Source organism: Sturnira hondurensis, unplaced genomic scaffold (genome assembly GCF_014824575.4).
Source record: "Sturnira hondurensis isolate 20B ecotype Veracruz unplaced genomic scaffold, ASM1482457v3 Scaffold0007773, whole genome shotgun sequence".
Lineage (NCBI taxonomy): Eukaryota > Metazoa > Chordata > Mammalia > Chiroptera > Phyllostomidae > Sturnira > Sturnira hondurensis.
In genome coordinates this window covers 30,511-102,422 of record NW_028080404.1, presented here as the reverse complement: position 1 = coordinate 102,422, position 71,912 = coordinate 30,511, and the positions used below count along the sequence as shown (strand labels likewise).

General features: G+C 43.5%; 2 protein-coding genes and 1 pseudogene across 5 annotated transcripts in view; 2 read left to right on the top strand and 1 right to left on the bottom strand.

The window, feature by feature from the left end:
- Positions 1-6,635: 6,635 nt before the first annotated feature.
- On the bottom strand, positions 6,636-7,589 carry LOC118991599 (olfactory receptor-like protein OLF3; annotated as a pseudogene).
- Positions 7,590-20,199: 12,610 nt separating this feature from the next.
- On the top strand, positions 20,200-63,503 carry TCAF1 (TRPM8 channel associated factor 1). Of its 3 annotated transcripts, none has more exons than XM_037052890.1 (9): positions 20,200-20,356; positions 42,359-42,992; positions 52,082-53,076; positions 53,365-53,462; positions 54,497-54,710; positions 55,027-55,266; positions 56,077-56,414; positions 57,898-58,148; positions 60,967-63,503. In XM_037052890.1, exons 2-9 carry the CDS (start codon positions 42,373-42,375, stop codon positions 60,974-60,976), a joined length of 2,766 nt encoding a protein of 921 aa, XP_036908785.1. In that variant the 5' UTR covers positions 20,200-20,356; positions 42,359-42,372; the 3' UTR covers positions 60,977-63,503. The 3 variants fall into 3 exon arrangements, with proteins under 3 accessions (XP_036908785.1, XP_036908786.1, XP_036908784.1); XM_037052891.1 differs by lacking the exon at positions 20,200-20,356 and adding an exon at positions 33,213-33,366; XM_037052889.1 differs by lacking the exon at positions 20,200-20,356 and adding an exon at positions 35,641-35,797.
- Positions 63,504-71,586: 8,083 nt separating this feature from the next.
- Positions 71,587-71,912, top strand: part of LOC118991597 (TRPM8 channel-associated factor 2) — a 20,663-nt gene continuing 20,337 nt past the window's right edge. The window contains exon 1 of one of the 2 annotated variants that reach the window (XM_037052887.1): positions 71,587-71,733. In XM_037052887.1, coding sequence (XP_036908782.1) covers positions 71,606-71,733 — 128 coding nt within the window. In that variant the 5' untranslated portion in view covers positions 71,587-71,605. Of the gene's footprint in view, positions 71,734-71,832 lie in introns of those variants that run through there. The other variant, XM_037052888.1, reaches the window with a different exon arrangement.

The window sequence follows — 71,912 nt, the reverse complement described above, 5'->3', positions numbered from 1 at the left end:
ACCCAAATTTCTTGTAGAATTTATCCATGGGATCTCCAGGATCTAAATACTAAATCATCCTGTTCCTCACCTCCCTTCATTTCACCCCTCCTCTTTCTCTCTGCCAGCACTACAGTTTAGACTAGAGAACCCTTAGAACAAAAATATGCCTAAGCCTGTCACTTAGACAAGCAGAATAACTGGACAACATTGACCATACTATTTAGAGTGAGCAGATTTCAACATCCGAGCTTCCTATCTCTGATCCAAATTCCCTAATAATCAGGTGAACCCATCCACTGTTGATGCCTCTATTAGAACTCTCAAATATTGAGTAGAGGCAGCAAAAAAAAATGGAGATGTACACTTCAGTCTAGGTTTAAGTTGGTTTCTAAAGACTGTTGCCTTCCAGCAAAGTGACAGACTGTTTAGAGTATATGAAGTCTCCCAGGCTCCTTGCCTCCTGGGCTGAGAACTTACAGGAAGGACTAGCTGACACGGTTAGGGCCACTGCTGGCAAGAAGTTCACAGGGGGCCCCACAGTTGGCTAAGACACAGCCCTAATGAGGTGTAGCAGTGGCTGAATTAGCCATGTGGGCTGACAGGTCCCCCAGAGCTCTTTGCATCAGAGTGTTAATTGCTGTCACCACTCCCAATTCTCTTATGCTGCCCTCTTCTCCCTTGATAAGCTATTCTCTATCTTCCTCAGACCACAATTCACTGAAGCCTAAGGTCATTCTAAACAAAATCACAGCAGCCATCTTACTGGAGTTTTAGAATATTCTCCTCTACTCCAATCTTGATAGTTAGCCCTCATGCCCTTATTCTAGTGAGCAGTGATAGGCATGCCTCCAAGCTGGTGGAAAACCAAGTATCCTCCTCAGATCCAGGTGCCCCTACCTGTCTTTCTGGAGTTAAGAGTTCTGTGCAAAGGGCTGCTCTGAGCACTGCAGGTGTGGTGAACATCTGAATGCATGTCTCCTGGTGCTACTTCAGTTCCAAAAACAACAGCAAAGACTTGGGAGACTTTCAGATGTTTCTGATAGAATAAAGTTTGAAAACTACTAAAACAATTCACTCCGTACAACACTATCATGTCTATCTTGCATTACTGCACTATATTGTAGCATGACACACTGCACAAAGATTTTCTCTGAAGCCCAACGACTTTACTTCCAAAGCTCAATGAACTCAGAGTGAACAGTTTCAATGTCACCCACAATCTCACTTTTCCCCACTTCCCCCTCATGTGAGCCCCACCCATTCTATAATCCCTGCTGTTCCCCAAATAGGAAATGCTCTCTCTTCTGCTAAAGAGTGTCATCCTATAGGTGTCCACCTGGAAACTCACTATTCCTTCAAGAAGCATTTGTGGCAGACATACTAATATATACTACCAATGTGCAACCTGAGTTTGCAAAAACAGGAACATAAAACAATTATTCGGTCCAATCTCTATGCATACAATTTGGATATACATACTGCTTCCAGATAAATGGTCTCATTCACTTAAAATTTATTTGCTTAGAAATCAGTAGTTGCCAGTGCTATATTTTCTTTACCTGTAAAATTCACATCCCCCATTCATAATTAATTTATCTGTTGAAACAGACCTCTAAAAGTCACTGATAATATACCAGTCTGGTCCAACTTGTTAACAGTGGGAAGGCTGTGGTGTGGGTAAAGAAACCTGCACTCCTACTCATTTTTGCTATATATATCTAAAACCACTCTAAAAATTAGAGTCTACTTAAAAGAAAAAAATGAATAATTGATCCTATTCTAGCTTTTACTGAGATGTTAGAAAGTTGAGAAGAGCATTGTTACATCCTAAAACAAAATAAATTTAATCTACAAAGTCATAATTATTCTTAAAATCTCCAATAAGACAAGACTTCAGGGCAACCAAATTGCGTGGCATCTCTAGAAAGACAGGTACATCCAGAGAGAGCTATGATGAGAGCTCTTACTTACCTGGGCTAGAGCATGGGAGGAAAATAGAGCAACCTAACACGTCACTGAGAATGGCTTTAACATAGGGCTTAAGTTCAAGTGTCGAACACTGTTAAGTATTGAATAACTGAGAGCTACAGCAAAAGGAAAAATCCTCATCAGTTCTCAAGATTTTTTGACAGGCTTGGAACAGTTCTCTGAAGAATGTCTGAGGAAGGATGGATAGCCATACTGAGCATCTTCCACAGCACAGGTCTAGCATGATCAGCCCCAGCCTCCACAGTGAGCAGCAGACATGTTCCCACCACCAAGCCTGGCTTCCTAATGGAACAAGAGTCTGAAGCCACTGGGGAAGGGCAGCAAATGCTGTTTCCCTCAGAGACAGATGAACACTCAGTGCTGAGGAAATGAATGGAAAATACACACATACACATACACATACACATACACATACACATACACACACATTCCAGCCCTGGGATTTCCACTGGGCAGGAGACCATTCTGCTGAGACCATGATCCACCTCCCCACATTGTGGAAGACCAAGATCACAAAGCCCCAACCCTGCCTGAGACACACAGAGAAAGAGTCTTCCTGAGACTGAGACAGAAGCAGGACAATAGAGAACAAACCCTCACCATCTGCTGAGCAGGACTAAGGAACAAGGAACAGCACTTAGCTCCAGCAGAGAGGCCACAAGTGGGAAGACACGCTCTCTGACATGCAGTCCCACAGGGGGAGCTGGAAACTAAGGGAGGAACAGTGACACTGGGAACACCTGCCCCCCATGATCACCCCACCCTGGGCACAGGTGATGCTAGAGAAAATGGAATTGGTTGGTGCACTGAGGGTAACCACAGCAACAATAATTCTCAAAGCAAGCCCCAACCATGGCTGAATAATTCACACACCCCACACACTCTGTGCTAGACAATAGACAGAAGAGATGTGTCCTCTGCAAAGCATAATACTGTTTATCTCACAGTCTATTATCTAACACACAGAATGTCTGGATTTCAATCAAAATTAAAGAGGGGAGAAAAAAGAAAGAAAATAATAGTATTCCTGTACTAAGCAAGTAACCCAACCAGAATCAGGTATGACTTGGATATAGGAACTATCACACAGGGGGTTAAAATAACTCTCATAAATAAGTTTAAGGGAAAGATGGACTACAGCATCATTGAGGAATTTCAATCAAAATTAAAATTTCAATTTCAAAATTGAAAACTATATGAATGGATTAAATGGAAATGCTAGAATATGAAGAATACAATAAAAGAAATAAAGATCACTTATGAGTCAACTCAAAAGAGGCAACAAACAAAAAACAATCTGTGACAATAAAGATAAGTCAATAAAAATTAATTAAACTAAATCTTACAGGGGAAAAATAATAAATATAAAAAGAGTATAGAGTCTCCCAGCACTGTGAGACAATATTAAACCATCTAACATACACAAAATTTAAAAAATCACAATAGGAAAATGGAGAAAAAATGAGTTCCAGAAATATTTGAAGAGATGATGGCTGAAAAAATAGTGAAAGAAATTAAAGCAGAAATCAAATAAATTCAGCCAGATAGTATATTTTTTAAAACCCTAGACCCATAATATCCTATCTGCCTAAGAGCCAAAAATGAACAAAAAATCTTGAAGGCAACATTAAAGACTCCACTTACAGAAGAACAAAGATCTGAATCACAGCAGAATTCTTCTCAGAAACTATGCAAACCAGATGACAATGGAGTGGCATCTTTACAGCCTTGAGGAGAAAACAACTATCCACAAAGAACTGTCTGTGTACAAAAAGTACTTTCTGAGAATGCAAGAGAAATAAAGGCATTTCAGACCAACAAAAACTGAATGAATATGTTCCCAGAAGACCTAGATCACATGGAATGTTAATGGAAGTTCTTTGGAGCTTCTTGGAAACATAATTCCCCTTATAAAGGAGGAAATGTAAAAAATGAGACAGGGAGGAAGGTGTCAAAGATGACTAGGGTCATATGGAAAAACTAAGTGGCCAATTTGAATAGGTTCTGTAGTAGGCTAAACAATGACCCCCAAAAGATGTTCGGAACCTGTGAATATGCTGCCTGATAGGTTAAAAGTAATCTGCAGATGTATTTAACTTAAGGATTTTCAAAAAGAGAGACTATCCTGGATAATCTTAGTGGTCCCAATGAATAAGAGCAGGACAAGAAGCCCAGTGTCAGAGGAAACAGATGTGAAAATGGCAATGGAGGGACAGATTCAGAGAGAGACTTCCTGTGCTGCTGACCTTGAGGAGGGGCAGTAAGCAATGGAGTGGAAGCTCCATAGAGGCAAAAGGATTGTGCAATGAATGGTGGAGAAGAGTCACAAACATTTTAACTAGTATAAGAAATGAGGATATAGTGTGAATACACATCTTCTTCTTTGAAGTGTCATGTGTGTATTTGCATTTTTCACCAATTTTCTTCTTTTGTCCCTTTCCCCTACATTTCATATAGTGTGTGTTCATCATGGTAAGTTTTGTGGTTTACTCCACGAGGTAGAAAATCATGACATTTTAGAGGAGATATGAGGTCTATAGAGGAATTCCATTCCAGGAGAAGGTGAAGTGTTCTTCTGAAATCTCTTTCAAATCACAGGACTTCACATGACTTCTCTTTCCCCATTGCTACTTCTTTAGTTCTGATTCCTCTAATGACTCATGAGGAACCGTGGTGCAGCCTCCTAGCTGGTCTCATTGGCTCCAGTGTTTCTTCTTCTGATTCACTTGCTAGAATGCTAATTAAAAAATGTGAATTTTGTCATGCCCTACTCTGGCTTAAAAATTGTTACTCACACCCTGTTGCTATTAAAGGTAAGTGATATTTTGGCATCTGGTGCATGATATGATGGGACCAGTCTTTAGCTGCCTGCTTCATACCTACTACTTCATCTCCTCTGTTCGGCAAGAGCAACTTCAGGGCATTATTGAACTCTCACACTCTCTCCCAGCTCAGCACCTTTCACAGGTCAGCCTTCACTCTGGTCGCCTGTTATCCAAGTCGCTTGTTCTCACTTTCTTGGTCTCTACCTGGAGCTCTTCTTGTCCTTTCATTGAGGAAGACTTCTGCAGTCACCGCCAAAGGCTTACTCTCTTTCTCTGTGACACAACACTGCATTTCACTGCTTCGTGGTCTCTCATCCCATTTGCAGTCCTATCATTGGGAAAATTGTACCATACTGACTATTCTGTCTCAAAAACCACTCATTGTTTCAGGCACGTGGGAGACTCTCTTAGAACACTTCCCCAATTAATACTAATAGAAGTATAGCTAAAGAAGTCACCAGTATCCTTGCCTTCTTTGGAATGCTTGCCTTTATGGCGGACTTTAGGAATGAATTATTTAAGGTAAAATTAAAATACCAAATGGGCTCCATGTTCAATGCGCCTTCAACACTGCTTGCACACTGAGAGTCTGTGATAATGCATCCCCATATGGAAAAGCTGCACACCAACCAAGTGAAAGAAGAGACAATGGGAAGAGAGGGCTTTGAGACTTCAAGGGAGAAAGCAGGTGAGCCAGCAAACTCTTTCTCCTCCTTCTCCTTCCTTTCCCTTGTGCAGTTATTCCTTCCCCCTCCTTTACCTTGTTTAACTCAGGCTTTCTCTCAGCGCAACTCACTCTCTGACTGTTCCAGCTCAGAGATGAACAAGATGTAGTATGCCCACTGCTGTGTATGGAGGAGAGTGGGGGAGGGGGAGGGAGGGCTTCCTGGGCAGACAACAGGGTGCTATGTGCAGAGGTGATGGAACCATCCTGATCCCCAGCCCATGTGATGATTGTCTTATCTTCACTGCCTTGCCTCAGGAATCTTTCCTTTCTTAGATAATTAATTTTATATGTATGCATTATCTCACATTTTATGTGCTATTTTGTTTCTAAAGTCTAGAAAAAATCATTAATAGATATTTCAGAGTTAGACAGCTTAAACATTTAAATGGTACACATATATGCAGTAAAATTCCTTTCAAACAGTTTGAATACTCCAGCAGTGCCTTAAACACCTTTCCCTTGGCCAGTCATAGCCACGTGTATTAACCTTTACTTAGCTTCCTATCAGTGTAAAACAAGACCTTCTGTGGAAGCTTCTCCTGCATTTCCACCCACACTCAGACACACACGTTATGTGAACCACACACATGACGTAGGTCCAGCACAGAAGCATTTAATCGGAAGCATTTAACCAGCCTTGATGGGGACACTCTCCTCAGAACAGTGACTCACATAATTATCGGATGTGCTTACATGTACCATGCATTTTAAAAAGTGAAATGTGAAAGTGATATGTACTCAATGGAAACATGATAACTTTGTACAAAATACAGATGAATAGGAACCAGAGGTCCAAATTAAGACCCACAACAAGATCCATGATTATAAAGAATGTAACAAATCAAAACAGCAAATTTTTTTTTTTAAAAAATCACTCTCAGGCCATATGAGGCAAAATTCAGTGTGGGAAATTCCGTTACAGCAGTGCCTGACTTCACTGAACATGCTCCTGGGACCTAAAAATATCCCACATCACCCCAACCCAACCACTCAGCCTCCTCTCCACAACATCAGACATTTCTATCATCTTCTTCCTGGTTGCCAGGGTGATGCAGTTGATGCCTGTCATGTCTGAATTAAAGTCCTTTCCTCTAACTGATGTTCATGATTCATCAAGTTGCCAGTTTTGACGTTAATCCAGATAATTGTCCTAAGAGTTTCTGCCAGGCCCCCTTCACCTCCTTATTCCTTACACTGTAAATCATGGGGTTCAGCATGGGTGTCAAAATGGCATAAAAGAGAGAGATCAACTTCTCTTGGAGGACAGAGGGGCCAGAGCGGGGACGGATGTAAGTGACAATGGCCATGCCATAGCACAGGACCACCACTGAGAGGTGAGAGGCACAGGTTTGGAAGGCTTTCTTCCTGCCCTCTGTGGACCTGATCTTTAGGATGGTGGCAATGATCTTGATGTAGGACAAGAGAACCAGGCAGAATGGGGACACCAGCAGGACAATGGCAGAAACCATGATTGCGATCTCACTGGAGGAGGTGTCCACACAGGCCAGTCTGACCACAGCTAAGAGTTCACAGGATATGTGATCAATAAACTTATTTGAGCACATGGGCAGCTGAAAGGTGATGACAGTCAGCATGACAGAATTAACAGAGCCACTGACCCAGGAGGTGATGGCCAGTCTAGTACAGAGCCCTCCATGCATGATGACTGAGTACCTCAGGGGGTCACACACAGCCACATAGCGGTCATAGGCCATCACCACCAGTAGAACAAACTCGATGCCACCCAATCCCAGGGAGAAAAATAACTGTGCTGCACAGCTCACATAGGGGATCACTTTCTCTTCAGAAAGAAAATGAACCAACATCTGAGGGACGATGCTTGTGGCATAAGAGACATCAATGAGGGAGAGGTTGGTGAGAAAGAAGTACATGGGAGTGTGGAGTCGGCTGTCCAGTTTGATCAGAAGGACAATGAGGAAGTTCCCCAGCACTGTCACCAGGTACATGACCTCGAACAGGACAAAGAGAGACACCTAAGTGTTCCAGTCTCTGGACAGGCCAAGGAGAATAAACTCTCTCACCCACGTCTGGTTATCTGTTCCCATTAAAAATGTGAGGATTATGAACCTGCAGAGAGTCAGAAAGAACAGAAGCTTTTCAATTAAGGAACCATGAGAATAACTTCTTAAAAGAATGCATATTTTATATGACCTGTGAGACATAAAGGTTTCAGATCATTTATGAGCCAACATAAGCTTTGGTGTATATACGTATCACATCTACTCCACATAAGATAGAGTGGCTTGCCCTTCACAAGACCATGATGTGGTCCCAGGGAGTCAGTTAAATCCTGAAGATAACACAGTGCATTTTTAGAAACTCTGTATCTTATGTCGGTTTCCAGGGCAGGAGGTGATAGTAGTTGACAATGGAAGGGAAAGTGATAAACAGTGAAGAAAAATATTGTTCAAAGTTTAAGAATTGCCCTACATACATGTGCTATGACAATTTATTGGGGGGGGTGAAGATTTGGAAAAGACAGATGTATACTGTAAATAAGGCTACTGTCTCATGGAAGGTTCTGGAATTAGAAAACCTGACTATGGATCTTCCTTCTACGATTTACCAGATGTGTGACTGGGTTAAAGGTTTAAACTTTTACATGCAAAATAGAATAATGTTGCACAAGTTACAAATATATTTAAACTCACATCTAAGCAACTTATAAGGAGAGTACTTTATGAACTGTTGCAGTAAATAGGACTTCAGTGGTGTGGGTATCAATTGCAGCATGGGAGAGACAGAGTAACAAATGTGTTTTCTTCTCATGTCCCGCCACAACTTCAGACATCAATAAAGAGAAAGCAAACCCTTTAAAGACCAGAAGTCTAAAAACGTGGCTTCAATGCTCGGGGGATCTAGGGAAGTATGGGTCTTTCTGAGAATTTGCCATCTTCCAGTCTTTAGCACGAGAAGGAGAAGCAGAATGATTTTATCTTTTTTTATTGGTCTACCATTCCATCTACTCATTGTGACTTGCTGCTGTTATTCTTCCACAACTCTAGCCCCTGCCTCTGATCTCAGTAAAAGACATAGTATGAAAATGGCTGCTAAGGCTTTCCTGTGTAGGAGGAGGAAAAGAAAACACATCTGTTCACTTCTGTTGCATCGGAAGTAGACATTTCACTTTCCATGAATTTAGCACCTATCTTAGTGTCATCTTTTCTAGACCCTGTGATTTCAAAGGTGGATGGTACACCTCTTTGTTCATAATGCACAAGCAAATGAAAAAGACTCAGAACAGATTGCCGTCACAGCATTTGTTCCCCCGGTGCCCTGTGCAAGCTGCCCAGAGAGCAGGCCAGCCCTTGATTCACTTATGCACCTGACACTTCTCTCTGCTACAGCCCTTGTCTCATTACCAATGAGTGACAGTGTCACATCTCACCTTCAGGACCTAACATTTCTTGCTTTAAATCTATTCTCTTTTGCTTCCTAAAATCTAGAGCAAGCTACTTAACTTCTCGGGGCTTCATATTTTTTAATCCGCAAAATACAGAAAATACTGGCCAACTGAAAGGGTCATTGAAGAAATCAACATGCTCCTACTGACTAAATTAGGGCAGGTGTATATCACTTAGCGATGATAACTGGTTTACCTTTCATTTCAAGCTCTTACTCATAGTCAATATCTTATCCCTTCTTTTATTCCCCTTCTACCATCCTAACCCTGTTGTGACCCTGAATGAGCATCTTCCCTCATTATAAAAATATATATACAGACCCAAATTGGAGAGAGAATCTTTGTTATATAATTAACATTTTAATTCTCTTTTTCTTTTACAACCAGAATTGTCAAATGATTGGTGGCCACCTGCTGAGTTTCTTTACTCATAGCATTCATCCCTTAAACCATGGGAATCTCAGTTTCCGCTTTTCTTTTCTGCTTTAACTACTTTATTAAAATTATACTCCTGAAGGTCGCTGTGGCTTTCTAATCATCCAATTCAGAGACATGTATTCTACTTTAGTTCTTTAATTATTGTTTAACCAATTTAACTATTTGTTCCTTCAAACTCTAAGCTCTATGATGCTCTTCTCTCTTGATTTCCTTTGCATATACTCTTGAATAATTACTTTAAATTTTAAATTCTTTGCTCCATTACTGTGACCATTTTGTAAGATTCTGCTCTCAGAATTTGTACTTTTCTTTCTACAGCTTTTTCTCTAAGGACATGTCTCTACTCTAGGGATTGTTATCAATAACATATATTAAATAGTTCAGTCTCAATTCTAGATTTATCTCCTAGGCTTCTCTCCAAGAGTCCTGATGCTTTCTTCAACAGCTTTATGAGTGTTTTCCAAACATCCCACCATCATTACATCAATGCAGAAGCCATGGAACAAATTTTGCCACAACATGTTTCATGTCAAGATCCTGTGTAAAAATCTCAGACACAATAGTTTTCAGAACCCCCAGATCAGCTTCTAGTTTTTATACTGTCAGTCACTGCTCTTTCTTGATTGCAGCCCATACACGTTCAATATTCTCAGGTGTTCTGTTTGTTGCAGACCTTCCAGAACATGGATCACTTTCAACAGATTCTTGACCATCTTTTAAGCATTTGTGCCACACTTTTATTTGCACTGCACTCATTGCATCATCCCTAAAAGCTTTCTGAATCATCTGAATAGTTTCTGCAGAGGAATGTTTGAGCTTAATGCAAAATTGATGCAGATTTGTTGTTCTCCTCACTCAGTCATTTTGAATGCAATGGCCACACAGTGCATGTGCTCACGTAACAGCATCTACCACTCCCACAGACTAGTACAGTGAAGTCATCATTGTTCATGCATGTGCACACCAGCCCACCCCTCTTGGCTGCCAGATTACATAGATGTCTCATTGATGTTACATTCTCATTATTTTAACAATGGCTGACATTTTTCTGGACAGACCTCATATGATAGACCTGCAACTAACACTATATTCAATGGGAAAAAGCTATAAGTGTTTTCCTTAACATCAGAAACAAGACTGGGATGTCCACTCTTACCACTTTTATTCAACATAGTATTGGAAGTTATAGCCACAGCAATCAGACAAGGAAAAAAGTAACAGGCACCCAAACCAGAAAGGAAGAAGTAAAACTGTCATTTTTTGCAGATGACACTACAGAGAGAACTCTGAAGATTCCACCAAAAAAACCCACTAGAACCAATACACGAATTTAATAGTTACAGAATACAAAATAAATATTCAGAAGTCAGTTGCATTTTTAATAGCAATAATGAACTATCAGAAAGAGAAATTAAGAAAACAATCTCATATGTAATTTAAACAACAAAAAAAACACCTATGAATAAATTTAACTAAGGAGGTAAAAGATTTGTACTAAAAATTATAAGACACTGAGGAAAGAAATCAAAGCTACAGATAGATGAAAACATACACCAGGTTCATTGGTAGAAAGAATTAATATCACTAAATGTCCATACTTCCCAAAGCAATTTACAGGTTCCCACAGAAATATAATTTACTGGCACTTACTGAGCAAATGCTGCCCTGAAAAAAAAATAAGGTCTACACAATTGAAAAAGAGAAAAACAAATTTAACAGATAGACTCTGAGGCACGTAATATGTATTTCTCATTCCTAATGCCCAATCTCAACATTTCTGCTCTCTCGGAATGAAGGTATGAACAGTCCTTTGAGTGAAGAGCCTAAACAAGCTGTGAAGTTGGGTAAGAACAAAAGAATCATGGGACGGGTGGTAGAGAAGTCACAAGCACTGTGACCATGTGACCAGTCACAGAAACAAGGCTATGTAGCATCTTTTACATAGTTTTCTCCTTGGTGTGCCCTGGTGTATATTTGGGTTTTAGACAAATTTTCTTCCTTCATTTCCTATCTCCTAACATTTAAGACAGGGTGTGCTCACAGCGGCATAGTTTTCACATTAGTCCACTATCCAGGTTATAGACTATCCAGACAGAATTTTGACATTCTGAGAAAGAACAGAGTTTATCCAGGAATTCTGGTCTTAGACATGAATGTGTTTTTGGCCCATCTGAGAAGGCAGCTGGTGCATTCTAGCTAGGCATTGTGTTAGGTGAGAGCTTTTCAAGGAGAGGAGTTGTTAACATGGGAAGAAGAAAATATGTTGATTTGGGTAGCCAAAGATGTAAAATGTAAGTGACATCTCTCACAGTTTGTTCTACCCACCATCTGAATCCTCCTTCTATGTTTGGGGTATCCCCACTCAGGAAAGGCTAAAATGGTCTCAGCATCCCTTGCAGAGGGGACCAGGTTTGTAACCCACCTTCTGTCACTCAGTTGCTTTCATACTAGAATTTGGTACAAAGTCTAGAGATGCACAGTGGGAGGAGCCTCCCAGAATTAAATGTGGTAAAGCTGGCACTGGCAGCAGTGGTGAGTCTGGTTTCCAGAATCAGTAGAGACAGCAACACCTCATGGGTATGTGCAGCACAAGTTCACTGTCTGGGCCAGGGAAAGACTGCAGTGGTGTATCCTGATGGAACCAGGCTGCGGAGTGATTTCTGACCATGTTTCAGAATCCTAGTCAACCCAATTCACCGAGAGTCTGTGAGCTCTCTTGTACTCCTTAACAAAGCTGTTTTCTGTTCAACTTAGCCAAAGTTGGCAACGATGACCACTGGATGATAATCTGGAAACCTGGTAAATAACAGAGTGGTACAGTAATTGCTTTTTTTTCTTTCTTGGCATTTCTCAGTTTAATTGTCATAATTGAATTAAAAAAAGGTTTCCTTTTTTGTTTTTGTTTGTTTACCTGACTTTTCTTTAAAATGTTTGGTCCAAGCTATAGTCACAGAAAAGAGACCTCGAAGAATGCTTGCAAAGATAGCCCTGAAATTTCAAGGCACCAACCTCAAGCTCACTCTCCTGCAATGACCTGCTTTGCACCAAGACCACAGCTTTGCCCTATAAAATCATGACTCACCACAGATAATCAGGAATAAGTACTTCAAGCTGTCTGTAACTGATCGCATCTCTGGATGGTTTTCAAGGCCAGCCTTCTGTCCTTGCCAGGGTCAGTTTTCCTAGCTTAAGTGTTTAGAATTGTAAAGATGTATTTTGGTTTGCTTTTCTAGCTACCCTTATTCTCTGGGACAATTCTTAGCATTTCCCTCTCAATTTCCTCCATCTTTTTGTCCCAATCACCCGAAACCCAGAGGGAAGCTTCTATAGATTTGCAAAGGCATGCCATTCCTAAAAACCATAAAAACAGCCATGACTAGTTCTTTCCAGTCCGAATGACCTATGGATTTTTCTAGTTCTTTCTTAAATTAGTGAGACGCATCTCCTTTCTCCTGGCCATATGGGTTTTTCTGACCATCTCTGGCTTAAGGTTCCTTGACATTTAAAATACTTCTTAAAGGCTTTACAATTAGCAACCAATGATGTCCACAAATTTTACATTCTAGCACTGCTATGAGAGATCTATCTAAAAAGCTGGATCTTTCCAATGTTTACAAATCATTTTCACATCATACTCAAACACTTCTAAAATTAACAGATTCAATTTTAGCTCCTAATTTTTCTGAGAATAGAAACTGGTGAAAGTGCATGTATAGACCTTAAATCAATGACCTACCACAATTACAGACAACAAAATAAAAAAGCCATAATATGCAAACTACAAATCCACCTGATGGGCACCAGGGAAGTTCTTCCCCCTCAAAATGGACCTGTGAGCTGATACCTAAAATCTAAGCAAGAATTCATTTGGTGTATGTGGGGAGGGTACTCTGGGGAGTGGGAAAGAGAACAAGATTGTCAATGCTGGGCATGGAGAGTGACTCTGTAAAAGTCCTGTTGACTTAGGTTATAGGTGGGCCAAAGTTATAGTCTTATGTTGTGAGGGTGCGCTGGGTCTTGTGGTGGTGGAACTGTTCTGTATCCTGATTGTGTTGCCTACACAGATCTACATAGGTGATAAGACAGCAGAGAACCATGTATACATGCACAGAAATGAGTGCTTATAAAACTGGTGAAATCTCTCTCTGACCGGTGTGGCTCAGTTAGCTGGGCATTGCCCTGCAAAGCAAAAGGTCACCGGTTCAGTTTCCAATCGGGGCACATGCCTGGGTTGCAGGTTCCGTCCTTAGAGAAGCAACCTATCAATGTTTCTCTCTCACACTGATGTTTCTCTCCTTCTCTTTCTCCCTCCCTTCCCCTCTCTCTGAAAATAAATAAAATCTTTAAAAGAAACACAACTGGTGAAATCTGAATAAGCTCTGCGGATTGTACCAGCATCTGCTTCCTGGTTGTGATATTACACAATTAATTATGCAAGATGGGCTACCATTAGGGACAACTAAGTCAGGAGAACACAGGAACCTCCTGTGCATTCTTTGCAACTTCCTGTGAATCTACAATTATTTCAAAATAACAAGGTTTTTTCATTGTTGAATGATTTAATTGTTTGATTCAGCCAAATTTGCAGCTATGTGTTTTTTTAAATAGAGACTTTAAAAGGAAAATATTTAAGAGTAGTTTTCTTGGATCTTGTCATAATGGGAGATTTATTTTTAATCTTTCTACCTTCAATTCTCTTACTACAGAAGGAGGCCTTCGATTTCCTGAAAATTTAAAGATACCAATCCTCCCTCACCCCAGCCCCCTAAGTCATGTCCCCAGTTAGCACTAAGGTAAAAGCAGGTCCTTGGAATTTAGTGAACCACATGGATAATTAGTAAAGATGCTTCAGGGTTTTCTAATACCACTGGTCTCTCTAGACAGCCTTTCTAAGCTGCCTGCCTTCTGCCGCTGTAATAATCCATTTGTCTTGTTTGGCATTTGAAACTCATTGAAAGAACAGATTTGTTGTGTGTGTGTGTTTAACTAATTTGCCTAAAGGCAGTGCTTTCTCCTTGCCCCACCCAGCTGGACCAGGATGAGAAGCTCGGGTGGCGTGCAAGGGCATGGTGCTCCTAATGCACTGGCAAACCCATGCCTGTGGCTAATTCTTTCCATTCTTAGAAGGCAGCTCAGCATTTTAGATCATACTTTTTAAAGTTATTTTAATGAAAAACAACCCCCTTCCTTCTCCTTTATGCTTTTTTACTGAAGAGCCCCTTGGTGACTGTTTTCAAAAAGAGGCTGGAAGGCCCTAGCTGGTGTAGCTCAGTGGATTGAGCGCAGGTCTGCGAACCAGAGGATCCCAGTTTGATTCCCAGTCAGGGCACATGCCTGGGTTGCAGGCTGGTTCCCTGCAAGCCAGTTCCCAGCAGGGGGCGCATGAAAGGCAACCATACATTGATGTTTCTCTCCCTCTCCCCTTTCCCTCTAAAGATAAATAAATAAATAAATAAAATCTTAAAAAAAAAAAAAAAACCAGGCTGGAACTAGAATTTCCAGCTGTGCAGAATGTCTGAGAGCACTCCCATGAGAACATGAGAAAGCTGTGTCAGAACTAGTACCTACGGAAGCACTTGATCCTTTAAAAGGAAGTAAAAAGTATGTTTTAACAAAACTAAAAAAAATGTTTAATGATTTTATAATTTCATTTTATAATTTCTTTTCACTCGAAGCCATGAATTTTCCAAGTATATGAGCCCTGCAAGCAATTGAATCAGCCTCCAAAGCAAAGCCCTGGCCCCTCCAGCCCTCCAGAAAAGTCCAGAAGAAAGAAGAGAGATTTCTATGAACAATAATTCTCTTTTAGCTCTCTTTTCCTACTTTCTAAACCTCCAAACTGTTTATCTCTTCATCACTTCTCTAAAGAGAAATCTCCTTGTAATTGCATTCTGAGCTGACATTGTAGCACAAATAAAGGCATTTTTACCTCTCAGACTTTCTGAATTTGGCATCATGGATAAGAGAGCAGATGGACAGAGAGTTTCTGGGGCAGGCAGGAGTGAAGCTGTCCTGAAGGTGCCTGTGGTCGAAATGGCATGTCTTTGTGAATGTGTGAAACCTAGGAAGCTCTGTCTGTGAGTCAGAGACACTATAGTTCTAAAGGAGGCAAAACTTTTCATACTCGATTATCTGTTCTGCTTTACCCCATTGATGTTACTCTTGTGCCTTACTTCGTGTCTCAGAGTTTCACGATTCTCATAAACTGCTCTTCCTTCCATGACATGAAAACTGAGGTCGGGAGAAGAAAAAAGATTTCTCAGCATGACACTAGGAATTAATGACAGAGCACAGGCAGAAGTCCCCAAGCTCTCTACCTTCCACCTGTTCTTTCTGCTACATGACCCCTGGAGCTGAGCACACAAGCTGGAGGGACGGAGAGTGGGGATTGGCACCCAGCACTCAAACACGAGGGACCCAAACCTGGGAGCAGTCTCCTCTCATGATGGCAGGTTATTGAATCAACTTTTCTTCTCCCACCCACCTCCTCTGCACCTTCCCACCAACTCCTCCTCTTTTGAAAATCAAAATTGTATTTTAATTTCCCAACAACCTGGTATTCCAATAAATATTCCAAATGGATAACCTAGGAGGGTGTACGAGTTGAGGTTCTCCAGAGAAAACCATTAGGGTAGATAGATAAATAGACAGATGGTAGATAGATAGATAGATAGATAGATGAATGACTCATAGGTAGGTAAAAATTTTCTATAAGGAATTGGCTCGCATAATTATGCAAGCCAGCAAATATCCAAACTTGTAGGGTATGAAAATGAATAAAGGAAATCTCACTTTACATGGGGTCCAGAAGCTCTGAATGGAGAGCTCTCCGGCATTGCCACTCACCAACCTCGCAGGCTCCTCTGACAGCAAGAAGCTTCCTTTACTACTCCAGCAACAGGAACTTTTCTCCTTGCCTAGCAACAGACCCAGCCAATGAGAAACTTCAGTGACTCTACCAATGGGAAGCCACTAAACTTCTACCTCCTGCTTTCCTACAATGGAAATTATTGATAACAGCTGCTTCTTAAAAAAATATGTGTGTATATATATAGAGAGAGATAGAGATTTTAGAGAGAGGGGAAGAAAAGGGGAGAGAGAGAAACATTGATTTGCTGTTCTACCTTTATGTCTTCACTGGTTGATTCATTTTTGTTTCTGTTGATGAGAGAGAGGGGAGAAAGAGAGAGGAAGAAACAGAGAGACAGAAACTTCGACTCACAGTTCCACTCATTCATGTGTGTACTCATTGGTTAACTGTGAATCCCCTATCCCCATATGAGAATAAGTCTACCAAGACATGATCTGCCTGGGGAGAAGAGGTAACCAATCTCTCAGAGGAGAAGGGCCGTTTAGCTGTTCCTCGATGGGTTTTTATTGGGTTCAATTTGCACAGGAATACAGGTAAAGCTCATCAGTCATTGTCAGGCAGTAGTGATCAAACAATAGATAACATCCAAAGAACAATGAGGGCTTATTCAGAGTCAGGGTCAGTTAGCTAAAGGGCCATAAAACTTTGGAAAACAAACTCATTTCATGCTTGGGCCCTTATCAGAAAATTGAGGGTCTTAGCAAAGCAGGTTTCACAGGACTTTATACATTTTTTCTTAGGCCTGATCACCCCAGGGAACCCACCCTTTCCAGCACAGGGCCGCACCCACCTTCGGCATTGTTTCAGGCTTAAGTCAGGCAGGCGAAGTAAGGCAGTCAAGAGATTAGGTGACTTCTTGAAGACAGAATGAGGATTCAAGCTATGTCAAAGCCAAAAGGCAAGGGTCCATCACCCCTTTTTCTATAGCCCCCGAAGTCCTTCCCTGAGGGCCCCTTCTCAACCATGCCTGTCTTAGGTCATCCCTCTCTTGAGGAATCTTATTGTCATTGGCTAACCAGTCATCTGCCAAGAACCAAGCAGGGTGAAGTAAAAGGGGGCAGAGATGTCACCCCTGCCAGGAAGATAAGCTCTTTCTCCTTAGTTTATAGTTCCAAGGTCTCTTTACTCAACCTCTGCAATGGTGGGTTACAGCTTATGAAACCATGCAGGGCGGTTCCCAACAATTGATTCCTGCATCTGCCCTGACCAGAGACTGCATCCTTGGTGTATTGAGAAGATACTGTAGCCTACTGAGCACCCCACCAGGTCCTTCTAACACTCTTTTTTTTCTGTAAAGTAACTTTCTGGTTCTTTGTTCTCTGGACTTACATATGGTTTGCCATAGCTTGCATGTCCTGAATTCTAATTTCTCCACCATTTCCTAACAAAAACATTTTTACTGGTAAAATAACTGGCTGGATTTTGTTTGTTTTTAGGGTCAATAAAGCTAAGCTGGCAACCTGGAGACTCAGGAGAGCTGATGGTGTAAATCCAGTCTCAAGACCAAAAGGTTAAAGGCCCAGGAAGAATTAACATTCCGTTTAAGTCTGAGGGCAATGCCCCAGTTTAAAGGCAGAAGAATCCTCTTACTGACCAGAGAGTCTGCTTTTTTGTTCAACTACTGCTCTTTCTCCCTTATCTGCTTTACTCTCAAAATCTTTTTGCCCTTCACTCACTTCTCTACCAAAGTCTAATCTCCCTCAGAACCACCTGCAAGGCCTGGCCTAAGATTGGAGGGCAAACATGGGGGTTCATTTTTCAGAGGTTTCTAGATATCAGCAACCCAGCCTCCCAGACACAGAGGGATAGTTTCTGACTACAAATCCTTTGAGGGTAAAAGGCAAAGCCAATGCCTGGAAAGTTTGAGCAGTTGAGTGGGGTGTCTGAAGAAACCTGTGGGGGTTTAGGGATTGCAGACTGAGTGTTCCTAAAAGACTGGGGCTCCTTGGGGTGAGCATTTCCTCTTTCTCATTCCCTCTGCCAAGACAGTGGGTTTCTCTCCTGCCATATTCCTCTTCTCAGAAACTGGGAACAAGGACACACCCCTGCCCCCCTCCATTTTCTCTCAGACACACCCCCAGAGCCCACCATTTTTAGTTGGTCTTGTTCTCCCTCTGTATTTGGTCACAGTTTCAGGGCAAAAACATATCACCCCATCTCTTCCTTCATGAAAAAATGGAATACTGACATGCAGGCAGCAGAAAGAAAGGGTTAGCACAGGCAGAGATGACCATGACCTTGACATTCAGATGCCCACTTAAAGCTCCAGTGCTGTCAGTACAAAACCCAAGAAGCCAGGATGCTGGCAAGTCCCCTGGGCTTTGCTCCATGTGCACATATGTGTCATGTGTGTTATGTGTGTGTTTGGGGGGTTGGGAGGAGACAGGGCCAGAGCAGACTGCAGACCTCCTCCATCCTGTAAGCATATGCAGATGACAGACCTCAGCCAGCAAATTCCCTGCCAATAGGGGCCAGGCTGTTTTGCTCAGTTCCTCTCCTAGAAACTGCTTCCTCTCACCCTAGACCCTTCGCCCCTCCTCCCCTGATGTCATGGACCTGCACTTTGTGGACTGGCTCTGGAACTGGGGAGGAAAACACAGCCTTGGTGAGGGCCTGCGGAGGGAAGTAGGGAGAGGGGAGTTCACGCAGACTGGGAACCTAGTACTGGCAACCTGGTACTGGCAGCCTCTGAGAGTTTTGAATGTCCTTTCTCACCTATTGTCTCATGTATTTCAACAACTCTGAAAAGCACCTGACTTTTAGGTGGCAGTAAGAGGACAGTGACAACTGTGCTGTTGGTAAGGTGTTCCACCCACTACACTTTTTACCTGTAAAGAACTAAACTCTCTGGGGGGGGGGGGGGAGGGTGAAGATTAACCACGAAGAAGACAGAAGATGAACAGAAAGACCTAAAGAAAATGAGCATAAAAGCAGAAGTGGTATTTAGACTTGCGGACGGCCTATTGGATCCAGGATGGAAAGGTAACAAACAGGTCAAACTTGTTCAAAAGTAAGTGAGAGAGGAGAAGAAGAGAATGAGACGTGGCAGCAGAAGCAGAGGTTCACAGGATGAGACAGCTGGCGCTGAGGCTGATGAGATTGTTGGCTTGGGTCAAGGTGCCCCAGGCCAAAGCAGCGGGGAGAGGCAAGGAGATGGATTCTCCCCTAGAAACTGCAGAATGCACATAGCCCTGCCTACACCTTGATGTCAGCCAGCAAGACACTGGCTGGAATTCTGGCTTAGAGAACTCTACGATAACAAAGACAATGAGCCTGTTGTTTCAAGCCACTAAGTTTGGGGGCCTTTGCTTCCACAGCCACAGGAAATGCATGCGCTCCCCAGCGGGTGAGCAGAGGGTGCCACAGTGCCTTCCGAGTGACAGCCACACCTTTTCTCTCCCTCACGTTTAATACTTGTCACCTATTTCTTAGTTAGTAGACATTTTAATCCCCTCCTGTTTCATTTAAATCATAAAACAATATATGCGATATTTAAAAAACAATTCAGTAGTTATGAAGATCAGTGTCATAGCCAATTCTTCACGCTTAGCCCTGCCCTTATACAAGCAATACACGATCTTTTCATAAGAATGTAATCATACGCTGCATTTTAATGCAACTTGATTCTTTTAATTAAAAAGTATACCTAGGACTCACAGATTTTTTACTCGTCCTTGGCAATGTTTGTGCGTAATCTTATATAAAACATGTATTATCGTTTGGCAACTTCTCACTTATTCATAAATAGCCTCACGGGTTTAGTTTTCCACAAACTGCCTGCTGCACTCTCGCGAAGGGCGCCAGTGTCTCCATACTGATTTGGGCCCTCATCTTCCTGCTGAAATTGACACAAAGTGGGCCCTCTGCGGTCCCCGGTTAGCAGGCCTGGCTCCGCCTCCCACAGGCGCGGTCGCCAATCAGCTCCCAGAACTTCGCCCACCTCGCCTCCCCTTCCCCCTGCAGTTTTCCACGTCCTAGGTTTGGTCCACCGCCCAGTCCCTTCTCTGCTGAGAAGCTCTTTCCCTTGGGGAACCACCGCGCCTCCTCCTAGCCAGTCCTCTCTGCCCCCGAACCCGCTGTAGGGATCAACGGGGCAAACGGTGAGTTGGGGGGTCAGCGATAATTCTGGACCAAGAGCAGCTTGGAGGTGGCCTGGGCGGGAGAGGGGGAGATGTGGTGAAAGCCCAGGAGGCTGTCTGTCCATTTGTGGGGTCAGCAGGGGTGGGGACTTTGTGGGGGGCCTCTGCATGACTCGGATGGGCGGTGGCAGTCGTGTTCCATGCAGCATTCCTTGCTGTTTACCTCTGGGATCCTACTCTAGTGTCTCCCTGTGGCTCAGTCTGTTTCTTCCTTGCCTCATCGTTATTCACCCTTGCTCATCAGGAGGCGCAGACCCACTCTTTTCTTGTAATTTTATTATTTGTTTGTTTGTTTGTTTATTGGTGGGGCTGGCGTTGCGCTCTTCAGGAGCAATTGTTATTTGAGCTCAAAGAAAGCATGTAGGCGAAGTCCTCTCACCTTCTGGGACTCATTCTTGAATTGAGTGTAGCCTGCTTCTGCAGAACCCTCCCTCCCCCAAGGTTAAAGTCCTTTCCTACCCCCATGCAGTAACTGAGGCCCCGTACTGCAGTACGTGAGGCCCCGAGAGTGTCTGTGGCAGGGGAGGGAGGTGCAAGGGGCGAGTGGGAGGAGGGCTGGTGGTGAGAGTGGGTGCAGGGAATCCTGTGGAATGTTTAGTCTGGAATGTATTTGGCCTTCAGGTAAGTTACCCAGTAAACAGCGCCCTAAGCTGGCCTCTGCGTTGACTCAGCCTGCAATGGAGGGAGAAGGTCTTAAGTATAAGAGATTTACTGATGGGACAATCACAGAAACTTCTGGAGGAAGAACAGGTCTAACTAAACTTAAAGGACTTAGTATCTGTCTAGTTGACCATCCATCCTTTTACCCTCCAAGCTATTTATTTGTCAATTGATCTCATTTCAATCCAGTAGTTCCCCTTAACTGCAGTTCTGAGGTCTCAGTTACCCGTGGTCAACCATGGTCTGAAAATATTAAATAGAAAATTCCAGAAATAAGCAATCCATAAGTTTTAAAACTGCAGGCTGTTTTGAGGAGCTTGGTCCCTAGCGGTCTTAACCAACATGCCTCAGCCATAAGATCCACTGCCAGGTATTCTAGTGCTCGTGTTCAAGTAGCTCTTACTTTACACATCAGTTTTTTTTGCCACATGGGCCTATGTATACGGACTTGCTTCTCCCTGAGAGAGGGAGAAAGAGAAGTAACCTAATCTCAAAAGTGACACCCCTTCAGTTGGCCATCTGTTCGATAGAAGTGAATCACTAGTTTCAGCTCACACTCGAGGGGNTTAAATAGAAAATTCCAGAAATAAGCAATCCATAAGTTTTAAAACTGCAGGCTGTTTTGAGGAGCTTGGTCCCTAGCGGTCTTAACCAACATGCCTCAGCCATAAGATCCACTGCCAGGTATTCTAGTGCTCGTGTTCAAGTAGCTCTTACTTTACACATCAGTTTTTTTGCCACATGGGCCTATGTATACGGACTTGCTTCTCCCTGAGAGAGGGAGAAAGAGAAGTAACCTAATCTCAAAAGTGACACCCCATCAGTTGGCCATCTATTCGATAGAAGTGAATCACTAGTTTCAGCTCACACTCGAGGGGAAGAAGTTATACAAGAGGGAATACCCAGAGGCAGGGGTAATTGGGGGCCCCTGCTAAAGGGGTTATTAACAAATAATGCTGTCCTCTAGCATTCTTGTACACGACTTCTGGTTCCAGTGGGCAGGAGTTACCCTGGAGTATACACCGGTGTCGAATTACTGAGTTACAAGATTTGTGCAAGTTCAACTTCATTAGGTTATTTCTGAGCTGTTTTCAAAATGTTGAGCCATCCTGCACCCCCTCTAGCAAGACAGGAGAATTCCTACACACTTGTTGCTCCACATACTTGTCATAACTTCATATTATGAAATTTCATTTTTAGCCAGCCAGGCAGGACTGAGGTTGCATTCCCTTGTGGTTTTGATTAGCATTTCTCTGATAAATAATGAAGTTGACTGACTTTTTACTTGTTGAAAAGCGATGGTGCTTTCTATGATAATTCCGGGTTGTTTGTTCTTGTTTTCGTATTGGGTTGTTTGTCTTTTTCTTATTGACTCATTCTAGTATATATACATTTTAGTGTATGTGCTGCCCAAGCAAGCACTGGAATGCTTTCTTTACAAAAACTGAATGCTAATGAATCCCTTGTTAGCTATACATGCTGCAATTATCTGCTTTTAGTTGGTGCTTAGCTTTTCTTTCTCTCTGTCTGTTTCCATGAACTAAGTCGTGGATTTTTCAGTGACCAGGACTCTTTCACTAATTGACTACCTTCCACTAATTGACTACCTTTGAGAAAATTGTTTTCTCAAGGTAGTGAATTAATTTGACGATACTTTCCTCTAACAGCTTTTATCGTTTTGCACTTGGCAATCAGTCTTAATCTACATGGAGTGTGATTGTTACAGTTTTTATTCCATGTGGGCAATTGTCCCTTCGCCAGTGATCTGCATGAATCTCGTTTTCATATACGCGAGAATTGGTTTTGAGTGCCAATTCTCTCTTTCATTGCCTATTTGTCTAACTCTGCACCAATACTGAATTATTTTTAACTGCTAGAGTTTTATAATAAGTCTTACAACCTAAAAGGAAAATTTTCCCACCTCTTTATTCTTCTTCTGGACTGTTTTAGCAGTTTTGGATCTTTGATCCTCCATATAAATATTTAAATAACAAAACAAGAAACAAACCTGCTAGAATTCTTGTTGATACTGAATTAATTCTATATGTCAATTTGAGGAGAAATGGCCTCTGTAAGAGGTTGAATCTTTCCACCAATGAACTTAGTGTATAATGCTATTTATTTAGCCTACCTTAAGGTTCTGTAATATTTTTCATTGCTTTCCTTTTTTTGTTAAACTTATTTATGTAAATAAATTATTATATTGCCATAAATGTTTTCTTTTATAAAAATCATATTTTTTAGTTTTTTGTTGCTGGTATGTAGAAAAGCAATTAATTGCCTTTTATATATTGATTATATATCAAACTTAATAAACTCCATTAATAATTCTAAATTTACCTAGAATCTTTTGGATTTGCTACACAAGTGGTCATATCATCTGAAAATAATGACAGTTTGTTTCTTCCTTTCCAATACTTATAACTTTAATTTCTTTTTTCTTTTATTGTCTTATTGCATTGGCTAGTACCTCCAGTGTAATGTAAACAAAAGTATAGAAGGGCATTTTGTTTTATCCTTAAGATAATAAAGAGAAAGACTTCACTATATCACATTTAAATGTTGCAATTACTATGGTTATTTTGTAACTTTGTCACATGATAAGAAAGTTCAGTTCTTTTTATGGTGAGCACTTTTATACTTTTATTATGCAATGTTTTATGGATTGCTCATATAGTTATTGATTTTTAAATAATTTTTCTTTAAATATGTTAATGTGGTAGACTATAGTATTCAATTTTTAATATTAAGTCAATTTTACATCCCTGGAATAAATGCTGTATGGTTAATATATGAAAACTTTTATGTATAGATATAAAGATAAGTGTTATATATTTGCAGATATATGTGAGTTCAGATTGGCCTGTAATTATCCTTTTTGGTACTAACCTTATCTCCTGATGATATTATCTCATAAAATAAGATGGGTAGTGTTCACACTATTACTATTTTCTAGAAAAATGTGTGCAAGATTGGAAATATCTGGTCTTTGAATATTTGCTCAAATCACAAGCAAAGCCCTCAGCACTTTTGCTCAAATCACAAGCAAAGCCCTCAGCACTTTGAGATTATTTTGTCAGAAGATATTAAACTTAGCGGTTCAATCACTGTTTATACGACTCTTTAGGTTTTCTTATGGAGTCAATTCTCATAAATTGTAGTTTCATAGATGTTTAACCATATCATATAAATACACATAATCAAAATAGAAAAAAATTGTTCATGATATATTGTTACGTTTATAAATTTCCCTCATCTAGTATTATGACTGCATTCTCATTATTAATATGTGTATATATTCTTTCTCTTTCTGTTTTGATTAGTTGTGTCATAACTTGTATGACTTTCTTAGCTCTTTCACATTAAAAAAACAGTCTATTTTTATTAGTTCTTATTTGTTTTATGATTTCATCCTATCTTTGAATTTTTTGTTGTTTATTTTCAATAAATAAGTTAAGTATATGCTTAGCTTATTAATTTTGAGCTTTTTTTCTTATAAAAGATCATCAGGCTATAAATTGGTGTCACTTTTTTTGGTATATGTCATGAGTTTTTACCTAAGTATTTTGCTATTACATAGCTTTAATTATTTATAATTCCCATTATGGTTTCTTATTTGACTATGAATTTTTAAGAAGCATATATTTTAATTTCCAGTCACTCACCTAAAGATTCTTTTATTATCTCATAGTAAGTGTTGCCTAACTAATTTATAATGTAATCAGAGAATATATGATACCAATTCCTTTAGATTTATTTATTTTTTTTAAGATTTTATTTATTTATCTTAGAGGGGAAGGGAAGGAGAGAGAAAGAGAGAGAGAAATATCATTGTATGGTTGCCTCTCGTGCGTCCCCCACCAGGAATCAGGAACTGGCCTGCAACCCAGGCATGTGCCCTGACTGGGAATCGAACCGCGATCGTGTGGTTCACAGGCCTGCGCTCAATCCACTGAGCTACACCAGCCAGGGCTCCTTTAGATTTATTGAAGTTAGCTTTATAACCTAGCATATGGTCAGTTTTATTTGCCTACCTGAAGATAATGTGTAGTCTCTAATTATATGACCGCCTATATATACCTTTTAAAATTTTTTTTATTTATTCATTTATTTTTAGAGAGGGGAAAGGAAGAAGCAATAAAGGAAAAGAAACATCAATGTGTGGTTGCCTTTCACCCACCCCCTACTGGGGACCTGGCCTGCAACCCAGGCATATGCCCTGACTGGGAATTGAACCAGTGACCTTTTGGTTCACAGGCCTGGGCTCAATCCACTGAGCCACACCAGCCAGGCATATACCTTTAGAACAAGTGTGTCGGTTATGCAGTCCAGATCTGCCATATCTTCACCAATTTTTTATCTGCTTGAATAATCAATTACAAAAGAGAAGTATATTAAAATCTGTCACTATAATGGTTGATTTTGAAATTTCTCACTATAGAGCTGTATGTTTTTACTTTATATATTTTGAGGCTATGTTATTAGTGAATTGGAGTAAATTGAAAATTTTATCATAATGTGGGGATACAATATTATGGCTACCAATTAAAACCTTTTGTTTTAAATTCTTACTTTGGTCAGAATTAAATTAAGGTTTCCTTGATTTACATCATCCTTTGACTTTAAATCTTTCTAAATCTGTGTTTTAGGTATGTATGTCAAGAAACTTACCTGTATTTTTTCAATCCTGGGTTTTTTTAATTACTGTTTGATCATTTATAACTTGTCATTGAATAATTTAGTTGTAAAATTTATTGTAGTTAGTAATACAATTAGATTTATTTTTACCATTTTATTATTTGCTTTTTATTTTTCTGCTCTCTCTCTCTTTCCTTTCTCCCCCTTCTTCTTTTCTCCTTATTTGCATCCCCATATTACTCCTCCTCTTACTTGGAAGTTACACGTTCTAATGTTTTACGATTACTCTAGTTATATAACATACTTAACTCATATAATTGACAAAAAGATATATAGTGTACAATGTGATCTTTAAGTATATGTATACATTGTGAAATAATTACCACAATCAAGCTAATTAACATATTGGTCACTTTGCACAGTTTATCCCTTTTTTGGTGAGAACAACTGAGATATACTATGTTAGCAAATTTGAAATACATAATAATGCAGTATTAACGGTAGTCACTATACTATCTATATATTAGATATTCAGAACAATTCATCTTACACATCTGAAACTTTGCAAACTTTGACCAGTATTTCCCCATTTTCCCCACCCTCTAGCTCCTAATAACTGTGATGCCATTCTCTGCTTTTATGAGTTTGACTTTCAGATTCCACATATAATTGAGGTCATATAGTATTTGCCTTTCTCTGTCTGAATTACTCTGAAACTTAGCATAATGTCTTCAAGTTTCATCCATCTTGTTGCAAATGGCAGGATTTTCTTCTTTATTACAGCTAAATAAATTTCATTGTATGTATGTACCGCAATTTCTTAATCCATTCGTTTGATAGACACGTCAGTTGTTTCCATATCTATGAATAATGCTGCAGTAAATATGGAAGTCCAGGTCTTACTTCCAGGTACTGATTTTATTTCATATGAATATATACTCACAGGTAGCATTGCTGGATAATATGGTTCTATTTTTAACCTTTTGAGGAACCTCTATATGTACCGTTTTCTATGACTATTAAATGTGCATGCACACCAGCATTGCCAAGGGCTCTCATTTCTCCACATCCTCACCAACGGTTGTTACCACTTGTGTTTCTGATATTGTCTCTTCTGGGGGGGGGAGGGTAAGGTGGTATCTCATGGTTTAAATTTGCATTTCCCAGATGATGAGTGGATTTGAGGGCCTTTACAGGTGTGTCTCTTGGTTGTCTGTATGTGTTCTTTTGAGAAATGTCTATTCAGGTCCACTACTCGTTTCGTAGTTGGGTTATTTGTTTTGTTGCCATTGAATTGTTTGAGTTCCTTGTATACTTTAGATGTTAACCCCTTATCGGATATATGGTTTGCAAATATTTTCTCCCATTCTGTAGGTTGTCCCTTCACTCTGTTGAGGGTTTCCTTTGACGTGCAGATGCTTTTTAGTTTAGTTTACTAAACAAGATATAGTCCCACTTGTTTACTTTTGCTTTTGTCACCTGTTTTAGGGTCATGTCCAAAAATTGTATTGCCCAGATCAACATCAAGAAACCTTTCTCTATGTTTTCTTCTAGTAGTTTTACAGTTTCTAGTCAAATATTTAAGTCTTTAATGAATTTTTGGGTTGGTTTTTACATGGTGAGGTAAGAGCCCGAGTGCATTTTTCTGCATGTGGATGTCTAGTAATTCCAACACCATTTACTGAAGAGACTACCCTTTCCCCATTGTGTGTTCTTCACACTTTTGTTAAAGATCAGCTGAAAATAAATGTGTGGGTTTGGTTCTGGGCTCTGTATTCTGTTTCACTGGTCTATAAGTCTGTTTCTTTTTTAAAGATTTTATTTATTTATTTTTAGAAAGAGGGGAAGAGAGGGAGAAGGAGAGGCAGAGAAACATCTATAAGTGAGAGATACATCGATTGGTTGCCTCTTGCATGCCCCCAGCTGGATACCTGGCCCACAACCCAGGCATGTGCCCTTTGTGGGAATCAAACTGTGACCTTTTGGTTCTTAGGCTGGCACTCAATCCACTGAGGCACACCAGGCAGGGCTATAAGTCTGTTTTTATGCAAAGACTATACTGTTTTTTATTACTATAGCTTTGTAGTACTGTTTGAAGTCAGGCACTGTGAGGCCTCAAATTTTATTCTTAAGTTTTCCTAGGCTATTTATTTTAATTATTTTGTGGTTGCATATGAATTTTAGAAATTTTTTTCTATTTTTGTGGAAAATGCCGTTGGATTTTTGATAGGGATTTGCATTGAATCTGTAGATTGCTTTGGGTAGGGTAGACATTTTAACATTATTAATTCAACTAACTCATGAACACAGAATATTTTAAACTTATTGGTGTCTTCAATTTGTTTCATCAGTGTTTTATAGTTTTCAGTGCACAAATCTTTTACGTCCTTGGTTAAATTACTAAGTATTTTATTGTAATTGATTCTATTATAAATAGCATTGTTTTCTTAATTTTCCTTTTAAATATTTTGTTGTTAGTGTATGGAAACTCAACTGATTTTTTATGTTAATTTTATATTCTGCAATCATACTGAATTTGTTCATTAGTTCTTACAGGATTTTTGGTGGAGTCTTTAGGGTTTTCAGTATATAAGATGATGCCATTTTCGGAGACCATTTAACTTCTTCCTTTCCATTTGGATGCCCTTTATTTCTTTTTCTTGCCTGATTACTCTGGGTAGAACTTCAAGTACAATTTCAAAAAGAAGTGGTGAGAGTGGGCCTTTTGTCTTGTCCCTGATCTTTCAGGAAAAGCTTTCAGCTTTTCATCCTTGAGTCTGATATCAACTGTTGGTTTGTAACATATGCCTTTTATTATACTGGGATATATTTCTTATGTATCCAGTTTATTGAGAATTTTTATCATAAAAATTGTTGTATATGTTCCAACTCTCCTTCTGGATCTACTGAGATGATTATATGATTTTACCCTTCATTTTGCTCACGTGCTATATAGCACATTTATTGATTTGCAGGTATTGAATCTCCCTTGCATTTCTGGAATGAATCCCACTTAATCATGATCTATGGTCCTCTCATATACTGTTTAATTCAGTTTGGTAATATTTGTTGAGGATTTTTACATCTGTGTTCATCACAGATGTTGGCTTATAATTTTCTTTAGTAGTATCCTCTGTCTTTGTATCAGAGTATGGGTAAGGCTCAAAGAATGCAATAACTTTAAAAACAGTGTATCTTTATTAGCCCTCATCTTGCAGCTAGGCTGTTATTATTATATATTTTATTTTATTTTTGTATGATCTTATAGACCATAAGACATTATATGTGTGTGTTTACACAGTCAATATTAACCTACTTGGCCATGCATTTACTCTTTTCAGTATTCTCTATTCTTTCATGTGGTATGGGCTCCTATCTGGAATACTTCTCCTTAATCTCAAAAAGGAACTCCTTTTTGTATTGTCCACAAATTCTCTCAGCTTCTGTTTATAATTAATTAGTATTTTTGGCATTCATTTTTCCTGTGCACAGACATTTAGGTTGGCAGATTTTATCTGTCTTTTTTAAAGCCATCCATTGTGTTTTGGTTTCCATCATTTCTTGTGAAAAGCCAGCGATATTATTGTGCCTCCAAATGGAAAGGTCTTTCATGTCTGGCTGATTTTCAATTTCCTCCCTGAATCTGCTTTTTAGCAGTTTGACCACGATGCACCTACTGTAGTTTCCTTCTGTTTTTAATCTACACAGGGAGTGCAGAGGTTTTTCTATTTGAGTTTTGATATTTTTCATCTCTTTCAGGGAATTTTCAGTCATGAATTGTTAATATATTGCTTCTGTGTCGCTCTCCTTCTCCTCTTCTGGGACCCTAATACACATGATTTGTAACCTCTTACTGTGTCTTAATATTCTGTTACGGCCTTTGTATTATACCTCCTTTCGTCTCTTTGTGCATCATGATTTCTTCCCCATGTCGTTTTTTAAATATTTTCTATTCAACGTTGTTACACTTCACCCACTCTCTGGTCATTTGTGTCTAATATGCTATTAAAGTCAACTATCGAATTCCTGATAAAGATTATTATTTTTTTAAGTTTCCATTTTTCTCTGTCATGAGTTTTACACCCATCCTGAAATCCTCCAGCCTTGTCTCTGTCCTGCAGGAACATATTATTCACAGCCGTGATAAAGCCAGTCGCCAGTAACAACTCGGATGTCTGAACCACCTGCAAGTCTGTTTCTACAATCTGTTGTTTTCCTGAGTTCTTGGCAATGTAGCTTGATTTTTAGCCTCCCTCTAAATTTTTCATTGGCTACAGGACACTGGCAATGTAAAGTTATAGGTTGTTGTTGTTATTTTTTCAAACAGAATTTTTTTCAGGGGTGGGGGACAGATAAAGTACCAGTAGATTAATTTCATACTATCAAGGGCCAGTTTAAAGGTTTCTTAGACCTGGTCTGTTTTAGGTTTTTCCTTTATCCAAGAATAGAGTCCTTATTCCTAAGGCGGCATTCTTATTCATAGGCAGTGGAATTTCCTGTATCCCAACTGAAAGCAGAGTGTGTTGGGAAGAGTCATTTACTTTGGTAGGAGTTGACTTCCACTGCCTTATCCCTGGACAGTGCAGCTATTGAAATGTCTGCTCAATTGTTATCGGATTTTAGCCTTTTTTTTTCCTGTGGTTTTGCACAGGTGAGGGTGGAGAGAGAGTCTCCCTGAACCTGCATAGCCGAGGAGTCAGCCAGTGACTTAAGGGGAATTTGGACGTAGATTTATAGATTCACGTCTCTGAGATTTCTTCTTCTCTGAAGTTTTGCTGAGTTCCAGTGGTTTGGTAATCTGAAGTCTGTAAAACTGACACTTTCCCTTTGGCCTCCGTCACCGTTACCCTGCACTGGGAACTGGGAAATGCCCTGAAGAAAAAGGCCATAGTAGGAGTGGCACTTCAATCCTGTTTGCCTTGGCTCAGGATCTAAGGTTTTCAAGTCCTGCTTGTTTTGTTGGCTCTTCAGAGTCTTCCATTGTTCCCCGTGTCTCATCCAACTTTTATTGCTATGTTCAGCGGGAGGGTTGTTTCAGACAAGGCATTCTCTCAGTGCCAGAAGTGGAAGTCTCTCGCTCTTTTGTCCGACATCTCAGATAATCAAAGACTATTTTATTTCTTCTTGTGATACATCTTTTAGAATTTCTGCAAAGCAGATCTTTTATAATAACCCCTCCGTATTTGTTGGTCTGAGAATAAACTGTTTAAGAATCTTGTAATAGAAGGTGGCACCAGGGTGGCATTATAGGTGGAAAGTGGGGAGGGCAGCACCTGGGCAGCGTCCAGTGTTGGACCATGCGGATGGCGCTGCTTTGAACACTGTGGTACACACATCTTTTGGCGGCATGTGTCTGCATTTCTACCTGATACATACCTAAGGGTAGTATTACTGAATGGCCCAATTTTTTTAATTTTAAGATGACTTTTATAATGTTTTAAAAGTACAAAATATCTAAAGACAAAATTTACTGTCCAGTTCTTCTCATTTCCTGAAGTCCCAAATACAGCTTTATTTTTTTCTGTTAAATAAACATCAAAAAGTAGAATCATAAATTTTTCATTGACAATATAGATTGAAATAATTCTTCAGGTATGATGAGCTCATTTTTTAAGAACCTCATAATTTTTTTTAATATGGGTTTTTAATAAGTTGTACATTCATTCCTACATTATTATTTACAGAACTTAATATCTCAAAAGTTATTTCAGTACTTTAACGATTTCATCAAAGTGTCTATTACTCAAGGCAAAAACTGGAAAGAAAACCAGAAACTCTAGGGGAATTAGAAATAGGGAAGGATATAGGATTTATTTTTTAAATATTTTATTTATTTATTTTTAGAAAGGAGAAGGGAGGGAGAAGGAAGGAGAAACATTGATGTATGGCCACCTCTTGTGCCATGCACCGCCCCCTGACCCTGGGCACTGGGGACCTAGCCACAACCCAGGTATGTGCCCTGACTGGGAACTGAACTGCCAACCTTTTGGTTCACAGGCTGGCACTCAATCCACTAAGCTATACCATCCAGGGCAGAATATAGGATTTAAAATTGAGTTAGTAATGTGAAGTCTGAAACAGAGAAAGAGAAGATAAATCCTGCTAAAATTTGGGGAGATTATAGAAAGAAAACAAAATGGTTAAGGAAGAAAATGAAAAGCAAAAAGAAGAAAACGTACGACACAGAAAATCCATACTTTAATCAGTTGTCTATATCAAGTTGCTGTTTGTTTGGAGGGTTTTTTTGAGGAGTGACCCTAGGCTTGCCTTCCTCAGCCCACATACCATACATCTATTCTGTCCACCAGTCCATCAAGTGGAAGTTACGAAGCACCTGTTTATGGCCACATGAAGTGGAGAATCGAAAGAAGGCAAAAAAAAAAAAAAAAACCCAACCCTTGGCTTATGCTTCCTCTAGTTTGAAGAATTGTAATGAAACCCTGAAGTAATTACAGGATGTGGTACTCCATCCCCTTTACCGCTGAATCCACATTCCCATGCAAGGTCCGCCTGGACACTGTCTTGTGGTCAGGAGAAAGCCTTTTAATGATTTCTTCATGGGGTCCGTTTGGCCTGGGCCTAGAGACCTCCTTAGGTGCCCAGAGAGCAGAGGCCAGAGCTGGGAGGGGTGAAAAGTGAGGAAACCAGAGAATGTCCAGCAACCACCCCAATCATTCAGGGGCTTTGGGGCCAGCCACAAAAAGGAACAAGTGGTTTTCCCCCAGGTCCTGAAGTTGAGCTCTCAAAACTAGATGAGCAGACACGGATTCAAGGCAGGACCTGGCCAGGCATAAAGTCAGGTCCTGGCTCAAATGTCAGTGCTGGATTCCATTCTTTCTCCATCAAAATAAGTCAGGACTAGGAACAAAGCTCAAGAAACCCACACAGAGGGAGAAATCGTATTTATAGAGTGGTCACTACCAGCTGTCTGAACAAGGATACTTTTCTATTTTTAGTTGATTGAATTTATTTTTATCACAAAAAAAATACATTAAAATAATACCATTAAAAGTCTTAGGAGATACATGAAGACAAATACTTAAAAGTAAGCTACTCCTTCCTGTCTAAAGTACTGATTCTAATAATTTGATGAATGTTTTTCAAATATTTTGTGTGTTTACATGAGTATATAAAATATTTTTTGAATTTCTGTACAAAAATGCAAACTGTCCGTTTTACTACCACCTTAAATGTTTATTTAAAAATGATGTATAAATATAGCCTAACTTCTGGCAAATCCAGAGATTTAACTCGTTCTTGCAAATAGTTGTGTATCAGTTTACATAAAGATTTATCATACTTTATCACTCACTCCCTGTTGGTAAATAGTCTCACGGATTGATTTTTCAACAAATTGCCCTTCCGCGCCCTCCATGCAGGCGCCAGCAAGCCCATCCTAGATTTCGTGCAAAAACTGACACAAAGCCCGGCCTCTGCTGTCAGCGAAGGTGGGGGCGTCCAGGCCCCACCCCCATTGCCGCGGCTGCCAATCAGCTCCCGGCCCCCTCCTCCCCCTAATCTGCACCACAGACCACCTCCCCTTGCGGGGTCCTACCAACGCCACCACCAATTTCCAAATACCCGGGCAGTCTGTCCCTTCTCCTTGTCACGTCTGTCCAGAGGAGTCCCTTCCCCCTCGGAAGGAGCCAGGAGTGGAAACTGCTGGAGAACCGGTGAGTCTCGTTCAGTGATGGTTTCTGGAACTGGAGCAGGCCGGGGCACAGCGACCCAGTGCAATGGACCCGGATAGGAGAAGGAGGGTCTGGGCCGGCACTGGGCACGGTCGCGTCGGGGCCGCGGAGGGGGTACGGGTATGGGGCGTGAGACCGCCTGGACCTTGGGAGGCAGACGTCTTTCAAAGGTTGACTGCGGTTTCTCCATGTCTGTTTCCAATTTTTCCCCCTCTGTGGCTCTTAATTACTGCGTGCTACGTGTCTTCTCCAGGAACCTAACCAGCAGGAGTCTAATATACCCCTGTCCTTGAAAAACATTTGTTTTCATGCAGAAATATTTCAAAGCTACGGATACGTGCAGAAAATAATATAACAGATGTACAGGTGTACCAGATGCTGACATTCTATCACCTTTGCTTTAGCTGTGTGTGGGGGGGGTGTGACTATGTGTGTTTCTTCCTTTCTAAGGAACAAAACCCGACAATTAAGACCTTTTCCCCACCAAGTCTCACCCCCCCTTTCCTCAGAGGTAAGTCAGGTGGTATCCTTCCCATGGGTATATATTTTATTATTTATTTTTAATGTAAGCAATATGTGTGTGCATTTCTGTTTTGATTTACCTTTTTTTTTTTTTTTGGTAAAACAGTATTTTGTGTTTCTACCTTTCCTTGCTATTAGTCTTAGCATTTCAGACCTGGAAGGGAATTAGCAAGCAAGTTGCCAGCCTGCCTGGTTTATCTGAGAACTCTGCGCCTTGGGGAATATAAAGGGCCTGCTGACAGTCCTCAAAGGAACCAGACCCTGAATTCAGCTTCTCTTGGTTTCTCTTCCTGGCGTTTCTTCTATGTAAAGCCTGCCACTGAACTCACCTACTCCAACCCCCTGTTGAATATTGTCCATCTGAGTCAATTTGGGATAAAAAGATACGCATTTGCCTGAAACATGAAGTATTGGTTCTTAGGACAACCTGAAGATTTGTTTTACTTAACAGTCATACACTGCCAGATGGAGGTCAAAGGCCGTCACAAGTATTCACTCACCTAATTGTAAACGTTACAGTAAATCTGTAATATAAATGCTCTCTTCATCCTCCTCCTTTGACAGGTAATACATCTGAGGCATAAGGGAACTAAGTCACTTCTCAAAGTCACTCAGCCCATTAAACATAGCCCTTACATCTGAGCCTGACCATCTCGTGACAGTCTGGGTTTTAACCACTATTCTGCCGGGATTTCACAGACTAGAAGTAGCACCTGAACAGGCGGAGTCACCGCGCAAAGCAGGAACTTGCAGATGAGAGCAGGGAGGAGCAGCTGTCAACAGAGGGTGAAAGAGGATTCACAGAAAAGAAACAGGGTTGGAAATGTACAGGGGAGGGTAAATTTTAATTACCTGTTGTTTGAAACATTTTTCATTTACAAAAGGAACATGTAACAATGCAAAGCAGACTGTTTCTCTGGTTAAACAGTATTAACAGATAGAGACGCATCCTTCCCCTCCCCCACCATANAGCCCATTAAACATAGCCCTTACATCTGAGCCTGACCATCTCGTGACAGTCTGGGTTTTAACCACTATTCTGCCGGGATTTCACAGACTAGAAGTAGCACCTGAACAGGCGGAGTCACCGCGCAAAGCAGGAACTTGCAGATGAGAGCAGGGAGGAGCAGCTGTCAACAGAGGGTGAAAGAGGATTCACAGAAAAGAAACAGGGGAAATGTACAGGGGAGGGTAAATGTACAGGGGAGGGTAAATTTTAATTACCTGTTGTTTGAAACATTTTTCATTTACAAAAGGAACATGTAACAATGCAAAGCAGACAATGTAAAACTCTAAGTGTCCCTCTCCTGTTTCTCTGGTTAAACAGTATTAACAGATAGAGACGCATCCTTCCCCTCTCCCACCATACTACGAATATACACAGGGCTGTTTTTTATTGTAAAAAGGGAAGCATATTGATCAATTTCTTCAGTTTTTTACTTTGCCTTTGGCGATACTTAAAGCACATTCCTCCATCCCAATGGAGATCTAAGCTCTCCATAAGAACTGAATAATATTCCATAGAATGTGACCTACAATTTGTTCAGCCTCGCCCTTATCAGTGAATAGAGAAGTTTATGTCTTGAATAAAACGGCAGATCCCACTGCCATCCGGATGGGGGGCACCGCCGCAGTGGCCAGCTGACAGGGCCAGCGACACAAAGAAGCGCTGTCGCCTGCCAAGCGCCGCCCCTTGGGCTCCATCGGCCCGGAGGAAGTGGGAAGGAGGAGACTGCTCGGGAACCCCTCCTCCGCCCCCGCCCCGTCTCCTCTGAGCTCCCACTCGCAGCCCCGCACTGTCTGCAGGGAAGCCCCTTGCCCGCCCTGTGCGCCCGCTCTGCGCCCAGCCCTGCCCCTCCAGCTGCCCCTTCGGAAGTTGCAGGGCCACCAGGTGAGCGGCCCTCTCCAAATGCCCTGCAGACTACAAAAGGGCTGGTGGCGGCGGATCTACCCTGGGCGGCGGGGGGCGGGGGGGGGGGGGGGGCGGTGCCGGAGGCCTAGGGGGACGCGGTCGAACTGCGGAGGCCCAAACCTGGGACAGATTGTGTTGTGGCTGCTGGCCCACGGGCTCTGCGTGGCGCCTGCTTCAGCGCTCCTCTCAGGGCCCTGCCTGTGATGTTTGTTCGCCTGCTTTGTGTCGTCGAGTTGTGCACAGGCCTGACTTAGAGAATAGCGTCTGATCTGCAGCCTTGGGGAATGAGAATACAGTGGCCGTGGCCACTGGCTCAGGGTCACACAGGTGGCTGGTGAGGGAGCATCACTTCTGCCCTAGTGTCCTTTGATCTTTGCAAACACCGTGTCTGGGAACAATATCCCTTCTGCCTGCACTGGTCCCTCCCAAACCTCCTTGCTACCAGGCCTGCAGAAGTCCCTGCCCACCCGATCTTTTCCGCTCCGCGCCCTTCCTCTCTTCGCTGCCCCCCAACCTACGCCCCCTCCACTCTTCCTCTGACGTCACCGACTTGCTTTTTGTGGACTGGCTCTGGGCCTGGGAGGGGGGGACCTGCAGAGGAAAGAGGGGACAGGGATCCCACACCAGAACTTAGTAGTGACAGCCCTTCGGTGTGCAGACCGTCCCTTCTCCAGTACTGTGCCTCTGATGGAACACCCCTGAGGCAGCCTGATCAACAAACAGCTAGTGAGAGGCAGGCCCTGAATTTTTTAAGAAAATAAAACGCCTTCTCACTCTTGGGCTGGTGGTCCTCCATTTTGCTATCCTGCTGGGAGTCACAGGGAGAGAGAAGTGAGCAGAATAGGAGCTAGAGAAAGTCGGGAGAGGGTGGGTGGGGAGGAGGGACGGGGACTCAGGAATGAGGAAGGGGAGTGGTAAGTTCAAAATGGGGGGAACAGGAAAAGCAAAGTTTTCAAGCCTGCGTACTTTTATGGGAATGGGGGGAGGGTACGATTCCGGAAAGCTACAAGCAGACCTTCAAAGATAACAAGTAATGGTCTGTTTTTTAAGCTGGGCAGTAGAATATGAGAGTCTGTGTAATTTTAAAATTGTTTTACTATTATTTTACTGCCTATAGCCTTTCATGTGCATTACATACTCTTTTAAATGTATGAATTAAACCATTTTAAGTAAAAAAAAAAATCAGACTGAATGGGGACTATTTCAGACAGAATGCAAAAGAAGAGGTTGGACCACCCTTATTCTGGCTTAAGAAAAGTTGATGGACATTGGAAAAGACATCGGACGTGTAAGGAAAGAGAAAAAGGGTTCGTGGAAGGAAACGGCATGAAGAAGAGGAGACTTACAGAATTGGATGCCTCAGATAGGCATCATGTTTTCAAGGCCAGGGTATCTGTTTCCTGAAGAAGTCATCCCAACCCTAACCCACACCTTATAGGCATCAATCAGTCACTCATCTGCAGAGTAGCTCCCAGGAAATCCAAAGGACCTGACTGCAGACACTCACCCTACTTTGAGGATTTGAAATCAAGATAAAATGCAGGATGCAGTGCAGTGAGCGACATCAGCCCACGACCTTCCTTTGTGTCCATATGACATCTCTTAAGGGAAACCCCACTGAGGTACTGTGGGGTCGCTTTGTGGCAACTTGTGGAGCTCTCTCCCTGTGTCATAAGTGGTGCCTGCCGTCCCTTCTGCTGGAGAGGTGCTTTGGGTTCCAGAAAATTGGTGGGCCTGGGGGAGGGAAAGCAGGATCCATGAAAGTAGAACCACAGGGGAGGAACTTCAGAGGAGAAATAAAAGGGATTTCTCCAGGCTGTCTGTGCTCACCGAGCTTGGAGGGCAAACAGAGGGCTTCGGGCACAGAGAGGAGGAATTTGGTTCGACAGTGTCGGCATTAGCCACAGCTAGTGCACGTGGGAACAGAACCAGCTGCAGAGCTCAAGGAACACCCACAGCAGATTAAAAAACAAAAAACAAAAAAACGTATTGGTAGGCAGGTGTTGAGCTCGTTGGGAGGTGAAGGAAGACATTTTAAGACGAGTAAGTTGGGACCAGTGAACCTAATTATTTGTACTCTTGTATACTCAGTCATTTCACATGTCTTTACTTGGTTCAGTAAACCAGTATTACCTGTGCTGTTTTTAATTTTAATAGTAATACAGAAAAGAATTCAAAGGACGCAAACTTGCATAAAGAGGGAGAATTGTTCACCCCTCCCCTTCCTAATGTTAGTACGTTGAAATGTGGCCTCATAGGCTTTCTGTGTATATAAGAAACAGGTGCTTATGAGGCTTATCTATTTCTGGTGCTTAAGAACGTGGACTCCAGGGCTAGGTTTCCTGGGTTTGGATAGACACTGGATCCACCGTGACCACCTGTGTGACTTATGTGACAAATTCTCTGGCCACCAGGTTTTTTGTTTTTGTGTTTCTGCCCATCTATAAAATGGAGAGAGGGAGAATACACAGGCTTACTGCTGGGATTATAATTTATGTGAAGCACTTACAATAATGCCGGGGACCTGGTAAGCCCTGTTTCGTCATCACTTACACTGAAGTTACTAGTTCCACTAGCGTTGTCTCCATCCATACAAAAATGCATTTGTGTCCTGTGTAGTATGATGACTTGAAATTTTCACTTAAAATATATCTAGGACATTCGTCTAGGTAGGTGCAAAGTAGATGTAACTCATCCTCTGTAATAGCTAAGCGCTACTTTATAGTGTAGTCTATTATAGTTGACTCATTCGCCCTCTCAAACGTTGTCTGGCCACGCACACAGTGTCCAAGTTAGACCAGGGCTGACCTGCAGCCTCACTCACGGTGCAGGAAAGGGGCAACGTGGCCGAGAGAAAGGGAGCCCGGGTGTTCCCAGCCAAACCCCACTCACCTCGGGCCAGCAGGCCAGCCCAGGAGAAAGGTAGGAGGAGACCCACCGGGAAAAACCCTCCTCATTTCCCTGGTCCCTTGCTTTTCAGACCTCCAGGCCACCTGCCCATCCCCTGTCCCTGCATAGAGATTTCTTCTCCCGGGAACTAGCTCAGAGTACAACCAGAAGGACACGAATGTGAGGTTCCTGCTCAGGGTGTGTTTGGAGTTTCAACACCAGCAGTGAGATAGGCCCAAGGAGAAGGGGTGTGAGGGTAGCTCTTCACGGGGTGCAAATGGGTGCCTGGTGGTGGGGGTGGAGGGCTAGGCTTCAGGGTTACGTGTCACAGTACAGTGGGCCCTGGGAGCAGGATATGCAGCTTTGGCTTAGAGATCCTCTCACCACAGGAGCCAACCTGCTTCCAAGACACATCCCCTGTCGTTTATATCTATCTCCATTGCTGGGTCTGTCTTTGTGGCACTGGGCATCCTTGTACGTACATCTTCAGTGCTGCCGGTCTTCTCTCCAAGGACAGTTATTCGAAGAGGGGTCGCTGGCCTAAGGAGAGGTACACTTTGAAACTGAGTTGCCACCATCAGATGGTTGTCAGGTTGTCAGTCCTTCCAGCAGATGTGACACTGTCCCCAAAGCCTTTTGGACATTGGACATTATTAGCAGCGTTTGTCTGCTTCACCTTCTTCTCCACCTTTTCCTCTTCTTCGTCTTCACCACTTTCTTTTCTGACAATATGGGCAACATACATTATATTTTTACTCATCTGGCTAGTGAGATTGCATCTACTAATTGGCCATCTTCATCTCCTCTTCTGTAAATACCTTCTCTCGGGATAGGATTTCAGTAGATAGAAAGATGTGGGAGAGGGAGCAGGAAGGGACGAGGATGGGAAGAGAATCTAATGTGAAAGGAGGGCATGTCCGGGGATGCCAGGTGTTCTGGAAGCTGGAGAGGCTGGAAAAGTAAGGAGCCCCCAGCTCTGGCGACCTCCCACCACCTCCGTCCCCCACCTCCCTCCACGGAGTGCTCACATTTTCCCCTGGGGTCTGGGGGTTCTCTTCTGGAAATAACACCATGGTGGTGTTAAAAGGATAGGGGTGAGAACAGATACTGGTGACTGAGAAACTGGATCAGTCTGGTACTGCAGACCTGAATGAGGTTAATGGCAGGCAGTGTGATTGGAAATCGGGAACGAGGACATCGACAGGATATGGAGCAGGCGGGAGAAGGGACACGACTGTGACTCTGCGGCTTGCTGTCCTGCTTATTTGTGGACACCGGGAGGAGCAGGGAGGGTAGAAGCTCTTATTAACCCGTTGTTTGCTGATTGTATTTTCTCTGTAGTTCTCTGAGGTCGAGGTTACCCTCGGTAACAACCAGGGACATCAAGCTTAGGTCGTTTACCTACGAGGAGCTCCTTTGGCGGGAAAAGAATAAGTGGGAGACTTCTTCGATGGTAGAGACTGCTACCCATGGGGGAGTGGCCCTTTCAGGGGGGGCTTTGGGTTCACCAGCTGCGTCAGGAGTGGGGCCTTTCCATCGTGGCTGGGAAGGCACATGCCTATGCCAAGGGCTTTTTCAGGGACCTGTGGAAATACTTAAGAACTCAATATAATACTAATTATTATTAATTTGGGCTCCAAAGTTGTGAAAACTATAAAACCAGAATCAGTAAATGCTTAATCCAGTCTGTGTAAAATCTAACATTAGTTTAGGTGTTTCATTTATAAGAATTCTGTATTATGGCCCTGGCTGGTGTAGCTCAGTGGATTGAGCGTGGGCTGGGAACCAAAGGGTCGCTGGTTCAATTCCCAGTCAGGGCACATGCCTGGGTTGCAGGCCAGGTCCCCAGTGGGGGCCACGTGAGCATCAACCACACATTGTGTTTCTCTCCCTGTCTTTCTCTCTCCTCTCCCCTCTCTCTAAAAATCAATAAAGTCTTTTAAAAATTTTTTAAAAAATTCTCTATTATGCACATACTTAGTTTATACTTGACAAAGTAATTATAAGCACATATACATAGATATGTGTGTATCACTATATATGCATATACATACATAGTAAATAATTGAATGCTCATAAACAGAATAAATAATTGAAAGACATCGAGCCTGTGTCATTTCCTTCAGTCCTCAGGACAACCTGACGGGACAGAGCCTATCCTCCCTCTCTACTGAGTGAAGGAGCCAGGTGTGAGGTGAGGTACCTGGTTTCGCTGTCAGTAACAGCAAAGCTGAGATACAGGGCCAGCCAGCCTAACTCCAGAGCTGAACTTGTAATCACTGTGCTGTACAACCTGGAGAATGAGCATGTGCTCTGACAAGGGCAATAGAAAAGAGATAAGGGCCAAAGATAAAATCATAAGGAATACCTGCATTTTCAGAACCGGTAAGAGAAGGATAGAAAGTAAGTGGTTCAAGAGGTGGCAGATAATGTCAGCTGGGGTCACAAGGTTGGAGGTGGTGAAAGAACCTCGGGGTGCAGGAAGCAGTATTGTCTGGGACCACTGAGTGGATTGACTGGTAAGGATGACAATCCCTGGCTGTCCCAAGTAAGCAAACACATCTGCCCTTGGGGAACTGTTTCAGCAAAGTGCCTACACTGGAGGTCAGAGTACAGAGTGTCCTTAAGTGGGGAGCTCATGGCTCATGGTGAAGAAGCGGTAGGTTTTTGTGAGTACACATCGGCAGATATACACACCTTCCTCCACCTGGACAGGTGCAGGTAAGAACTGGCCGTGATTTCATAGCTGGTTGCCTTCTGCTGCCCGGCACCTGAATTCAAGCCGCAGAGGACTCTTTCCTCTTACGTATCCTGTGTCTGTGGCCAAAGCACCTTCTCTGAGAATGCAGACCTTGCAGACTGGGATTCCCCAAGCTGGGACTGATAAGATGAGTGGGGTTTGAGTGGGGCTGAGGGGGGCGGGCAGGCTGCACCACTGTACCAGTTTGGAGGGGCTGCTGGAACAAGTCATCAGAAACTGGGTGGCTTAAACAGAATGTTACCCTCTCCCAGTTCTGGAGGCCTAAGAGTTTTCAATTCAGGTGTCGGCAAGACTGGTTCTTTCTGGGTGTTCTGGAGGAGAATCAGTTCCATGCCTCTTCCTATCTCCTGGTGTCTGCCAGCAATCTTTGGCATCTATTGGCTTACAGATGTGTCACTCCAGTCCCCGTGTTGTCTTCTCATCGCCATCTCCCCTGTCTGTGTCTGTGTTCAAATTTCCTCTTCTTAGGACACCAGTCATTGGATTAGGCCCCCCTCAAATCCAGTGTGACCATCTTAACTTGATCACATCTGCAAAGACCCTATTTCCAAACAAGGTCATATTCACAGATACTGTGGCTTACTGCTTAGACATAGCTCTTTGGGGATACATTCTTCACTTCTGTTTGTTTCCTTTGGTGACAGAAAAGCATTGAGTCCTTTTAGTTTGACCCCAAGAGGTGAAGAGGACAGAGTGCCATGGGGTCTCCTAGATTGGAGACACTGCCAACCCTGGTGAGGTCTTGAGTCAGTTCACAAGGTCAGCCTCATCTGTGTAATGGGAAGAATTGCACCAGCCAGTGAAGGAATGAACTGCTTGGCCTGTTTGTTTGTTTGTTTGTTTATCCTTCCATTCTTCACTAAGCTGAGTCTTTGCTTTCCTCTCTGCAGACAGCCATCCAGCCATGGCGACCCCCTCAGCTGCCTTTGAGGCCCTTATGAATGGAGTGACCAGCTGGGATCTCCCTGAAGATGCTGTCCCATGCGAACTGCTTCTTATTGGAGAGGCCTCCTTCCCAGTGATGGTGAATGACATGGGCCAGGTCCTCATTGCAGCGTCCTCCTATGGCCGAGGCCGCCTGGTGGTGGCGGCCCACGAGGACTACTTGGTGGAGGCCCAGCTCACTCCCTTTCTCCTTAATGCAGTGGGGTGGCTTTGTTCTTCCCCTGGGGCTCCCGTGGGTGTACACCCATCCCTGGCACCTCTGGCCAAAATCCTCGAGGGCTCCGGGGTGGAGGCCAAGCTTGAGCCAGAAGTGGAAGACTCCTTCGGGGTTTACTGCATTGACGCCTACAATGAAACCATGACCGAAAAGTTGGTCAAGTTTATGAAACGTGGAGGAGGCTTGCTCATTGGAGGCCAGGCCTGGGATTGGGCCAACCAGGGGGATGATGAAAGGGTTCTGTTCACATTCCCTGGGAACCTCGTGACCAGTGTGGCAGGCGTGTACTTCACTGACAACAAAGGAGACATGAGTTTCTTTAAAGTGTCTAAGAAGATGCCCAAGATCCCGGTCTTAGTGAGGTGAGTGCCTTCATCACCTACCCTGGGGAGGGGGGGAGGGGATGGTACCAGGTTAAAAAGCGAACACCATTCTTCTGTGCAGGTTAGTTCTGGACTAACAGAAGAGAGTTTGGCCCTCAGACACGGATTCACCATAAATCAACCAGATTTTAAAAATACCGAGAGTCACAGGAGGGGCAGGGTTTCCATTGCTGCCTCCTCCTCAGACCAGATCATTTGGCCCCTGGAGGGGAGAAATTTCATAGTGCCCCTCAGCATCTAGCTTAACAAAATGTGCTGCTGAATCCCAGAGTTGGCATGCCTATTTTGGGAAGGTTTTCAGCAGAAGGCTGCTTGCAACTGAAATATGAGGGAAGGGAAAACAGACAGGAGGGACCCCAGAGCAGTCTTAGAGGAAACAGGAGGGACCCCAGAGTAGTCTAGAGAGCTGTGTGGCAAAGGAGTTGAAATGTCCGGCCAGATGGGATTGGGATGGCAGTAAGAGGTAGAGGTAGAGATAGCAGAAAAGATGGCACGAGCTATTTATGCCAAACCTAGGAGTTAGGAGAGGATTTTATCTCTAGGCAGTAGAAGACCTCATAGAGGAGAATGAAGGAGGCAGATGGTAGGTATGGAGACCGATGCCCTGAAAGTCTTTGACAGCATTGCCTAGCCTGTTCTGTTCACTCAGTGCTCGCGCACCTCCAATGGTGCCGAACATAGAACAGGTTGGTCGGTGCTCAGTGAACGTGTACTGAACAGATGACTGGATGGATGGATGAGAGAGGTAAGAAGCTGGAAGTCCCAGGAGTAGAAAAAATGCACTGGGCCAAGTCCTATATTGTACATTAAAAGTCTCAGCAGTTTTTTTCTGACCGATGAGCAGAGTAAGGTAGGACTGGATAAAGAGGACACACCAAGGTTAGTAGGGAGAGCGGGAATGAATGAGTGGTGGCCTCTCCTTGGCCTGGGCCTCCTAGAACAGTCCACAGCTCCGTTCTCACAGGTGCAGTGAGGAGAGACAGTCAGAGGCAGAGTGGTTGATCAGATTGATCAAACTTCACCTCACCGATGATCTTGACCCCAAGGAATGGGAAGGTACAACCTGGCCGTAGCACTATGTCCTACCAGCCCTACTCGCCCTTGGTTGCCTTAAAAGATGCTTTTATCACTGCCAGAGTGTCCTGTTATTTATTTTTAAACCTTCATTTGAACTTAAGTGCAAATCAATCTCAATGCCCACACATTTCTTAGTAAATTATATTTTAAACAAGATCTTGGGATTTTCTCAACCTTCTAAAATTAGACCCCATAGGTCTTATTTTTTAAAAAAAAAAAAGTAAGTTCATTGATTTTAGAGAGAGAGAAAGGGAAAGAGAAACATCAATGTGAGAGAGCAACATCGGTGGGTTGCCTCCTGTACGCACCCCAACCAGGGATCAAACCCACCACCCAGGTATGTGCCATGACCGGAAATCAAACATGCAACCACGTGATGTATGGATGATGCTTTGATCAGCTGGCCAGGGCACACAAGTCTTATTAAGATGAATCAAATTTTATCAGAAGGAGTTACTACTTTTACGATGAGAAAAACCAAGCTGTGGGCTCTACTTTTAGCCCGGTGGGAACAGCCGCAGACGTCAAGACGTGAGTCTCTCGGGCACCGCCCCACCTTCCCGTCCACAGTTAGACTCTAGCCTCCGGGTCCCAAGCTGCCTGAGCCTGTTTCTTGAGCAAGTCGTCCAGGTGCAGAACGAGTCCCACCTTCTTTTTTATTAGGTGTTGATGTTTCACGTGGATGAACACTGGGTCCATTGTCTTAAAACTACTCGCAGCCCCAGTGCAGGGCTCAGGATCCTAGTAAAGGATTTCACTGCCCTGGAAAGAGCACAGACTTTAGATTTGGAGAAGGCAGGTGTTAGTAAGTTGCCAGGTCTGCCTGGGGCTTGCTCTAAAACCTGGGGCCTCAGCTGACCTCTCTAAGCCTCATCTCTCAAGTGGGGTGAATAATGACAACCATTCGATGGTCGTGAGAATTGAATGAATTGAGAAACATGTTCAGAGTACCTAGAACACTTTAATTATTTTGACACCTCCCTGCTATGGTATGTAAGCGTGTGATGTCGTGAATTTCATTCCCAACCACTGAAAATTACTGTCATTCATCGTTGCGCTGCTTAGCCCCAAATCGTGGCGTCGTCCCAGTTGTATTAGGTATTGAGACCTTAACTGATATTTTTACCTATTTCCTCCACGAAACTTGAGACAGCACCATCATGACTGATTGCCACATTTTGCCCTCTTCATGCGTTTAACAAAACAGGTACTACACCCCAGCAGAATAGTTGATGCAGGTTTAAGGCATTAGATAACCAATTTTATGGAGATTTCCAGAGCAGCAACCACAATATTTTGTCTACTCTGTCTTTCAGGTGAAAAGGCTCTTGTTTCAATTTAACCCAAATCTCAGGCTTCTCTTAAAGAGTTCTTAATTCTATATTTGTTCATTTGTACATCCATTTAGTCAGTGTTTATTGAGTATATTCTATATCCCAAGCATTATTTGTTATTTCAAGAAAATGATTTCCAAAGATCTGAGAATCAGGAGCCAGAAACATCTTCAATAAGCAGACCAGAAGAAATCACAAAACCCGAGAGACCACTGTAGAAAAAGCTCTGGGACATCATGTGTCAGTTGGGACAGGGAGCCCAGGTCTACTGCCGGCAACTGCGCCATGTGACACTGGCATGTCCTTCCAACTCTCCCTTTTAAGTGGACAGCCTTGGAGTTGGAGTAGAGGGTCCTTGTCCCGATTTTAGCCTTTACTCCATTGATAATAGTTTTGGTCTTCAGTGATGCATGCATACCCAAAGCCATCGGAAATGCATAGAAGAGATTGGGGCACAAGTGCCCCAAAAACTCTAGCTGGAAAACACCCCTGTGAAACCTGAATTGCCTAACACTATAAATAGATGCTGTATATGAATTTAGCATTTACTTTATATATTTTAGAGCTGTATTTTAGGTTTCTAAAAACATGAATTTTTTATGGCTTATACATTTTTGTCAGCACAAAATATCCTTCTTTCTTGCAACTAATATTTTTCACATTGAACTCTGTTTTCTCTAACATATTTACTATTCCTATATCATCTGTTTTGTTGTTGTCATTGTTGCTGATCCCTTTGGAAAGGGTTTATTTTTTTAGCACCAGCCTGATTATCTCAGAGACCCTCTGTCACTTACAAGGGAAAAATTCATTTGCATAATCAAAAAAACTGGTGTTTGTTCTAGCTGCTATCATCTTGCTCATTGTTTTCTGTTATACTTATTGCTTGTTTTTAAATGTATTTTCCATTACTTGAATTTCTTTTCCCTTCTCACTATTTGGAAATTACAAGTTTTCTATTCTTTCAAAGTCATCTTGAACTTTTCCCCCCAGCTCTTCATTTAAAAATTTTCACACTTATGGGAAAGTGGCAAAAATAGCATAATGACAACCACACCCTTCGCCTAGACTCACCATTGGTCAGATTTGGTCACATGACTACATAAGCACCCAGGGTCAGATTCTTTGGCCTAGCCATTGGAGAGTAACCTCCAGACCCCCTGAATGCTTCAGCACATGTCTCCTAAAGACAAGAGCATTCTGTGACAGAACCACAACACAATTATCTCACTCAAAAAAGGTCGCATCGATACAGTACTGCTCTCCAGTGTCCATATTTACATGTCTCCAGTTGCCTTTTTAAACAGTAAAGGAACCAACCAAAACAGTTCCCAGCTTTCTTTACCTTTCAGAACATTAGCATTTTTGAAGCATCCAGCCCAGGTGTTTTATGGAATTACCCCTCTGTTTGGATTTGTCTAATTGTCTTCTCCTAAGAACACTCAGTTCGAACATTTTTGACAAGAATACTACACAGGTCACACTGTGCTTGTCACAGTACATCAAACTGGGAGGATGTGAGGTCAGCTTGTCTGTTACTGGCGTTGTTTGAATTGGTCATTTTAGCTAAACTGGAGTTTGCCAGATTTTTTTGTTGTAATAGCGCCTTTCCCCCGTTTCACTAAGTTAGTCTGTGGTGTGACAAGAGACTATTAATATCGTGTTCGACAGCCTTTCACCCAGTGGTTTTATCCTCCATTGGTGATCTGTGCCGTAGTCGATATTTACCAAAGTGGTTACCTCTACCACTTGGGTAGCTGCTGTGCTCCCTGCTTAAAGGTCCCGAGGCGAATGTCACCTCCCCCAGACACGCCCCCTCAACCCCTATCTCACACAGATGCCTCTTTCCTGGAACCCACACAACCTGACACCGCAGGACCCACCCCACAGAAGGCAGGTCTGCTGGTAGGTGTCTCCCAGAGTTGGTAGGTTGCAAGCTCCTCTCCAGGGGAATTCACCCTCTCCCCAGCCTCAGGTTTGTTGTTGGTTCTGTGGTGGTTCTTAAATTTCATTGGGTTTAATATCACTCTGTACTCATGGACTCTTTTTTTTTAAAGCATTTTGGAAAAAAAAGTGTTATAACTCATTTATAGTTGGTATTTCTTGAAGGTCCAGTGACCTCAAACGTGGTGAGTGAACATGCTCCCACTAAGCTTGACTCCTGGGGTCCTTTGGCACACCCCATCAGTTTTTAGTGCTTGATTTCTGACAAAAGGTGCTGCAGGTTTACCTTGTCCTTTTCCTGTCCAAAACCTGGACCCAGCCACGCCCTCCAGGAAGCCTGGTCCTTTCAGTGGTGAGTGTTGTTCAGACAGCAAGTTCATCTAGGTGAGCCCACTGCTGCTGGACCCCTGGGAAGACAGAACCAAGAAATATATGTGTTTTAATCCTAAATCCGTACCGAAACCCCCATTTTAATCCCTAACCACAGAATTCTTCTCCTCCACCCACTCCATATTGGTGTCTTCCTTCTACCATAGTAGGAGTACTGGTTTCCAACACCTTCGGTGGGGACTCATTTGCTCAGTCCCGCCGAGCACACAGAACCACTGCATGGTTACTATCCCATACTAGTTCCAACAGCAAACTCACTCAGTTAAGTTCAAGGTTTCTTTGTCATTTTTTGTTGTTGTTTTCAGAATATACTGCACAGAACATAGAAAATTTAAGTGCTTAGATTACTCGGATTGTTTTTTCATTTGGTCCTATTTTTGTTTAAAGTGAGTTCTCCCTCTTATTTGTTGATTCAATTTTAATTTTTGAATGTGTGGACTATGAACAAGGTTAAAACAGCAGAATGCACATTCATTTTAAGTGCACATAAAATTATTCATGAAGCAAGACCATATGTTATGCCATAAAATGTCTCAACAAGATTAAAAGAATTTAAATCATGCATAGTATGTCCTGATCACAGTGGTTTTCAATTAGCAATCAATAGTATAAACATCTCTAGAATACCTAAATATTTGTAAGTTAAAAAACACAAATACTCTGTAAGTCAAAGAAGAAACTACAAAGGAGATTAAAAACTACAAAGAAAATTAGAAAAAAATGGATAAAAATGAAAACACTGTTGAAATTGGTGGGATGCAGTAGAGAAATTTAAGTGCTTTCATTAGAAAAGTGAAAAATTTAAGCTCAGTGGCCTAAGTTTCCACATCAAAAAGCAAAAAATCAAACCAAATTAAACCCAAAATATGTGGAAACAATAAGGTAATAAAGATGAGAGCAGAAATCAATGAAATAGGAAACAGAAAAACAATAGAGAAATCAATAAAACCAAAAGTTGGTTAGTAGAAAAAAGCAATGAAAATGATAAGTCTCTAGCTATACTGGCTACAACAATCAGAGAACTCAAATTGTAAATTCCAGGAGTGGAATGAGGGACATTAATATAGGCCTTACATACATTAAAAGGTTAATAAGGGGATATTTTAACAGTTTTATGCCAATAAGTTAGACACCTTAGAGGAAATGGGAAATTTTCCTGATAGAAGAAAACTAAAATTGACACATTGAAAAAGTTGAACTTTAATTAAAAACATTTCAGCCCTGGCTGGTGTAGCTCAGTGGATTGAGCCTGGGCCTGCAAACCAGAGGATTGCGATTCGATTCCCAGTCAGGGCACATGCCTGGGTTGCAGGCCAGTTCCCACAGGGGACACATGAGAGGCAACCATACATTGATATTTCTCTCCCTCTCTCTTTCCCTTCCCCTCTAGAGATAAATAAATAAAATCTTTAAAAAAAGTGTCAATACTAAATGCAGTGTGGTGGCCTGGATTGGATCCTAAGAAAACATTTGTGGAAAAACTGGTAAAATTTGTATGAATTTTAGAGTTTAGGTAATAGTATTTTACCGGTGTTAACTTCTTAGTTTTGACAAATATGTATACACATACACACACACACACACACCTGAGGGGAAACTGGGTGAAGGGTATATAGGAACTCTCTGTACCATATTACCAACTTTTATATTTTTATTTTAAAAATGAAATAATAAAAATTTTATTTAAAATCAACAACAATGTGACTCCCCCCCACCGCTACCCAAGAAGAAACCTTCAGACCCAGATAGCATCACTGATGAACTGTATCAAACACTCATGGAACAAATAATACTAACCCTACTTGAACTCTCTCAGAAAATAGGAGAGGAGGAAAATGTTTGCAACTTGATTGATTAAACCAGTATTTCTTTGGTACCAAAACCAGAGAAAAACACTGTAAGAAAAGAAAACTACAGAGCAATATCCGTCATGAACATACAAGATGCAAATTTTTTTTTTAAAATATTGTAAATAGCCCTGGCTGGTGTGGCTCAGTGGGTTGAGTGCAGGCCTGTGAACCACACGATCACGGTTCAATTCCCAGTCAGGGCACATGCCTGGGTTGCGGGCCGGTTCCCAGCGGGGGACTCATGGGAAACAACCATGCATTGATATTTCTCTCCTTCTCTCCTTCCCTTCCTCTCTAAAGATAAATAAATAACATCTTTAAAATATATATATATATTGTAAATAGAATGTAGCAATATATGAAAATGATAATATATCACAACCAAGTAGGGCTTATCTTAGGAATACATAGCTGGTTTAATGTTCAAACATCAAATTAATTCACCATATTAACAGAATGAATGAGAGAACCATATAATTCAACCCATGCACACACATAGACAAAGCACTCGACAGACTTTAATACCCAGTCATAAAATCTCAGTGAAATAGAAATAAAAAGGAACTTCTTCACTGTGTTAGGAGTCATCTGAAAAACTTACAGCTGAGAATGTACCTAATGGTGAAACACCCTAAGATTGAGAACAAGACAAGAATATCTGTCCTCACTGCCTTTAGTCAACATTGTGCTAAAGCAATTAAAAGAAGTGATATAGATCAGAAATTAGGAAGTAAACCTATATTTGTTTGCAGAAAGCATGATCTATATAAAAATAATTTCACTAAACAAAAAAGTTACTATAATAATTGAGTGAGCCCTGGCTGGTGTAGCTCAGTGGATTGAGCACGAGCCTGCGAACCACACGATCTTGGTTTGATTCCCAGTCAGGGCACATGCCTGTGCTGCAGGCCAGTTCCCAGCAGGGGACTCACGAGAGGCAACCATACATTGATATTTCTCTCCTTCTCTCCTTCCCTTCCCCTCTAAAGATAGATAAATAAATGAAAATTAAAAAATAAATAAATAATTGAGTGAGGTTGCAGAATACAAGGTCAACATACAAAAATCCTATTTTTATGTACTAGCAGCCAAAAAAATAGTAATTGAAATTAAAGTATCAATTAAAACAGAACCCAAAATCATGAAATGGTAATGGACAAATTTTAAAATATGTTATTAGACCTGTATGTTGAAAACTACAAAACATTATGGAGAGAAATTTAATAAAACCTAAAGAAATAGAAAAATACACCATGTTGATGGATCAGAACACTCAGTATTTTTAAGATGTCAATTTTTCCCTAAATGACATGTAGATTCAATTCGATTCCAAGCATAGTTAAAATTGATTCTAAAATGATATGCAAATAAAAGGAACTAACATAACCTACTATCAAAATTTACTAGAAAGCTAAAATAACCAAACCACTGTGGTTTTGGCAGAAGGACAAACATACAGATGAATGAAACAGACTAGATAGTTCAATAATAGACCCACAGTTTTATGCTCAGTTATTTTCTGGCAAATGTGCTAAGGTAATTCAATGGGGAAAAGAGAATCTTCTCAACAGATGGTTCCAAAACCCTTATGAGAAAAATAAAGGTGAATCTTGACACTTACCCCACTCCATAAAAATAATTAAAAATAGGTCTAGACTTAAATGCAGAAGCTAAAATTCACTGTTCTTCAGGGTTTCCTTGCAGCTGCCTTCTGAGCCTACAGGTGCCACCGCCTTCCCTAACTCAGTGGCACCACCAGCTCCGGGACCTCCAGCTGATAGAGGGCACTGGGCCCTTTACCCCAGTAATCTCACCGGGCATCCAGGCCTCCCTCTCCACTTTGGACAGGGACAGATGGTGCTCGGAAAAGCTGTAGAGCTCAGATGGGCCTCACTTCTGCGGGTGGGCAGCTGGGCGTTTTCCTTTTCCCACAGTGGGAATACGGGTGGGACGATCAATCTTGGGTCCAGGTAATGGGGCCATCTCACTGGAGTTAAGGCCCGTCAGCTCTGGGGCCCACATTTTGACATAATGCTAATTCTAATAGTACCAGGAACTCAGCTGTCCACTGAATTTATTCGCAGAAAATTAATTGCATGGCATTTGTAAACAAGACTCCTTATACAGATGAAAATATGATTTCCCATTCAGTTCTTTATATAATGCATAAAGGGCACCTTTAACCCTTAAATTCAGAATATTTAATAGATAGTGTTGGATAAGCCCAGTAAGGCTTTCTTGGAGATTTTCTTTGGAGATTTTGTACGCAGAGAATAAGCAGAGCGGAATTACTGCCGAGTCCCTCTGTCTTCCCTCCATACCCGGCGAGGCCAGACCTGTCCACTTCTCCCAGCTCCCTGGAAGAGCTCAAAATGGGGGTAGTGGTAAGGCTGATGCTTGCCATGTCCTGGGCGCTGTTCTGAGAACTATATGCCGAGTCTCCCCTTTAAGAGAACACGTGTCTCCTTTGCAGTTGTGAAGACGATCTCTCCGAAGACAGAGAGGAGCTTCTGCACGGGATTTCGGAGCTGGACGTCAGCAACTCGGATTGTTTCCCGTCCCAGCTGCTAGTGCACGGGGCTTTAGCCTTTCCCCTGGGGTTAGATACCTACCACGGCTGTGTGATAGCGGCTGCCCGCTATGGCCGGGGCCGGGTGGTCGTGATGGGCCACAAGGCCTTATTCACCGTGAGTAAGCTGGGCCCCTTTCTGCTCAATGCTGTGCGCTGGCTGGACGCTGGCCGCCGAGGCAAGATCGTGGTGCAGACGGAACTGAGGACAATGAGCGGCCTGCTCGCGGTGGGGGGCATAGACACCAGCGTGGAGCCCCATCTGACCAGTGACGCCAGTGTCTACTGCTTCGAGCCCATGAATGACGTGGGAGTCAAGGAGCTGCAGGAGTTCGTAGCCGAGGGCGGCGGACTGTTCGTCGCAGCCCAAGCCTGGTGGTGGGCCTTCAAGAACCCCGGAGTGTCCCCTCTGGCTCGCTTCCCAGGGAACCTCCTCCTCAACCCCTTCGGCATCAGCATCACGAGCCAGAGCCTCAACCCAGGGCCCTTCCGTACTCCGAAAGCCGGAGTCAGGACCTACCACTTCCGCTCCACCCTGGCCGAGTTCCAGGTTATAATGGGCAGGAAGAGGGGGAACGTGGAAAAGGGGTGGCTGGCGAAGCTGGGGCCCGACGGCGCCGCCTTCCTGCAGATCCCCGCGGAGGAGGTCCCGGCCTACATGTCTGTGCATCGGCTCCTGCGGAAGCTGCTGAGTCGGTACCGGCTCCCCGTGGCCACCCGGGAGAACCCAGTCATCAATGACTGCTGCAGGGGTGCCATGCTGTCCCTGGCCACAGGTCTGGCCCACTCCGGGAGTGACCTCTCTCTGTTGGTCCCAGAAATTGAAGACATCTACAGCAGCTCCTATCTGCGCCCCTTGGAATCTCCTATCACTGTTGAAGTCAACTGCAACAATCCAGGTGTGGAATGAGGGGTGGGAGCTGAGTAATGGGGTACCTGGGGGCCTCGGGAGTGATGACTTAGCTCATTCAGGGACCTGATCACCTCCAAGAGGCCACGTGCACCCTTTGCTATGCGCTTTTAAGGAGAGAGGGGTTGGGGCATTAGGTAAGTTTGGGAGAGTGGAGTCAGGGCAGTGTGGAGGGGGTAGGATGTACAGAGCTCATGGAGGGCGGTGGAGATGCTGGTGGAGATGGAATCATAGAGATGGAGGAAGAATGACATCTGTCCTCCTGTGCTTCTGACAGGCACCCGGTATTGCTGGATGAGCACCGGGCTCTACATACCTTCCAGGCAAATTATCGAGGTCTCACTGCCTGAAGCAGCTGCCTCCGCAGACCTGAAGGTAAGGCCCCGCCCCTCTCCCCAGGAACCAGAGAACCCAAACGTTCTTGCTTTCACACCAGGCATCTTCCTTGATCCTCATAAGAACCCTACTGGAATCTGGGGGGTGTGCTTGTACCCCTATTTTAAGAGTCAGGCAGCTAATTGATTGACTGAAATGTATAGGCCTGATGCATTTCCGAGCCTAGGACTCAGACCTAACCACCTCCTTGCACTGAAGCTTTGTGTGTCTCACTGAGGGTATGGAGTAGGGACTAGGAAAGGGGCCACAGGAAGTGGTATTCAGTAAACCTTAGTTCACTTGCCATCCCATTCACATCTCCCACCGTAGCTCAGGCCTTTCCCACTCCGCCTTCTTCCTGGGATGCCAAAGACTGTTCCTTGTTGTCCCCATGCCCCTTCAGCTCTGTCACTTGCACACACACAGACACACACACACACGTGTCACAAATTAAGTTGCCATACTGCTCTATGTCCCTTGAGAGTGGCTGTGACAGGACCTATTCTGTGCCTGCATCTATCCTGAAACTCCATTAGCATAAACCCCCCGAAAACAATCTCATGATTCCACTGAGGACAAGGGTCGCTCCACTGGCTCAGGAAGGGGACCTTGGCAATCAGAGGAACTGACAGCCCTCCACGACACCAGCTGCTCACACAGCCCCACACTGGGTCTCCTCTCAAGTCACCAAAAGGATGGATGCCCTCCACCCCATTAGCAACACCACAGTCCCCACCGTGGGACAGACACGCCGGGATTCTTCTGTCTGCCATGGACACACACAGGGACCCTCAGAATTAGCCTCTGGTTACACCTGTGCCCCTCACATCAGTGTGTCAGCATCACCCTGGTGGAGCTGTTTGATCCCCAGGGGGGATATTTACACACCATTCGGTTCGTACCACCAGATGCAGGTTTAACACACACGTTCCCAGATGGGAGGAAGGCTGGCGTCACAGGCCCCGTGCCCTTCCTCTCCCCACCTCATGGCACGCACTCTGAGGTGGCTTCATGGGGGGATCTCTCTGCTCCAGGTGCAGATTGGCTGCCACACTGACGACCTGACCAGGGCCAGCAAGCTGTTCCGCGGTCCACTGGTGATCAACCGGTGCTGCCTGGATAAGCCCACGAAGTCCATCACTTGCCTCTGGGGTGGCCTGCTGTACATCATCGTGCCTCAGAGCAGCAAGCTGGGTTCCGTGCCCATCACAGTGAAGGGGGCTGTGCATGCTCCGTGCTACAAGCTGGGTGAGTGGGAGCTGTGGAGTAAACCCTGGGGCTGGGAGAGCAGGGGGAGAGGAGGCCACTGGAGGCCACTGGGGCTGTTTGGTGCAGGAGGAGAGAGATTCAGATTGGAGGAAGGGAGAGAAGTAAACCTCCTTAGATCCAGCTTTGGGGCCAAGGAGAAAGACCAAACCCCATCCATGGGGACATCACAGATGAAGGGTAGAGAGGAGGCCATGGTTGTTCATGACCTTGGTGTTTCTCTCCCGGGGTTCAAGTTATATGTTTTGACCCAAGAAAAATGGAAAGATTGTTTCAAGCCCATGGCCTCTCTCCCCAGGGGAGACAACCCACGCGGAGTGGAAGAGGCGTGTCCAGGAGAATCCAGGCCCCTGGGGAGAGCTGGCTACGGACAACATCATCCTGACGGTGCCAACTGCCAACCTCCGCACCCTGGACAACCCCGAGCCACTGCTCCGCCTCTGGGACGAGGTGATGCAGGCTGTGGCTCGGCTGGGGGCCGAGCCCTTCCCCTTGCGGCTGCCGCAAAGGATCGTGGCTGACGTGCAGATCTCAGTAGGTGGGTGCCCTAGTCCTGTGGCCCTGTGTGCACACTATCCCTGGGGGTGGGGGGGCTGCCTTCCCTCAACGGCCATGCTGTGGGCAGCCAGCAGGGCAAAAATGCTTTTCTAGCAAGACAGAGAAGATGTAACCCTTGGTATTAAATGGAAAGGAAAGGGGGTATTTTAAAAAAAAACCCACACTTGGCAACTTCCTTTCACAAAAAATTAGAAATTACCTGAATGGCCAACAATCATGGAATGGTTAAGTGACGTATTGTGTGTACCCTCGATACACACGGAGGGAGAAACTTTGATGGCGCCTTGCCAGTGGGCCTAGAGGCCTAACAAACCGAGGGGGGGCGGTGCCTATGGACATACAGGAACCACAGACCTCACTCTAGCTGACATAGGCGATCACTAGAAAGTAACGTCAATGTGCGCAACCCCACATCTAAAGAATGAGAGGGGAACACCCTCAGTGAGTTCTTCATTTTGAAAAAGAGCATAATGACAGAGGTCCACATGGACAGGGCACTCTCATGAAAACAAGTGAATAGTCACATGAAGAGCGAGTTGCGATGCTGTGTCACCGCCCATGAGCAAGCACACGCCCTCGGGTCAGAGTGAGGATGAAGGCATGGTTAGTATGGAATGAGAGGACAAAGAGGAAAGCCCAGGAAGGCATGGGTTGGATTGGCCTCTGAGTAGCATAGGACTCTGGAAGTCGTTGGGGCTACTGGGTGCTTTTGGAGAGAACCCGGAGAAGGATTCCGCAAGGTGCGTGCAGAGCACGCTAACCCTCTCTCCCTCCCTGCTCTGGTTCGCAGGCTGGATGCACGCAGGATACCCCATCATGTGCCACCTGGAGTCAGTGCAAGAGCTCATCAACGAGAAGCTCATCCGAACCAAGGGGCTGTGGGGCCCCATCCACGAGCTCGGCCGCAACCAGCAGCGGCAGGAGTGGGAGTTCCCCCCGCACACCACTGAGGCCACCTGCAACCTGTGGTGTGTTTACGTGCACGAGACGGTCTTGGGCATTCCCCGGAGCCGTGCCAACATCGCCCTGTGGCCCCCCGTTCGGGAGAAGAGAGTCAGAATCTACCTGAGCAAGGGTCCCCATGTGAAGAACTGGAATGCGTGGACAGCACTGGAAACATACCTACAGGTAGATTGGCAAAAATGGGGAGCGATGGGAGCCCCCCTCTGTAGGATACCAGAGCATCATTGTTCGGTGACGGTCTTATAACCCACTAGACCTGTCTCCCACACTAGGCCTCAGAAGCCCCTGACAAAGCCCAACTGTGACAGTCCCATTAGATTATGCCTCAGTGCATCCCTTTTCATGACCCTAAGTGGGCTTCACTGCCTCAGCCCCACCACACCCTAACCCCACGATCTTGAAGGGATGCATGAGGATAGACAGAAAGCACTGAGAAAGGTGAGAACCTGGCAGAGACACAGTAGTGCTATGAATACAGTGGCTCTCACTGGCATTGGACCCACACATAACTGAGACTGAAGCCAAACTATGCTGTTTAGTAACTATCTAAAACCAAACAGCACTCCCAACCCCACCCCCACACATACACACACATGCAATATGGGGTGGGGCCTATTGCTTTTTCCTCCGATGAGTGCACCATCTTCTCATTTTGACTTGGCTAGGCCTCCATTGCCCCACCTTACAGGCAACCAGCATCCCCCACAGCCTGGATGTGGAGGTTGCCTTTGCCTCGCATCATTATTCAGGCCCCCAGTTCTTCCCTGAGTCCCTGCATTAGTTCCTAGCTCACTGCGTCGAGCGTCATCCCCTCAGGTCCCGGAACTTAATTACAGGCCAGGCCTACTGCATTCCAGTTCTTCCACCTGCTCGAGTCCCCGTGTCCATTCCCACGGCCATGGGAAGGACAGCGACACTGCCAGGGGACTCTACTGATACCAGTCATTGGGGCCACTTCGCCCTGGGGACAGAAGTGCCTCCTCCGTGAAATAAAGCTGAGGCTGTTCTAGGGAAGTGCTAATATCCCTTTTAATGCTAAAGCTCCATAACCCAACCTAACTCAGCCTATTTCCAATGGCCTACAATTATGTTTTACTCTAAATCCTAGCTGCCGAGACTATGACATACATAGTCTTCTGCTTCTCCTGGAATCATTTTTTCCCCCAAGGGCCATTTCAGTGGCCTTGAAAATTGACAGAAACCTATGGTTAATGAGGATTATATCAGGGTAGGCCTAGGAGTTCCCCAAATATTGGGGTTTAACATTACAACTATGGAAGATAAGAGAATTTTGTCACTTCAGCCCATTTTAAGTCCTTGTGTACTGTCTTGTCACCACTGTCACAGTCTAGTGAGATACATGAATGATGACATTGGTGGTAAATACTGACGATACTCACTGCAGTTATTACCACAGTCATCATTTCTGGAGTGTCTGCTCTGTGCTGAGCACTGTGCTTGCTGAGAGGCCCTTCTTAATGATCCGAACGTCAGAGAGTAGGGCACGAGGCCAGCGGGCAAACAGGAGAGTGGGTCCGTCTTAGCTGGGAGACTAGTATGTTTAAGGAGTTCGGTGCATTAAGTTCATTAATTAGAGTGGTTTGGGGTAGACCAGATGTCTCATTCTGCCCCTTCTTTCTCTTTCCAGCTACAGGAAGCCTTTGGTTGGGAGCCATTCATCCGCCTCTTTGCCGAGTACCGGAACCAGACCAACTTGCCCACAGACAATGTTGACAAAATGAATCTGTGGGTGAAGATGTTCTCCCACCAAGTGCAGAAGAATCTGGCTCCCTTCTTCGAGGCCTGGGCCTGGCCTATCCAGAAGGAAGTGGCTACCAGCCTGGCCTATCTGCCCGAATGGAAGGAAAATATTATGAAATTGTACCTCCTCACACAGATGTAAGGAGTGCCCAGCAAGGTGGCAGGTAGAGAGGTCCGGGGAGGCAGGCAGAGATGGGGATTCATTCCTCGACCTCTGTCTCTTAGGGTTCTAGCCTTGTCCTCTGGGCTCACAGCCCTTTTATCTTATAACCTAGTTCTCTTCAGAAAGTGGGTTAAGAACACAGTGAGAAAGTGCAGTGGGGCAGGCCTTCTGTGTGTGAGTCTTGTTACTCAGCCCTCAGCTCTCAGATTTCCCCCTGACCCTGTTCGGGCCCATTCTGAGAGCTGTGGCCCTTGGGTCTGTGCCAGCCCTTGGTTCACCACCACGGCTTGTAGACCACAGAGAGTAATTCTCGTCCTGAGGGCGAGTAATTCTCGTCCTGACATCCTGAGGGCTTGCTAGGCTTTAATGTTTGATGAGTTATTCCAGAAACCCCAACTGTAGGACCCAACTGAAACAAATTTACCATGAATTCCCCAGTGACTCACATATTTTGTGTCTCGGGTAGTTTTCCAAGAGCTTAAATAGCAGTCTGGTGCAATGCAGCCGATAGCTAGAGTTAGCACTTAGGAGAGTCATTTTGTTTCAGTACGGCCATTTCTCTGTGTATGAGATAAAAATAAAATTTCCTGCCCCGTGGAGCTGTCGTAGAGACTCAGATGGGTAGTTCTGAAGAGGCTTGTGAAGACAGTGCCTGCTCTCTAAGGCGCTGCTTTATTTTATGCTGGTTCACAAGGCAGTGAGCTGATTACTTCCCACAGCCTCGAGGTGAAGACCATCACCTCTCTCAGTGGCTGCCCAGTGTCCAAATCCTGGTTCTTTCACCAGTTAGCTGTATGACCCTGGGCAAATTCCTTAGCTTCTCTGTGACTCAGTTTCCTCATCTCTAAAATGGGATCTGTTTCATAGGATTATTGTGATGATTACATTTTTGTGCCTCTAAGTGCAATGAGAACAGTAGCTGGCAGTGAGTAGGTACAGAGACAGTGTCTGCTGCCATTGCTAATATCCAGTTCACTCACTACCAGTGGAGAGCTAGACTTCACTTTTAGGTGGCTTTTATAGAAGCGGTATCATCTCTCAAATGCCATCCCACACTTCCTACACCGCCTCCGGAAGGAGCCTGGCAGGCTGCCTTACAATCTAAAGGCACAACTCCAAATTCACAGGGTTTTCAAAGCTTCTTAGGCTTTGGTCTCTTCATTCAATTCCATCGTTGAGGGAGAATTCCTTCTTTGATTAAATCAAGAGTGGCGGTCCCTTGAAAACCCAGAACAATTCCACAAGGGTGCTTGTCCCTAGCACACAGTGGGCATCCGGCTCAGTGATGGTGTCTGTATTTCTACCACTGTCAAGAGTTATGTACTAGTTGAGAAGAGAAAGTTCACACACATTTAGAAATCTTTCTTTTGGAAGCGGAGAACTAGATATAGAATACTCGATTTTTATTTAATTACAACACATTCAAAGATTTTCTTAAATTTTCTTCTAATCGTTTCCAGAAGCCCCCATTTCTTTGTAGTTTCAACAAGAGTGGGGGTCCACGATTAATGTTGTGTACACCTGGCCAGTTCCCTTTCAGTTCACTTCTTTTTATTTAGGTTTTTTTAAAAAGATTTTATTTATTTATCTTTAGAAGGGAAGGGAAGGAGAGAAATATCAATGTATGGTTGCCTCTCGTGAGTCCCCTGCTGGGAACTAGCCTGCAACCCAGGCATGTGCCCTGACTGGGAATCGAACCGCGATCGTGTGGTCCGCAGGCCCGCGCTCAATCCACTGAGCCACACCAGCCAGGGCAGTTTTAGTTTTTTTTACTACAGCATTATTGGAAATTGGGTAAGGGCAGAGACAATAAGATTTGACCGAGGTAATGTTTGTCTTTGGATTTTTTTTGTCCTTCCATTTCTCAATCATAGAATTATTTACCCTTATTCCATAAATATCTTTCAGCTAGGTGCTTTAAATATAGATGTTGAATATTCATTCAACCTTTAAAATAATTGCTGCCAATTAGTCGGATGTTGAGTATGTGCCAAGCATTGGACTGGTTCCTTTTTATAGACTCTTTCATTTAATCTTCACAATAATTTTATGAGATGGAAATTTACGGCTCCCTTTTAGGCACTGAGCCGACTGAATTTTATGGAGGGCAACTGAAGTGCCTGAGGCTACGTTGCCAGGTAGGGGTGGAACTGGGACTTGAACCTGGGCACTCTGATTACAGTAGAGGTGTTAGTCACTACAGTTCTTTGGATAACCAAATAAATGAGTAAATGAAGAAACCAACCAGCAAATAGAAGGGTCTTTATGTCCCTACTGGCCAGCACTTTGGCTGCTTGTCCTAACCCCTCATCTAATTTTAGCAGAACAAAAAGCCTCGTTGTTTATTCTAAATTCCAGTTCAAAGGAAGAATTTGAGGTAGGCTCCTGAAGGCTCCCCAGCAGACAGAGCTGGGATGATTCCTTTAGAGTCATCCAAGTCCTTTTAGGGTGCGGGTCATTCAAGTTCCAGTCATTCCCTCTAGGGCACCATGACAGCATTCTACTAGTTTACTGGATTTTGAATAATGGGCTATTTTGGTCAAGTGTCTGAGCACCCCCACCTCCAAAGTCCCAGACATTGCATGTTCTCCAAGAAAATTAGATCCTCAGTCATTTGGGATAATATTTGTATCTATTCTTGCCCTCTTTAATCCATTCGCAGCAGTATAGCCCTGGGGATGTTTTACAAATGTAAAGCTATCCATGGTGTCTCCCTGTTGAAAAGCTTCTAGCAGTACTTTGAATTTAAGATGATGAACTGACCATATAAGTTTACCTCCCCTCCTTCTCCAGGCCCCACTGAAATCGAAGTCAAGAAATGCAAAAAAAAAACCAGCTTGGCAAAGAAAACTGAAGGCATTTGGTTATGAGTGAAGAAGACCGTGGCACATTTCTGGAAGAGAGAATGTGGATGAAGCATGAAAAAGAATGAAAGAGAGAAGGTACCTTTCATACAGAGTATAAGCTGATCTCACAACCTAACCCAGAGAGACTCGGGCATCTGAAAAATCTATCTGCTAAAGAATTACACTAGTTGTAGAACTGAACCCCATCCCGCTCTACCCCATCCCTTGTGCATAGAATACAGGCAGTCAGTTACTGGTACCAGTGAAAAATCTGTTGTTGCCGTTGTTGTTATTCTTGTTGTTGTTTTTATAAAGGAATTGAATAAACTGCCTGGGGAGAGGGAGGAGTTGGTGCTCCAGAACAAAATTTCTCTTTTTGTGGGAATAAGTGGCCCCCTAGCCTATCAGCTAATTCTCTGATGGTTGAAGTAACCCCTACTCAAGTGACAAAATGTTAGCAATCATAGAAGAGACTTAATGGAAAAACACACCAAACCATACAGTGGAAGAGGAAACCTACACCAACTCCTATAAAAATCAACAGTTAATATTGATGCTCAAATGCAAACAGCCAGCTAGGAATTCCCAGACATTGAACACTGAGGGGAAGGGGCAGGCGGGGAGGGAGGACCCGGGGAGAAGCATGTAAGGAAAAGAATTAGAACTACCAATTAGAATTAGGAGATTTGAAAACTATAATAAATTCTGGAGAAAACTTAGTTAAAATGGGAAAAGTAACTTTAAAAATCTAGCTGTATCTTCAGAGAGAGCTGAGGTATATATGTAAGATGAAAATAGGATATTACAAAGAAAAGAAAAACTCTGAGAACCAGGAGAGCCCTTTGAAAGTGAGGTAAGATTGCCAAAAATACTCCATAGGTAGGCTAGAAAATAAGTTGAGGGTATCTCCCTAGATATAGAGCAAGAAGAAAGTACAGACAATATGAAGAAAAGAAAGAGACTTAGACAATTAATATCTAACCATTAGGAATTTCTGAAAGAGAAGACAGAAAAATATAAGTGAAGGAAAAAAAATGATTGAAAATCAGAGAGAACTAAGTCTCCAGATCCAGGGGGGGCCCAAAGAACCTACATCGAACACAGTCTTGTGAAATTTTGGAATTAAGGATAGAAGGAAGATATTAAAAGTGCCCACAGAGAAAATAAAATTAGGTCATCATAATTAGCTCAGCTGAAAAGGGATGAGAAATAGACTGGCAGCAGATTTTTCATGAGCAACACTGGAAGCTAGCAGCCAATGGAGCAATATCTTCACATATCTTATTTTAAAAAGTATCCCCAGAATTCCATAGCAAGCCAAGTTATCCAGTCAAGGTGAAACAGATATTTTCTGACATGCAAGTTTTCAGAAAGTCTAGCTTCTTTGCACCCTTACTGAGGAAGTAGCTGGAGGAAGTTCCCCAGCAAAATGAGGATGAGAACCAGGAGAGAAGAATAAGTAGGATCCAGAAGACGATGTATCTTACCCAGGATATGTCACTCCAGAGTGACACCTATCCAGCAGGATGTCTCACTCTAGAGTGACCCTGAGTTCAGCTGTGAGTACAGTCTCAGGCATGCTGGAAGGAGTACGCATTCTGTGCCACAGATAGTATCACTGAGAAGCTGGAAGGTTTGAGAATATGGACAAAGTACACTGTTTAGTCAACAGAAAACAAAACAGAAGAAATGTGAGTCCATGTATGAAAAGACAATAAAAATACTCATGGAATGTAAGAAGAGATTTGGTTTGATGTTGGCGGTAGGTATATTTCCTTTCAAGTGCCCCAAGCCTGACATTGGATGTATATGGAAGAAAATGTTCTAGTTTCTACTTGACCCTCAGTAAACAGTATTTGCATAGCCAAAGTAATGTAGATGCTATTTATTGGCACTTAGTGTTCTGATCAGCCTATAGACAAAACATGAAAGGTTTACTTTTTTATTCAGAAATGAAAGTAATTAATCCTGATGAGTTAAGGAAAAAAAGATGGGAAAGAGGTTGAGAACCAGCTGTGGGAAGAGGTGGAAGGAAGAGGAGGGCTACTTGTGCATTTAAAGTGAGGACAAAAAAGGAAGTCTACAGTTTATGGAATAAAAACTGGAGGATGGGTATGCTGTTCAAAGCTAAAAGTCAAACCAACAGAAGTATTAAAAGTGGTATCTATCAAAATTTTGGGGAAGGAAAGGAGGAGAACAGTGCAAGTTAAATTCTTATCTTTTGTAATGGTGTATTATTAAAAACTGTCTAAAGTTAATATGCCAAGAAATTATTGTTCAAACATTATTTAAAGTTAGAAAGTTAGTTAGCAGAACATCTAAATATAGAAACTGTTAAGTGCATTGCCTCTAGGGAACGGGACTAGGGTTAAAAAGGGTGGAGTGGGGAACTGTGTTTTTCATTTCAAGTTCTCTGTACTATTTAATTTTTTACCTTGTGCATGCATTACTTGGAAAAATTTCTAATAAACTCAAATAAAAATCCTTCAGTGGCTTCATACCAACTAAGACACCATCCAACTAAAACCCTTAAAATGGCTTTTAAGATCCTTACGTGTTTGGAGCCCGGCCCCACCCCCCCACCCCCCTGCCGATGTGTCCAGGCTCATCGGATCTCCCCATCACACTCCAGGTCTCACCACAGGAACTTCCTGTGACTGTTCAAACCCACTTCACCTTGCTTCTGCAGGTGTTCCCCAGGAAGCAAGGCCTGCCCCTGATCTCGCCGTGAGTCTGGTGGTAAAGCTCACTGCCTAGCAGGTTTTCCATACTGGTTGAGTGAATGAGTGCACATAATACTTGTCTTTATTCCGACATCATTTCAAGACTATATGGAGCTGTAGGCTTTCCTGCCCTCCAATTCATTGGGCAGTTTTATTAACTTTTAGTCTTACATGAGACCAGGTGGTATCAGAGGATTCCTATCCACATGTCAGTCTGCTTGGTATGTTCTTTGCCACATTGCTTGAACATTATAATATGTTTTCAGCTATTTTTTCCTGTGTTTGGGAGAAACGGTCAACTATCTATTGGAAACATGCAAGCTCTCAAGTTCCTTGTGTCCTGCTATTTTTTGGTGGCTCTTCTCCGTTAGTCTGCTGTCTTCTGATGTCTGACTCCCAAAGCCAACTACCACTCTCTGATGAGTATTAGTTTGGCAGCTAGTCTTCCACTGTTGCATTCATTGGAATTTCTTCTGATCTCTTCTTCATAAGAGTACTCTCTGATACATCTCATTCTTAAACTAATGTCCCCACGGGGGGTCACAGCCTCACCTAATGTTTTCACTTAATAGGGCAACAGCTAACCAGATATGACCTTAGATGGTGACTATTTTTGCTAACAAAAGTGCCAGCCTTCTTTCCAGACGACTCCATGTCCATGTGCTTTATTTACTCCTTTGAAGCGTTTGGACCCTAGTTGGCTCCCACCTTGGAATGGATTCCTTTCTTTGGCTCACATCACTGAAGTCTGGCTTCCAGGTGTGGTAGAGAAGGGTGGGGTTGATCCTCAACTTGTCAGAGATCTCATTACACGTGCACATAAACAGCTTCACATCGAATTCGAGAGAGCTACAGAAATGTTACTTACGTACTTGGGATTCTTGTGCATTTAAATGCTAGAAAGAAGAAGCATTTCTTTGAAAGGAAAACTCAGGCAATTTAAATTACTACCACTGTTCTGGCCTCGTGTCAGGTGGCTGATTTCATAAGTGTTCATTATATGGGAAATAAATAGAATAAATGAATGGGCAACTCAAAAACGACCCTGCATTGACAAGTGATGAGTGTCGGGAATCAATGGTTATTTTAATACAAATTTGTGCACCTGAGGGTCATTAAAAAGTTCCTTTTATTCATCTGCAATATATAGGAATTCATATATAATTATTTAAAAAATATGCACATGTATGTACTAAAAACTTTGCATGAAATACCTTTGTTGATATAAAACTCATTCTCACAGATTGCCACAATTACACAGTATAATTTGAGAGCTGAGAAAGTGATGAAAGGGTGGGAGGGGGGAGGCAAAAAGATCAAATGTTCAATATAAAACAAGCCTGGGGTCCAGAAAAAGCCCTGCAGATAGAGAGAGGACCCTCCCCCTTCCTCAACACCACCTGTAGTCCAAGAGCCAATGGGTAAAGCAGCCTATACCTGTGCCCAGTCCTGTGACCTGGGAAGTGTCTGTGCTTTAAACAGGAGCCAAAGACCTGGAAAAAGACCATAAATCACTTCCTTACCCTCCATCAAGGTAAGAAGAGATGGGAGAAGCAACTGCAGCCTTTTTTTTTTTTTACACAGAGTCTCCTTTTGTTCTTGCCATCTATGTGGTCACCTAAAAATTCATTCAATGGACATTCACTGAGCACCAACAATAATGCTGATTATTGGTATAGAGTCTAGACATACAAGATGAACATAATAAAGCTCCTGCCCTCACAGTGCGTATGTTTGTTTGCACATAAAAATGAACAGATGAACTCATATCAGGTAGGATAAGTCATGTGAAGTAACATAAAACTAAGTAAGGGTGCGGTGGGGTAGGGGGCACTGCGCAATGGGTACGTCTCCTGTTTTATGTAGTGAGGTCTAGGAAAGCCTCACTGGTAGTATGACATTTGAGCATATTCTTGAAAGAGATGATGGAACAAACCATGCAGATCGTTTGATGCAAAGAGAAGTATGATTATAATTAACATATTGAAAGCAGCAAGACAGATGTGCGTTTCATTCCTCTAACAGTCAAGAGCTACTTTCTCAGATGTAAGTCTTTTTTTTAAAGATTTTATTTTTTTATTTGAGAGAGAGGAAGGGAGGGAGGAAGGATGGAAGAGAAACATCAATGTGTGGTTGCCTCTCCCATGCTCCCTACTGGGGACCTGGCCTGCAACCCAGGTACATGCCCTGACTGGGAATCAGACCCGTGTCCCTTTGATTCACAGGCCGGCATGCAATCCACTGAGCTACACCAGCCGGGGCTCAGATGTAAGTCTTGATCACACATTCTGACCTTTATATCATGATAAGAGCTACTGAGCTAAAAGAAACTCACAACTTTTGAGCATCTGCCCTCAAACTTCAAGGCCAAGCAAGGCATAGGTCACAGCGAATTTCATAGCTCCTCTCTGAGATCTCTCTGTGACTAAGGAGAAAAGGGGGCTGTGGCCTCTGCCAAAGGTATTAAGCGGAGACATGACTCTATACTTTTAAATACTAAAGTCTGTGTCCCAGTCAACGGCCTGATGGGTCCAGTAACAAGTGGAATTTGGGACCAAATTCCAATGGAGAAAATTGATCTGGAGACAATGGAATAAATTTGCATAGCAGTGAAAATTAGTCTAACATTTTGATACATAGAGTAGTGGAAAAGTTAGACTCAGTTATTCTTGACTCCTCATTTCATACCTTCTCCTCCCTCCCCTGCCAAGCTGAATGATGTTTATTTGACCTCAGTAAAAATTAAAAGACACTTTGGATCACAATTCTCGATGATAATGAAAAGAGTAGGAGGGCCTTAATGTCCCAGGGACTTTGGAATAAGTTGATTTGGGAAGAACTGTTCACGTTTGCAGGGAAAAAACAAAATGTTGCTGGTGCCATAAGACAAGAACTTTGACACAGTTTTTTTCTCTGTAGGAATTTTGTTATTAGAGACATTCATTTAACCTTCCATGACTCCCAGCCCCCAACACTAGCACTGCTGGCATCTTGACACCTGCAACCCTCCGGGATGACGTGTGAAGACATACAAGCCACACTGGTGTGGGTGCGGTTAAAGGAAACTGGGCCTGCTGTATGTCTACCCAGGGGGTCTGATTTTTCAGAGCCAGAGGGAAAACACCCACTCTCGGCCTCGGGCTAAGTCAGTTCCAGTGGCTTCCAGATGACTGAAGTCTGTGGTACAAAACCACACCTGGTGTGTAACCTGGGGAAAGGAGGGCTTTAGAAACATAAGAAGACCCTGCCCTTGTTCCATTTTGGAGGAAGGTGTCAGCGCGGCCTCTCTCGAGTGGCAGGGACAAGTTCCCAGACACTCTCCTAGAACGTATGTTCCCCGTACATGCGATCCAAAAAGAAAACACGGGCCCAGGGTAATTTCACATATATGTCAAAGGAGAATACGTAAGTTTTTATAACTCTGAATTAGGGCCGGCCACCTGTCAAGAGAAGCAGCGAACTTCAGCACCATTGTCTTATGTAACTAAGCAGACAGGAACTTCCCCTTAAAGAGGACCCATGCTATAATTTGAATAAGGGTTCTCAGACACATATTAGAGAATGACAAGTGTAGTTAATCATTCATAAACATTCTCAGGTTAATGACTTTGCTCTGTATTCCTGGTACAACACATGTTTCATAAAGCCACCCCTGAGCATTTTAATGGTAGCAGCTATAACTACTTGTGTTAGCACCACCCTCCAAGAGGCAGAAGCCAAGAAGAGACAACACACTGGGAGAGCAGAGAGACTGCTGTGAGGGTTCAGCCCTTCCAAGGGAGGGAGCAAAGGAAGGCAAGGCTCACACTGCAGTGCAGGCCCCAGGAAACATGGCCAAGGCCCACGGGGAGTCCTTGCGCTAAAGCTGCCCATTAGAAGAGTCCCTTGTCTCCCAGGAATGGGCCACCTTAGCACCCCCCACACACACACACTTAATCACTGGGCCCCTGGGCAGCTTGGTCTTGGCTCCCAGGATTCCCAAGCCACCAGCTGGGGCTGTCTGTCAATTGCAAACCCACCTGCTACAGTGGGAGATCTGAGCACACCATTCTCATGGCCACCACAGTACTTACTCCGAAAACAGCTGTAGGCACCTGCTCTGGGCCATCGTAAATAGTGACTTAGTCACTCAGTGCCTCATGCCAGTAAATGCACACAGGTGGGTTCATCCCTCTCTGTTCCTAAATTAGAGTGTGGCTAATCCTTTCCAGGTCCTTGAGGGCCTTGGGGGAAAGAACACATGGGGCACAAAGGCTTAACTCCTAACTAAAAATAAGTGAAGAAGGAGGCCCATGATTCTCCACGTTAACCCATAATTGGAAAATAGATGTGAAGTGACCCCTGCATTTGGCTTAGTGTGAATGCCTGAAGGAATTCAGAAAACTGTCTTATGTAACTCCTTCAGAAAACTGAAGGAGTTTTCTTCTATCTGACAAAAGTGGACAGATTTACAATAGAAATTCTGATTTGTGTGCACCTCTTGCATCAGCTGCACAATCAAACATCATATTATTTATGTACGCTTATGAATTATCACACAGAAAGACCAGTCAGTGCTGTGCAAAGGGTGTACGTTTGCATGCATGGCCGAGGCTATTTCCTAACCTGCCTTGAACCTGGAAGTGGCTTCATTTCCACCTGAATCCTATAGGGAGAGGTGGATTATCTGGACAGAGCTGGGATTTGGTTAGAAAGCACAATAAGGGTGGATTAGGGAAAAGAGTGTCATTTCCCATGTGACACTTAAGACCCTTTCTCCAGATGGCAGACCACCATCCAGACGTCTCAGGGTGCCCTCAAACCCGGGCCCAAGGCCCCCTCAGAGCCAGCTCCCCACGAGTCCTGTTCACGAGTTTCAGTCACCAGGAGCTGTCTTCCCAAACCAAGCCTTCTACTCCCAAGTCGCCGCACTGTGACAATGCCCCAGCCCTCCAGTGTCATGCCCTCTCTGCCCACAAAGGCCACGTGGATTTTGTCAAAGCTAAGTTTCAGTGTCACCTTCTCTGTAATGTCTTCTTTGAGAACTCGGTTAAGAGATAATTGCTTCTTCCTTCCCGTTCCCTCGAACATACTTTGCAACCAATTTTGGCATCTCCATCAGTTGATCTGATGCAGTTGTTATGTGTCTGCTCTCCTCGCTGGAGTAAGCACTAGCTGCAGCGTGAAGAATGGGTATGAAACGGCATTGGGGGCAGGGGGTGCAGGAAGCTCAGTGAAGGGGCGCTGCAGCAGGGGAGATGCCTGCGGTTTGACAGAAGGCGAGGTGTGGGGATGGGAAAAAAGGACAAGAGATTTCCCAGAGGTAGACAGTTGGGTAGTGAGAAGGACCGATTGCGGAAGGGACCATGCAGCCCATGGAGGGTTGGGACATGGGACTCCCCGTGGGTGTAGACTGACTCCATGCTACAGCCTTAGGTGTGCTGCTTCGGAGTTGTATCATAGCAGCTACAGTCAAAGTTTGGTCATTTTCACTAGCAATATTACTAACTTCTCCCCAGTGTCACAAACCACTGAAAATTCTCAGAAGTCTAATCATGACACTCCAATGGCTGAAGTCATATGTGACCACTTCTTCCCAGAAACACATATTTTTCTTTCTTCTTAATGATATAAATAACATGAGTTTAAGAATAAAATGAAAAGGAAAAGAGTACTCTTCATTCACAAATACACTGGAATCACTTACCAGAGATAACCATGGTTATCCCGTCTGAAACCCTTAAAAACATTTCAAGACATTTTCCATGCATTTACAGAGAGAGAGAGAGAGAGAGAGAGATATGGGTGGTATAAAATCTTTTTCTATATTAATGAAATCTTGCACACACACTAACCCACACATTTTAAACTTGCAAACATTTCAACATTAGTATTTGCAAACATATTTCATTCCTTTTAACCATTGGAAAGTTCCATTGTATGTTTCATCTTAAGTTCAAACTATCGATGATAGTGGTTAAATTACTGGTTAGGTAATTTTGAGCTTAAATAACAGGAATGAATTTTCTCACAGTTCTGAAGGCTGGAAGTTCAAGGTCTGAGTTACCTGAGGCTTCTCTCCTTGACTTAGGAAGAGTCACCTGGCCCCATCCTCACATGGCTTTTCCTCTGTGTGCAGGCATCCTGGGCATTTCTTTCTCTTATTATAGGTACACCAGTCATGTTGGATTAGGGTCCCACTTGGCTGGTCTGGTTCTTAATGGAATCATCTTTTAAAAGACCTCTCCAAATAGTTACATTCTGAGGTATTGGGGGCTGGGACTTCAATATATGAACTTGAGAGAAGGGGGAATACAATCAGTCCATAACAAGAAGCGTTACAAAATGTATTAAAATGTGGCTCAGTGGATCGAGGGCCAGCCTGCCAACTGAGGGGTCTCTGGTTTGATTCCCAGTCAGGGCACATGCCTGGGTTTGGGCCAGGTCCCCACTTGGGAGAGAGCGAGAGACGACCAATCCATGTATCTCTTATGCACTGATGTTTCTCTCCCTCTCCTCCTCCTTCCCTTCCCCTCTCTTCCTCCTTCCCTTCCCCTCTCTCTAAAAGTAAATAAATAAAATTTAAAAACAAGAGAGAATCAGCACTTCATTCCTGGTTACCCCTACTCTTAAAGAAAAAAAAAACTGCTTTAAAATTCTGAAAGTATTGCATGTTTTGGTAAAGTTCCAAAGAGAAATACAGTAATAGTATGGCACCATGTCAGTTTGAGAGAAAAGACTGCAAATGAATGGGTGAGCACAGCAAAGTGTGTATTGGAGGCTAGGAGGTGAGGAGGGAAAAGTGGACTTGGAAAGAAGTCCCCTGGTGACTTGGAAGGAAACAGCTGTAGACCAGAAGCTGCATTGCTGAGGTCTGGACCTCACTCTTGGCAAAGGAGAGAGTGGGCCATGGGGGAGAAATGCCTCGGGCTACACAGAGGGGCAAGGAACAGAGTTTTACCAATATATGTTTTAGTCCAGGAAAGAAATCAGCAGAAGATAAAAAATGAGAAGACACAAAAGAGAGGGACTGGACAGCAGGATCCTGGAGGAGACGCTCTGTTTTGTAAAGAGAATGGGCTCCCAGTGTGCTCAGGAGACGGGTCTCGACAAGCCCCCAGACAGAAGAGCGAATAGGATTGAAGAGTCCACTACTGTCTGTGGAGTAACTGCTGATGCTTTTAAACAATGCTGATGAAGAGACAGGCAAGGACCTTTTCTATAAAAATAGGTACATCTGATAACTTCATAAACATCGCGATGATTCACATGTAATAAGACCAAACAAAGGTAGCCCCTAAGAGGGCTTTAGAAAAAAGGGATCGAAAACTCCCTTCTCCATAATTACCCTCAAGTCACTACCCTCCATACCACTGCCTGTATCCTTTCTCTCCCCATGAAAACCAAACAAGATAAAGGGGCATCAAAGTAAAAAATAGCATATCTGCTGTGCAAAGCTGTGCAAAATCAGATTGGCAGCAAACATCCTAGGGCTCTCCTGCCTTGATTTTCCCCTTAGGTGAATTTCAAGCAGCAGCCACGCTATAATGCTATGTCGTCAGCTGTAATGTCTGCAGCCAGGCATGGACGTGTCTGTTCGGTGATAAAGCAGGCACGTTTCCTTTCCAGCAGCAGTATCACTGGGCATGATGCATGTACAATCCCAGTCCCAGTTCTCTCCACTGAGTTCCCTGGACCACCGCGAACCTCCCCCTGCACAGGTTGCATGACCAGTTGTGACCACCAGGGGGCAGACCCTAAATGCAGGAGCTGCGGGGCAGCAGTGACGTTGCAGCTGCGATCATGGGCGCTGCGCCGCCACTGGGGGACTGCAGGGGAAGTATCCGATTCTATGCGGCCCGATTCCACCCTTGGCATGAGTTAATGTTGTTGCTGGGGCACCGTTTGCCTTCAATCTGGTTAACTGGAGACTTGGCGTGTGCATTCCTCACTCAGTGTGAGAGCAACTTTGCAGAATGCCCTCTCGTACTCTGGACGCTTCCGGGGTGTAGGTGAATGGGATTTGGCCTGAGCTCCTAGCAACGCTGGGTGCGGTCAACAGGGGAGGGACCACGGGGAGGTGGCTCCGGGGCGTTTCTCTCCCGGTCCCGCCCATCCCGCCCCGCCAGCCACCTCCGCTTTAGCCCAGGAGCCAGAGCCAGCACCAGCACCACGGACCAGAAGACCTGGG

Excerpts from the sequence above, each read along its gene's own strand:
- TCAF1 (XM_037052890.1), top strand. The coding sequence starts at position 42,373 with ATGGCGACCCCCTCAGCTGCCTTTGAGGCCCTTATGAATGGAGTGACC. Across the intron at positions 42,993-52,081 it reads AAGATCCCGGTCTTAGTGAG|TTGTGAAGACGATCTCTCCG; the intron begins GTGAGTGCCTTC and ends TCTCCTTTGCAG. Across the intron at positions 55,267-56,076 it reads TGACGTGCAGATCTCAGTAG|GCTGGATGCACGCAGGATAC; the intron begins GTGGGTGCCCTA and ends TCTGGTTCGCAG.